General features: G+C 47.9%; 1 protein-coding gene across 1 annotated transcript; it reads left to right on the top strand.

The window, feature by feature from the left end:
- The first annotated feature begins 30,239 nt into the window (after positions 1–30,239).
- ZAR1L (zygote arrest 1 like) lies at positions 30,240–69,530 on the top strand. The gene is made up of 4 exons (XM_063957035.1): positions 30,240–30,866; positions 31,091–31,183; positions 41,261–41,335; positions 69,215–69,530. Exons 1-4 carry the CDS (start codon positions 30,261–30,263, stop codon positions 69,356–69,358), a joined length of 918 nt encoding a protein of 305 aa, XP_063813105.1. The 5' UTR covers positions 30,240–30,260; the 3' UTR covers positions 69,359–69,530.
- Positions 69,531–72,089: the final 2,559 nt, after the last annotated feature.

Raw genomic sequence — 72,089 nt, 5'->3', positions numbered from 1 at the left:
TGGTTGCAACAAAATGGGGGAGCACATTTTGGTTGATGATACATGAATGGGGGAATATGTGAATGCTGATATCTGTGCCGGTATTCCCTATCGCCTATTTGTGTGCTTTACCTGAAGGTTGTAGAGATGAAGATAAGAAACAATTATGGTAAATGCAGTGGTATTCTATGTCAGGTTAATGAACATTTGTCGGTTGAAGTCTTGTCTGGTGTCTGTTGAATGCAGTCTTCTTTGGGCTTTTGCCAGAAAGTGCGGGCAAAAAGCTTTGTCAATGTCCATAGACTTACAAAAGTGTTGGGCTAGCGTAAATTTAAAATTTCTAGGGAAACTGGGGGTCTATGGCATAGTTCATCAAATATCTGTGTATAAGGTTGTCAAAACTTCTTCTTTAATCCATCTGTTGTCTGTATACAGGATCATCAAATTCCTCGTCCAAGTGGGCCTTTTTACCTTGGAGAAAACGGAAAAACAGGTGAAAGAAACGGACCGTATAATCGCATTTTCATCACATCATTGTCTCTACCGTTGGGTCATAGATCAAATCCATTGGAATTACAATTTCCTCACTCCTCAAACTCATTACCCTGGTACTACGTTTGCACTTCATTAAAGCCTGACCGCATCTAAATATCAAGCCAATCGATATGACAACACCTAAGATACATAGGAGAAACTTCCCAACATCCATTATGACTCCTTGAGCCCATTCTCCTAAACCAGAGAACCAATTTCGCGGGTTCAACCATGACACCCAACCAGTCAGCTCATTACCCACAGCAGCAAGGGTGAGATTGTGTCTCCTGCGAAATTCCCACTTTAATTGGAGAATGTCATCCATCTTTTGGTCTATGACCTCGACCGGATCCTCGGTGCTATTCGTAATATATGTGCAGCATTTCACGCCGTACTGCGTTGCCAGTGTGACACAATATCCACCTGTCACTGCTGTGAGGTAATTAAGAACCATTCTATGCTGAACCAGTTCTGTTTTATAAGCTTGAAGCTCTCTTCCAGTATACCTAAAAGTGTCATCATACATTTCTGTGATATTGTCTAATAAATTTGCAAGCGCTGATATGTATTTATAATTCAACACTCCTCTGGCGGTGCGAGTGATGTCTAACGCGAGTAGAACCTGAATCCCGGTGGATTCATGGATCATGTCAGAGGCCGGATGCTCTGTTCTTTCTATCAGGTGCCGTTTAACTACGTGCTCGTAATGAGTGTGAGTATAAGGAGCTTGGGCACTGCGGTGAATATCTTTCATTTTGGCATGTGATACAGTCATTACCTCAGGCAGTACTTTTCCAATATAACACAATCCTTCAGAGTTTGGGGCAAGCCACTTATACGCCTTCCTCCCGCATATGAAATATGCATCATCGGGGAGAACATATGGGACGGAGTAGGACATAACCATATTACACATCTTCCATGTGAAATCTCCTAACCCTAATTCTCCCATCTGTCTAGTACACGTATCAGTTTGTACGATATGTGCACAGTATCCTGGTGATACCTCTCCAACTCTCGTAATCCTACTTCCTAGGGTATACCTATATCGGAAAGATTTTTCTCTACTGGCTATGTGGCGTATAAGCTCTGTATCTGTTGGCATTCTATCGGCTCTGTATGAAAAGGTCATGGTTTGGTTTCTCCATGACACTTCCCAATTTCCCGGCTTTCGGGGATTGGAAATGTTAAAACATATTAGGGACTTATCCACATGATATTGGTGGAGCTTCAAACTAGGAGGACTGGAGATATTAAACCTCCTGTCCACCGGCCTCCCACCACTTAGCTCAAGTACCTCCCCTATCGTTAAAGGAAATGGTACTAAGCCTGATTTACTATGGCCTTGAGGTACTTGAGAGCATACCCAACAATCTGTCTGATTTAACACATTACCCACTAAGGAGTGATAGTCACTCAATGGATGCCGGTCCATGTGGATATTAAAACTGGATTGGCATTTCTTGATGCACCCATCCTCAACTACATTGTCACAGAGCCTACAGATACAGTTTTCTTCAGCTAACAATCCTTCACAATTCCTTCTATGGTCAATGTTATCGGATCGTTTTCTGATACTCGCCTTTGCTTGTTGATTATGTTGTTCTTGGAAAACTACGCCTCCATCTTTGTCATCAGAACCCATTCCAGAACCTCTCTCGACCTCCATGGTACTCTCGCCGGAACAGACTGCTCTGGTCAACATCATGGTCAACAGGAAAATCTGGATCACAGTCTCTTGGGGCAAGTCCATCTTAGAGGAGGAAATGGAGAAAAATGAGAAGGGGGAAAGAAATAATTGAGGGAGATGGGATGGGAAGTGGAGAAAAACAATAAAAGAGAACAGGGAATCGACAACTGCTTTCGATCTTGTGATTTTCAATGCTCGGGTGCCGCCTCAGTCCTCCTGGAACAGACACTCCAGTGATACAACTTCCTCTACCGTCTGTTCCTTATCACGGGACCTCTCTGGATCAGCAACCTTCTTACAATGGGACGAATGAACCCAAGTCTCTCTCTCGGCAACCTTCAATGCTGTAGTGCTAGTCAATAAGACTTGGTATGGTCCTTCCCATCTGTCAATAAGGCAACCTGAGCGTAGAAAATTCTGTATCATTACATAATCCCCAGGTTCAATGTCATGACAATTACTATCTTGTAAATCAGGAATCACCAACTTCAAATTATCATTTTGATTCCTTAGCTGTTTACTCATGTTAATCAAGTATTTTACAGTCACTTCATTGTTACACTTCAAATCATCCTGAGGGTTAATCATAACATGCGGTTGTCGACCAAACAAGATTTCAAAGGGAGACAGATTAAGAGGGGACCTGGGAGTGGTTCTGATGCTGTATAGTACAATGGGTAAAGCTTCTGGCCATGTCAATCCTGTTTCTGCCATAACTTTGCTCAGTTTATTTTTAATAGTGCTGTTCACTCTTTCCACCTTCGCACTCGCCTGTGGACGGTATGGAGTGTGCAGCTTGCTATCAATTCCCATCAACTTACACATTCCTTGAAAAACATCATCTGTAATATGGGTACCCCTATCACTTTCGATTATTCTAGGGATACCATATCTACATACAAATTCCTGCACAATTTTCTTAGCAGTAAACATAGCGGTATTTGTGGCCGCAGGAAATGCTTCTACCCAATTTGAGAATACATCTATACAAACAAGTACATATTTAAAATTTCGACAAGGGGGTAATTGTATAAAGTCAATCTGTATTACCTGGAAAGGGCCGCCTGTAGGTGGGATATGAGATGGTTCTGTTGGTATTGCCTTTCCGATATTCTTTCTCAAACAGGTAAGACATGACATTGCTCTTTTACCTGCATGAGATGAAAATCCTGGGGCGCACCAATATGCTCTTACCAACTTACACATTCCCTCCTTGCCCAGATGAGTCAGCCCGTGTGCTGCCTCAGCTAAACATGGAAGATATGCTCTGGGGGCCACTGGTTTACCCTGTCCATCTGTCCAGAGTCCTGAGGACTCCTGGCCATATCCTTTTGCCTTCCAGACTGCCTTTTCCTGTGTGGAACACAAATTTTGCATCTCACACAACTTCTGTGTGTTGATGGTATTGAATACCATCAATTGTGTGGTGTCTGTCTGTCTGGGGGTACCGGCTGCTAACTTAGCAGCTTCATCTGCTCGGCTGTTACCAAGTGATACTGGGTCCTGGCTATATGTGTGTGCTTTACACTTGATAACAGCCACTCTGTCGGGTTCCTGTATCGCTGTTAGAAGCCTTTTGATGTGAGCTGCATGCGCTATCGGTGTACCAGCTGCCGTCATGAAATTTCTGAGGCGCCATAGGGCTCCGAAATCATGAACTACCCCGAAGGCGTATCTAGAATCGGTGTAGATATTGGCTGACTTGCCCTTAGCCAATTTACATGCTCTGGTTAGGGCGACCAGTTCAGCAACCTGGGCTGAGTGAGGTGGGCCTAGCGGTTCTGCTTCTATGGTGACTTGGTCATCTACGACTGCGTATCCAGTACACAAGTCTCCCGAGTCTGACTGTCTGTGACAACTACCGTCAGTGTAGAAAGTGAAGTCTACATCTTCTAGTGGGTTGTCACTGATGTCAGGCCTTGCCGTGAAATTTTGGGTCAAATATTCCATACAATCATGTGTGTCATCTTTTGTATTAAATCCTCCTTCCCCACCACTCTCATCCTCCACCCTTTGTGCCTGTCCAGGCACACCTGGGAGATATGTTGCAGGATTTAATGCACTGCATCTCCTTATGGTGATGTTTACGGGGGCCATTAGTGCCAATTCCCATCTTGTAAACCGCGCTGATGAGACGTGTCTGGTTTGGGCAGAATTTAGCAAGGCTGACACTGCATGTGGTGTATGAATTGTGAGGTTGTGACCTAGCACTACATCTTCGCTTTTCGTTACTAGCAATGCTATCGCAGCAACGCTTCGCAAACATGTGGGGAGGGATCGCGCTACCGCATCTAGCTGAGCGCTGTAGTATGCTACCGGCCTGCTGGCATCACCGTGCTTTTGGGTTAGGACGCCTGCCGCGCAACCAGCACTTTCTGTTCCGTACAGCTCAAAGGGTTTCCCATAGTCTGGCATACCTAATGCTGGCGCCTGCGTTAGGCACTGTTTAAGTCTCTCAAATGCCATCTCGGATTCGTCTGTATGCGAAATCCGATCAGGTTTGTTTGAGGAGACCATCTCCTGCAAAGGTAACGCTAGAATGGAAAACCCTGGGATCCAGTTACGGCAATACCCACACATTCCTAAAAACGTTCTGATCTGTTGCTGGGTTTGTGGCAGAGTCATGTCTCTAATTGCTTGAATTCTATCAGCGGTCAGGTGTCTCAGTCCTTGTGTTAGACAGTGTCCCAAATATTTTACTTTAGTTTGGCATAATTGCAACTTGTCTTTGGAAACCTTGTGTCCTGTGTCTGAAAGATGAAACAGGAGCTGTTTCGTATCCTTCAGGGACGCTTCCAATGAATCTGAACACAGTAGTAAATCATCCACATACTGTATCAATACTGATCCACTCTCTGGTTGGAAAGACTGTAAACAATCATGCAAAGCCTGGGAAAATATACTTGGACTATCTATGAAACCTTGTGGTAATCGAGTCCATGTGTATTGGACTCCTCTGTATGTAAATGCAAACAAATATTGGCTGTCAGGATGCAGGGGTACCGAAAAGAAAGCGGAGCAGAGGTCAATAACAGTGAAAAATTTCGCAGTGGGAGGGATCTGCATAAGGATGACAGCTGGATTTGGCACTACGGGGAACTGACTCTCAACTATTTTGTTAATCCCCCTTAGATCCTGCACTAGCCTGTAACCCCTCCCCCCACTCTTTTTCACAGGGAAGATGGGACTATTGGCAGTGCTGGATGTTCTTACCAAAATGCCCTGTTGTAGCAAGCGCTCTATTACTGGGTAAACTCCTAACTCCACCTCTGGCTTCAGAGGGTATTGTGGGATTTTTGGAGCTATCCTACCATCTTTTACTTGCACAACTACTGGAGCTACGTTTGCCATTAATCCAGTGTCTTGTCCATCTTTAGTCCACAGTGACTCTGGTATTTGGGATGTCATTTCTTCTATCTGGGATGGATTCCTATTTAACATAACAGTGTGGGACATTAATTTTGATGGGGAGTCTAACATGTCTCGTACTTCCTGAGCGTGATTCTCAGGTATGTCTAAGAATACACCCTCAGGAGTACAATAAATGACGCACCCCATTTTACACAATAAATCTCTTCCCAGGAGATTAGTCGGTGCCGATGCCGCCAGCAAAAAGGAATGCTTGGTGTGCAAAGGCCCTACTGTAACCTCGGCTGGTTTGCTAACAGGGTAGTGCTGGACTACTCCCGTTACTCCCATGGCTGGAATTGTCTTACCAGTGGTTCTCATGCCCACTGTCGAATTTATCACTGATTTGGCCGCCCCCGTATCTACAAGAAAGTTTAATGATTTACCAGCTACATTAATTGCAATTTCGGGTTCACTTCCAAGACTTGCAATCATTTTTACTGGCTGCAGATTACAGGTGTGGCCACACCCCTATTGGGTATGGTGACCTCCCTGAATCGCGCTGGCAGCAACTACTTGAGAGGGAGTTAACTGGGAACTACCAGAGGCTTGCCAGTCTCTGTTCGGGGGATATCTTTTTGTTTCCCCTGCATGTGGCTCATAACTCCGTTTCTGCGGACCCTGATCCCAATGTCGTGTGTCGTGTCGTTGTCTAGGGGGTTGATAAGACTTTTGTGTATTTCTCGATTTACAGTCTCGTGCAAAGTGTCCCTCTCTATGACAGGAATAACAGGTTACCACATTTGACTTACCCACAGGGTTTGGTGATCTATACAAAGGCTGCCTTGTGGTCAGGGCCTGTAGACTTACGGCCATTAACTTATCACTTTGTGACTCCCTGTGTCTGGTGATATTCCGATCGTGATCAACAGCTGCCTCTCTCAAAGTAGCCACCGACAGACCTCGCCAACATGGTTGCGTGGTCTGTACCCTTGTCTTTAATGCTTCTTTTAAACCATCCATTAGCACAGATACTGCTACTTCTCTATGATTTATGTTGGTTTTAATGTCCTCTATGCCTGTGTATTTGGCCATATCTAGTAATGCCCTGTGAAATATTCTGCAGCTGTTTCTGACTCCTTTTGTTTAATGGAGAAAATTTTGTTCCACTTAACTACAGCTGGAAAATACTCTTTTAACTGTAAATTTATTCTTTTTACATTGTCTTGATTGTACACATCTGAAAGGGGTACATCATGGTCTAATCCACAGTCAGCTAAAAATTGAGCTGAGTCGACATTGGAGGGTAAACATGCCCTCAGCAATATCTGCCAGTCTTTGTTATTGGGCTCTACAGTGTTCCCTAGGTCTCTGATGTATTTCTGGCTAGCAACTAGATCTTTCCTAGGATCAGGGAATTCAGACACTATGGTTCTTAATTCCATTCGGGAAAACGGGCTGTACATGGCAATGTTTCTGATAGGAGTGACTCCTGTGGTGTCCGTTTTCCCATTGGGAACTGCGATTACCCTAACGGGAGCAAGTTTAATAACCTCATTCTGATTAGATTCTACAGCCTGCGGTGAAATGGTTTCAGCATAGTGTAAGGTGCCGTACTTACCCGTTGATACGACCTCACCTGTCCCTCCGCTAGGGGCCTTTGTTACTAATCTTAAGGGTTGGGCCGTGCCTACTGTTGTCTCTGATATGGTGGCTGCTAGAGAGAGCGCCAATATTGTTGATGCTTCGTCCTCTTGATCACACTCCTGGGGAAAGTTTAAAACAGGGTACAACTTGCACGGGTTAATACTTGCATTAGTTAACTTATTAACATTATCCTTAACATTTATACAGTTGCTAAGTGCCTGTTTGTTACCCCCTGATGCGTCATTCTCCGCAACCAATTTCTCTCCTGATATATATGGTGGCGGCGGTGCCGTGGCTATCAGTTTCCTGATAGGGTTAGATCCCGCCGCCTGAGCCAATCCTCTCTGTATTTCACCCTCCTGTTGCCATAACTGCAAATAATCATAATGTTTGATCCGTCTCTTTGTTGATTTTATGAGACATATCCTTCTCCTTAGATTTAGTAACACATCTGGGCTAAAGCTGCCTACTCTTGGGAATTTCTCCCCGTCATGTACAGTCATTCTTTCCCATTCATCACATAAAACCTCTGTGTGTGAACCGTACTTTTCACACATTACATACCTTGCCGACCCGATTGGTCGGTTTACTGAATCAACCCGAACCGAGGTTGATCGCCCCCTACCTGAACAACTGGCCCCCATAACTTGCAGGTGTTGCTTTAGCTTCAGCAAACCCTTACAAAAACCAAGATGTTCAGGATAGGCTGACGGTGGCGGTTTACCGAGTACCCCACTCACTCGCCCACGCCGACCAATACGACCTACACACTGCCCTAGTGCTAGCGTACTCGACCCAGGGCCCCTATGAACCTTTGTTTACTGGAACATGTGAGTGTGATCCGCAGAGCATTAACCCTTTCCAGTAACTGTTGGTTGTTGGATAATTCCTGAGTGACCAGCGAACTTCCCTTTAGAAAATAAAAAATTACACAAATCACGTCAGAATGTACAAATAGCGTTTATGATCCCTTTTCGTACGCAAATGGTACTGGGTCAAATTACTAACTAATGCACACAATTACGTGCGGTACAATCAGTCTGCACATAAGCAACTAATCTTATGTGCGGAGCGACCAGTGGAATCGAAAATTGCGGCTGCGAATTCCTTCAGCATGAGCTTTAATGGCCTATATGGGTTCTGCACCAACCCCCTGGGTTGTGCTCTTTTCTCTATTTATAGCGGACTTCCTTGTCTGCTGTACCTTGGACCTCCTGGTCTGTTCTGGACCTCCTGGTCTGTGCTACAGTATGACCTCCTGGTCTGCTATACTCTAATGCTCAGATTTTATGTTTAACAAGGGATGCCTCCCTAGCCACCATGCACGTCACTTACATGTATGTACCCGGCGAGAACTCGACTTCTTGTGGTTCAACCTCAAAAAATTGTATAAACTTATATATGCAAACACTCACTCACCACATGTACACTTTTGTTTCTATTTCTATTTCTGCGCAGAAATTTCTTTCCTTTAGACCAGATGAGTCGTAAATTTAGAGAAGGATCTATTAAATTAAATTTCAGACACTAAAATTGACTTGCGCTATTTATCGCGTTGCCACCTTTTCGCCTGAAAAAAAATAACACTATCGCGTGATTTGTTACGTGGGCGTACCCAGACGCTCCGTTGCGTAATATACGCTGCGTGCGTCGGCTTTTGGGTTGCGTGCGCGAGTCTCAGTCTTTTGTTAGAGACACGTGTACGCAAGGCAGGTATCCACCGTAACACAATTAACACGTTTATCAATGTAGGTGATCCTCGATCATCTACCGAGCACCACACAAGTCTCTCCTTGTATCTTAGGCAAAGCTGTGTGCGTGCTTTACAAATTACCCCTTAAATGTATTACCTTTACTTTTTGACTACTGATAGCAACAAATCTTTCTTAGCCCGTTAACAATTGTGAAATGGCAAACAGGAGAGTGATATGAAAATACACGAATGAAAAGAAATGCAGATATATGCGTGCGTGCGTACGCAAGACAGAAATAAACAGTTTTAAAAGACACTAGCGTGTTGTTCTTACCTCCGGTTCCGGATTCCTTCAGCACCCTTTACTAAGCGAAGCAGACGCTTATCCAGACAGCACTACGAGGAATATGACCTCCCGCCCTTTGCTGATGGATAATGTCTGCTGAAATTACCTAGTGTAGATATGTGAAGGACGGACGAGCCGCCAATTGTTAAAGCAGAATATTTATCTTACTTAAAACCCTTTAAGAGGTCTAAGAACACTGTACGCTATTGACGTATGGAATACCGTAAGGGTACGCACGTTGCGTAGCAATCGCTTAGCCGTAGTCGAGACGCTCAAGCGTCACGTTCGCTCACGGCCAAGAGATCACAGGCAGGCACGCTATTGGCTGCCGACTAACGTAATGGTTCGCTATTAGCGTAGCGGACGCTCGGGACCACGAGGAGATCACCAGCGGCGCAGACGCTCACAATGTTAAACCTTTATAACTATACCATAAACAATGTACTTATACTGTAAATCCTTGTGTAGTGATAAGATGAGAATGCAACACTGTGTAAGCGGGTTTACACTAAAGCTGTTTGAGCGATAGAGACGCTCCTATTACTCACTGCAATATAATGAACACACAATACCGGTCTAAGGGTCTAACGCCTTTTAAGGAAATGAATGAACGTTCAAAAAGAATAATACAATACAAGTCATACACTACCAATATAACATAGACTACCTAACCAGATAACTACACATGAAATACAATATCAGTACAATAACTATATAAGAGAAACGAGAGAGAAAGAGAAGAGAGAGAGAGAGAGAGATATGGCTCACAATAACAAGAAAGACAATATGATTGCGGAGAAAACTTACGCTCAAGGTAAACAATCGCATGCGCCTCTGGATATCCAGCTCCCGATTATCAGCAATGAGAACCGTTGAAGAGAATAGAGAGCTGGCCCAGGTCGGCTTGTCCTTTTATACCCTACACATAATACAGTACAATGGTCCTATATTCTTATTGTTCATTGGACACAGGAATTCCTCTTCGCATTATAACAAAAGGTCATAGGTTGATTCATACAGGTGGGCTGTGACTATTTCCAACTGCTCAGGTGGGTGGGAAACTAGGTTTCCCGCCGCATGGATAATAAAGTGCAAATATAGTAAAAGTCCATAAACTTCTTATGTCCATAACTATTCGCACGAGCGATTAATCCGCTTCATACCAACACCGGAATATTGCTAATTAAATACTCTTCCGATGGATACTAAACACCACTGTATAACCCTTGTCTGACCCTTCGTATCAAACAAAGAGGGATCTCTTTGTCCATGAACATGCTACATTAACTAAACTTTCAGATTCTATCAAAGGGACCATAATCTACAAAATACATTATATGGTGAAAATATGTTACGAAAGAGTCGCCCGCTAGACGCACATAAACTTTACCGTAAATGCGCACACCGTGCGCCTGCGGGTGCACGCAACAGCGGGTATGCGCACGCACGGGAGAGCGCACGCATGCGCAGCGAGGACACATATGAGGTGCAAATATGGCAGTGTGCATCATGATATTTTTCTGACTTTGACAAACCGTAACACCACGTTAAGGTCCCAAGGTGCCACTGGGGGCACAAAAGGAGGCTGGATGTGCAGTACTCCCTTTACAAAAGTCTGAACTTCTGGGAGAGAAGCCAATTCCTTCTGAAAGAAAATAGATAGGGCCGAAATCTGTACCTTAATGGAGCCTAATTTTAGGCCCATATCCACTCCTGTCTGTAGAAAGTGGAGAAAACGGCCCAGATGGAAATCTTCCGTAGGAGCATTCTTGGCTTCACACCAAGAAACATACTTCCTCCAGATACGGTGATAATGTTTTGCCGTCACCTCCTTCCTAGCCTTTATCAGAGTATGGATGACTGTTATACACACCAGTGCCAGCAGGAATGTACTGGTGTCTGAACGGAGAGGGATGCAAAACAAATGAACTCACAGACAGACTGGGTAATATGACGTTACATACATAGAAGGTGATAGGGTAACAAAATAAACACAAAGTGAACAGAGAAGCCCAAAGGCTAAGAAACTGGGTGTCTCCCTAGTATTAGGAATGCTCAGATGGAAAGAAGCGAGATGTTGTGATTTAATACGTAGAGAACCCGAAATGCTGTTGCTAAGGGCAACAGCAAAACCCTAAAGGGTTACCAACGGGTGTGGCAGTAAACTCCTTGGTCAGAGATGGAGTAATAGACACAAGGAGAGTCTCCACAATCCTAGTCCTCACTTGCAGTGCACTGGTTCAGCTTACTGCCACTAAACTGACACCTGAACACCTTGCACAGTGAGAAAGGATTTTGGCAGGCAAGTCTGAGAATACAGCCGCAAACCTGCTAGGTTCACAGAGTAGCAAAAGAACCCCAGCAGGTTAAACGACTGACTCCAGTCTTACTGCTAGGTCTGGATTGGCAGAGTGTAATACCAAATCCCAAGGCCTATTTGCAGTAAGCAACAAACAAATACAAAGTTTACACAGTACTAGCTAGCTTTCAGGAACTGACTAACCAACAAAGATTCAGCAGCATCTGCCTAACCTGAGAAGAGGGTTTATATAGCAGGTGCTGTCCACGCCCCACTCAGACCTCACAGACTGTGAGCACAAAAACCAGCACCGGATCCCCTGCCGTGCACAGAGCCTGTAACCACTGCACAGCAAAAGACCCGAACCGGAGTATCAGCTACGCTCAGGTTACTCCGCTAGCACTTGTCTCCCGGTTGCCATGACGACGTGGCAGCACAGAGCAGGAGACCCTAACAGTACCCCCCCTCTGACGAGGGGTCAAAGAACCCCTACCACCGGGTTTATCGGGGAACTGCGAGAAGAAAGAGCGTAACAGTCTGGGGGCATGAAGATCACAACTGCGCACCCACGACCGCTCCTCCGGGCCATACCCCTTCCAGTGCACCAAAAATGACAGCCGACCCCGAACCATCTTGGAGTCAAGAATCCTTTCAACAACAAACTCCCTCTGGCCACGTATCAGAAAAGGGGAAGGTCTTCCACTGGAAGAAGGATTACAAATCGCCCGTTTTAAAAGGGAACAATGACATTTTTTATTGATACCCAAAGAACGGGGTAGATCTAACTGAAATGCCACCGGATTGATAACCCTAGTGATCTTATAAGGACCGATGAACTGGGGGCCTAACTTATGAGATGGCTGTCTCAACTTCAAATTCTTGGTAGACAACCAGACGAAGTCTCCTAATTTGAAGCTGCAGGGTCTTTTCCGCTTATCAAAAACCCTTTTGGTCACTAATGACACAGACACAAGGGCTTTCTTCACTTTCCTCCAAATACCTCTAAGGACCGAAACCACAGAGGAACCACCAGGCGTGGAGTCCTGGGGGTCAAAAGAATTGGCCTTAGGATGATGCCCATACACACAAAGGAAGGGAGAGATCCCTGTAGCAGAGTGAGCCGCGTTGTTATAGGCAAACTCCGCCATGGACAGATGAGCAACCCAGTCAGTCTGACACTTGGAGACATAACACCTGAGGAACTGCTCCAAGGACTGGTTCACCCTTTCAGTCTGCCCATTAGACTGCGGATGGTAGCCTGACGACAAGCTGACAGAAATCTGGAGATCGGAACAAAATGCCCTCCAGAATTTGGCCACAAACTGGGATCCGCGGTCAGAGACCACATCAAGTGGCAACCCGTGGAGGCGCACAACATGCAGCATAAATAATTCAGACAGGCGTCTGGCCGATGGCAGCCCAACCAATGGAACGAAGTGCGCCATCTTCGAAAACCTGTCAACGACAACCCAGATGGCTGTCATCCCCGAGGATTTGGGCAAGTCCACCACAAAATCCATTGAAATGTGGGTCCATGGCTTAGATGGAATAGAGAGTGGATGTAATGGGCCAACAGGAACCCCTCTAGGAGTCTTATTTCGGGCACAGATGTCACATGCCCGAACCCACTGATCCACATCCCTAGCCACCGAGGGCCACCACACCGCCCTAGATAGCAACTCCCGAGTTCTGGCAATACCCGGGTGACCTGCCGACTTCTTGGCATGGAATTCCAGGAACACTCGCTGTCTTAACCTAGGAGGCACAAACAAAAGACCTACCGGAAGGTCTGGAGGAGCCTGCTCCTGTGCTCTAAGGACTAATGACAAGAGTCCTGGGTAATGCCCACTTTAATACATGATGGGGACACAATGGGCAATGGCTCCTCGTGGTCTCCTGGATTGGAGCAAAACTCCGCGAGAGCGCATCAGCCTTGATGTTTTTTGACCCAGGGCGATATGTTATCAAAAAATTAAAGCGAGCAAAAAACAAAGCCCATCGTGCCTGCCTGGCATTGAGGCGCTTCGCTGACTCTAAATATGCCAAATTCTTATGGTCGGTGAGAATTGAGACCACAAACTTAGCCCCCTCAAGCCAGTGTCTCCACTCCTCGAGTGCATCCTTAATAGCCAACAATTCCCGGTTACCCACGTCATAATTCATCTCGGCAGGCGAAAATTTACGGGAAAAGTAAGCACAGGGATGAAGGCGATTATCAGACACCCCCATCTGAGAGAGCACTGCCCCAATACCCATCTCAGAGGCATCCACCTCCACCACAAAAGGACGCTCTGGATCTGGGTGTCGCAGCACCTTGGCCGAGATAAATGCCTTTTTGAGACGGGCAAAAGCCGCTTTGGCCTCACAAGACCAGTGAGCAACATCCGCCCCTTTCTTAGTGAGTGCCACCAAGGGCGCCACTATAGACGAAAATCCAGCGATAAATCGTCTATAAAAATTCGCAAAGCCCAGAAAACGCTGAAGCGCCTTCAAACTAGTGGGCTGCACCCAATCCAGGACTGCCTGTACCTTGGAACCCTCCATTTGGAAACCTTCTGGGGAGATAATATATCCTAGAAATGCGATTTGCTGAACTTCAAATTCGCACTTCTCCAGCTTCGCCCCAAGCCGGTGGTCTCTGAGTTTCTGGAGGACTAAGCGTACATGCTTCCGATGTTCCTCCAGGGAATGGGAGATTAGGATGTCATCTAAGTATACAACTAAGAATCTATCCAAATATTCCCTGAGCACATCGTTCATGAAGTCCTGGAAGACTGCCGGGGCATTACAGAGCCCAAAAGGCATCACCAAATATTCATAATGCCCTGAGTGGGTATTAAAGGCAGTCTTCCATTCATCCCCCTCTCTTATTCGGATTAGATTGTACGCACCGCGTAGGTCAATCTTAGAAAAAATGGTGGCAGTACGAAGCTGGTCAAACAAGACCGAAATGAGAGGCAGTGGGTATGAGTTTTTAATCGTGATACGGTTCAATTCTCTGAAGTCGATGCAGGGTCGCAACGAACCGTCCTTTTTACCCACGAAGAAGAACCCCGACCCAACTGGAGACTGTGAAGGTCTGATAAATCCCTTAGCCAAGTTCTCCTGAATGTACTCTGCCATAGCCTGAGTCTCAGGACGTGACAGGGAGTACAACCTGCTCTTGGGAAGCTTAGCATTCGGCAACAAATCAATGGCACAGTCATAGGGGCGATGGGGAGGTAGTACCTCTGCAACTCTTTTGGAGAACACGTCCGCAAAATCTGCATAACATCCTGGCAATCCTGGCAAACTTAGCTGCGAAAGCCTGACTGGAAGGCTCAAGCAACTCCTGAAACAATCAGTACCCCAACTAAGAATCCCCCCAGAGACCCAGTCAAATTGAGGATTGTGGGCCCTTAACCAGGGTAACCCCAACACCAATGGGGCAAAAGTACAGACAGTCACATAAAAGGACAATTTTTCAGAGTGTGTGGCTCCAATAAACAAAGAAATCTGGCTAGTGCAAGAGGTAATTTTACCCTGGGATAATGGTTCCCTGTTTAACCCACAAATCTCAATCTCCGATGCCAAGGGTACTAAGGGAACAGAGTGTTTCAGGGCGAATTGGCGGTCCATAAAAACCCCGTCGGCCCCACTGTCCACAAAGGCCTCAGTCTTGACAGTTTGACCGAGGATCTTCAAGGTCACCGGAATGATAAAAGTCTTCTTGGGAAATTCTGACTTCTGGCCTGACAGGATATTTCCCATCACCCTCAGGCCCTGAAGTTTTCAGGCTTTTCTGGGCATGATACTACCACATGACCTTTATTCCCACAGTACAAACATAACCCCTGCTGTCTCCTCCGCGTCTTCTCACGCGAGGAGAGGCGGGTAGCCCCAATCTGCATAGGCTCCTCGGAAAATTCCTCAGAGTCTGAGGTTCCCTTGGGAAAGAAGGAAACCTCGGTCTCCCTTTCAAGCCTGCGCTCTCTCAGCCGTCTATCCACCCGAATGGATAACTGCATGAGCTGATCCAAGCTATCAGGCAAGGGATATTGTACCAGTCGGTCTTTTAACTGGTTAGAAAGACCTCTTCGGTACTGGTGTCTCAGGGCTGGGTCATTCCACTGGGTATCATGGGCCAACCTCCGAAACTCCGTACAATAAACCTCAACTGGCCTTCGCCCTTGCTTAAGGATCGAAATCTGAGCCTCGGCTGAGGCCGTCTTGTCAGCGTCATCATACAACATGCCCAGTGCCGTAAAAAAAGCATCAACACTTTTAAGCGACGGACAGTCAGGCTGCAACCCATATGCCCAGACCTGTGGGTCTCCTTGTAGCAAGGAAATCACTATGCCCACCCGCTGAATCTCCGACCCAGAAGACTGAGGCCTAAGCTGGAAATATAGCTTGCAGCTCTCCTTGAAACAAAAGAACTGCGAGCAATCTCCAGAAAAACGATCCGGGAGATTTACTTTCGGCTCCTTAACCCCTGAAGGCACTGCTGCTGCGGGAGCTCCGCCAGCGGCCTGCGAGGTGTGCATTTTAATGGACAAATCATTAAATTGTCGAGTCAGGACCTGCACCTGATCGACCACCTGTTGCAAAGTATTTTGAGGGGTATGCTCCATATTCCCACAAAATTTCAACAGGAGTATTAGGCTGCTGAATATGTTATGCACACCAGTGCCAGCAGGAATGTACTGGTGTCTGAACGGAGAGGGATGCAAAACAAATGAACTCACAGACAGACTGGGGAATATGACGTTACATACATAGAATGTGATAGGGTAACAAAATAAACACAAAGTGAACAGAGAAGCCCAAAGGCTAAGAAACTGGGTGTCTCCCTAGTATTAGGAATGCTCAGATGGAAAGAAGCGAGATTTTGTGATTTAATACGTAGAGAACCCGAAATGCTGTTGCTAAGGGCAACAGCAAAACCCTAAAGGGTTACCAACGGGTGTGGCAGTAAACTCCTTGGTCAGAGATGGAGTAATAGACACAAGGAGAGTCTCCACAATCCTAGTCCTCACTTGCAGTGCACTGGTTCAGCTTACTGCCACTAAACTGACACCTGAACACCTTGCACAGTGAGAAAGGATTTTGGCAGGCAAGTCTGAGAATACAGCCGCAAACCTGCTAGGTTCACAGAGTAGCAAAAGAACCCCAGCAGGTTAAACGACTGACTCCAGTCTTACTGCTAGGTCTGGATTGGCAGAGTGTAATACCAAATCCCAAGGCCTATTTGCAGTAAGCAACAAACAAATACAAAGTTTACACAGTACTAGCTAGCTTTCAGGAACTGACTAACCAACAAAGATTCAGCAGCATCTGCCTAACCTGAGAAGAGGGTTTATATAGCAGGTGCTGTCCACGCCCCACTCAGACCTCACAGACTGTGAGCACAAAAACCAGCACCGGATCCCCTGCCGTGCACATAGCCTGTAACCACTGCACAGCAAAATACCCGAACCGGAGTATCAGCTACGCTCAGGTTACTCCGCTAGCACTTGTCTCCCGGTTGCCATGACGACGTGGCAGCACAGAGCAGGAGACCCTAACAATGACTTCCTCCGGAATACCTTTCCCAGCTAGGATTCGGCGTTCAACCGCCATGCCGTCAAACGTAACCGCGGTAAGTCTCGGAACAGGCAGGGCCCTTGTTTTAGCAGGCCCTCCCTGAGAGGAAGAGGCCATGGATCTTCTGTGAGCATCTCCTGAAGATCTTAATACCAGGCCCTTCGAGGCCAATCTGGAACAATGAGTATTGTTTTCACCCTTCTTTGTCTTATGATTCTCAATATTTTTGAGACGAGAGGAAGAGGGGGGAACACATAGACCGACTGAAACACCCAAGGTGTCACCAAGGCATCCACCGCTACTGCCTGAGGGTCCCTTGACCTGGCACAATACCTCCGAAGCTTCTTGTTGAGGCGTGACGCCATCATGTCTATGTGAGAAATTCCCCAAAGACTTGTTATCTCTGTAAAAACTTCTTGATGAAGTCCTCACTCTCCTGGATGGAGAGCGTGTCTGCTGAGGAAGTGTGCTTCCCAGTTGTCCACTCCCGGAATGAAGACCGCTGACAGAGCGCTTACGTGATTTTCCGCCCAGCGAAGAATCCTGGTGGCTTCCGCCATTGCCACTCTGCTCCTTGTCTCGCCTTGGCGGTTTACATGAGCCACGGCTGTGACGTTGTCTGATTGAATCAGAACCGGTAGGTCGCGAAGAAGATTCTCCACTTGTCGTAGGCCGTTGTATATGGCCCTCAATTCCAGTACGTTGATGTGTAGACAAGCCTCCTGGCTTGACCATAGCCCCTGAAAATTTCTTCCTTGTGTGACTGCTCCCCATCCTCGGAGGCTCGCGTCCGTGGTCACCAGAACCCAGTCCAGAATGCTGAACCTGCGACCCTCTAGAAGGTGAGCACTTCGCAGCCACCACAGGAGAGACACCCTGGCCCGTGGGGACAGGCTTATCTTCTGATGTATTAGTAGATGGGACCCGGACCACTTGTCCAGGAGGTCCCACTAAAACGTCCTTGCATGAAACCTGCCGAAGGGGATGGCCTCGTAGGCTGCCACCATTTTCCCCAGAACTCGAGTGCATTGATGAACAGACACTCTTTTTGGTTTTAGCAAGTCTCTGTCCATGTTCTGGAGGTCCTGGGCTTTTTCCATCGGGAGAAAAACCCTCTTCTGTTCCGTGTCCAGAATTATGCCTAGGAATGATAGTCGAGTCGTTCGAATCAATTGTGACTTTGGCAGATTGAGAATCGAACCGTGTTGTTGTAATACTCTCAGGGAGAGCGACACGCTCTTCTGCAATTGATCTCTCGATCTTGCTTTTATCAGGAGATCGTCCAAGTATGGGATAATTGTGACTCCCTGCCTGCGCAGGAGCACCATCATCTCCGCCATCACCTTGGTGAAAATCCTTGGGGCCGTGGAAAGCCCAAATGGCAACGTCTGAAACTGGTAATGTCAGTCCTGTACAGCGAATCTGAGGTACGCCTGATGAGGAGGATATATGGGGACATGAAGGTATGCATCCTTTATGTCGAGTGACACCATAAAATCCCCCCCTTCCAGGCTGGAGATCACAGCCCGGAGCGATTCCATCTTGAATTTGAACTTTCTCAAGTACAGGTTTAGGGATTATAGATTTAAAATGGGTCTGACCAAACCATCCGGCTTCGGGACCACGAACAGGCTCGAATAGTACCCTTTCCCTTGTTGGACTAGGGGAACCTTGACACTCACTTGCTGTTGATACAGCTTTTGAATTGCAGCGAACACTACTTCCCTCTCTGGGGGAAGAAGCTGGCAAGGCCGACTTGAAAAATCGGCGAGGGCGCACCTCTTTGAATTCCAGTTTCTAGCCTTGGGATACAATATCCATCGCCCAAGGATCCACGTCTGACAGAACCCAGACCTGGCTGAAGAGTCGAAGACCTGCCCCCACCGGTGCGGATTCCCTAAGTGGAGCCCCAGCGTCATGCGGTGGATTTAGTAGAAGCCGGGGAGGACTTATGCTCCTGGGAACTAGCCGTAGCAGGCATTCTTTTCCCTCTACCCTTACCTCTGGCGAGGAAAGATGAGCCCCGACCTCTTCTGGACTTACGCGACCGAAAGGACTGCATCTGATACTGTGGAGTTTTCTTTTGCTGTGGGGGAACAAAAGGCAAAAAGGTAGATTTACCCGCAGTAGCTGTGGCAACCAGGTCCGCGAGACCTTCCCCAAATAAAACTTCACCTTTGTATGGCAAAACCTCCATATGTTTCTTTGAGTCTGCATCACCCGTCCATTGGCGAGTCCACAGGGCGCGCCTAGTAGAAACCACCATGGCGTTGGCTCTCAACCCCAGCAGCCCAACGTCTCTTTGAGCATCCCTCATATATAAGACTGCGTCTTTAATGTGGCCTAAGGTTAATAAAATGGTATCCCTATCTAGGGTATCAAGGTCAGCTGACAAGGTATCTGTCCAAGATGCAACTGCACTACACACCCATGCCGATGCTATTGCCGGTCTGAGCAAAGCACCTGTATGCGCATAAATAGACTTTAAAGTAGTTTCCTGCCTGCGATCAGCAGGATCTTTGAGGGCTGCCGTGTCCGGAGGCGGTAGCGCCACTTTCTTGGACAGGCGTGTTAAAGCCTTGTCCACCCTGGGTGAGGATTCCCAACGTACCCTGTCCCGTGCAGGGAAAGGATATGCCATAAGCATCCTCTTGGGAATCTGCAGTTTTTTATCAGGAGTTTCCCAAGCCTTTTCAAATAACTTGTTAAGTTCATGGGAAGGTTACCTCAGGTTTCTCTTCCTTATACATGCGCACCCTCGTGTCAGGGACCGAGGGGTCATCTGTGATATGCAAAACCTCTTTTATTGCAATAATCATATAATGAATACTTTTTGCCACCCTCGGGTGCAACCTCGCTTCATCGTAGTCGACACTGGAGTCAGAGTCCGTGTCGGTATCAGTGTCTGCTATCTGGGATAGGGGACGTTTTTGAGACCCAGAAGGGCCTGGTGACCCAGCCAAAGCCGTGGATTGACTCCCTGCTCTTTCCCTGGACTCTGCTTTGTCCAATCTCTTATGTAATAAGGTCACATTTGCATTTAAAACATTCCACATGTCCATCCAATCATGAGTCGGCGTTGCCGACAGCGACACCACAATCATCTGCTCCACCTCCTCCTTAGCTGAGCCTTCCGCATCAGACATGCCCCCCCCCCCCACACACAGGGATATAGTTATAAGGAGACAGTTCCCCAATAATGCCCTTTGGAGAGACAGAGAGACAGTATGCCAGCACACACCCAGCGCCAACTGACACTGGAAAATAATGTCCCAGATAACAGCGCTTTTATATTAGATTACTGTGTAATACACTCACTGCGCCTTACAAGTGCCCCCCCCCCCCCCGTCCTCTTTTCAGCCCTGTGTCACTGTGTTCAGCAGGGGAGAGACCGGGGAGCCAGCTTCTGTGCAGATCTCTGTGGAGAAAATGGCGCTGGTTAGTGCTGAGGGACCAAGCTCCGCCCCCTCCGGCGGCGGGCTTCGGTCCCGCTCAAAATATTTCAAACTGGCGGGGATATAAAGAATTACTGCCTCCGCAGTGTCTATGCCAGATACAGAGGTTTTATTGCTGCCCAGGGCGCCCCCCCTGCGCCCTGCACCCATCAGTGCCCGCTAGTGTGTGTAGTGTGTGTGGGAGCAATGGCGCGCAGCGGTACCGCTGCACACTTACCTCAGTGAAGATCCGAAGTCTTTTGCCGCCTTGAAGTCTTCTTTTCTTCTTATACTCACCCGGCTTCTATCTTCCGGCTCTGCGACGAGGACGGCGGCGCGGCTCCGGGACGAACGGCGGGGGGAGACCCGCATTCCGACTCCCTCTGGAGCTAATGGTGTCCAGTAGCCTAAGAAGCAGAGCCTATCACTTAAGTAGGTCTGCTTCTCTCTCCTCAGTCCCACGATGCAGGGAGCCTGTTGCCAGCAGTACTCCCTGAAAATAAAAAACCTAACAAAATTATTTTTCAGAGAAACTCAGGAGAGCTCCCCTGTAGTGCACCCTATCTCCTCTGGGCATAGGATATAACTGAGGTCTGGAGGAGGGGCATAGAGGGAGGAGCCAGTGCACACCCATTCTAAAGTTCTTTATAGTGCCCATGTCTCCTGCGGAGCCCGTCTATACCCCATGGTCCTTACGGAGTTCCCAGCATCCTCTAGGACGTAAGAGAAAACGGGAGTTATGAGGATATATTATCATGGATTCCATCAGCATTGCTCTTTCATGGAGAGATGTGAAACTGCATAGATGGCCTGATTGTGAGTTGTACACAAACTCCAATGATGGGCTGACTGCGCTTGTGCAGGACGGGTTCCTGCGAGATCGCTCACAGTGCCCCTTAAGCCCCAGCCTGATTAACAGGCTGCAGCGGTTTGGGGGCAGGGATAGGACAGAGACCTGGTAGGTTTTTAGGAACGGAGGACACGTTGCACCCATTTTGCAGCCATGCCGAGAAGAGGGTCTGCATCCTCCGGCATCCAGGCTGAATACGCTTAGGGCTGTAACACATGCGGCGGCTTTTGCCGGCCGGGAAGAAATTAGATTTTACTTACCGGTAAATCTATTTCTCGTAGTCCGTAGTGGATGCTGGGGACTCCGTAAGGACCATGGGAATAGACGGGCTCCGCAGGAGACATGGGCACTTTAAGAAAGAATTTAGATTCTGGTGTGCTCTGGCTCCTCCCTCTATGACCCGCCTCCAGACCTCACTTAGAGAAACTGTGCCCGGAAGAGCTGACAGTACAAGGAAAGGATTTTGGTAATCCAGGGCAAGATACATACCAGCCACACCAATCACACCGTATAACTTGTGATAACCTTACCCAGTTAACAGTATGAACAACAACGGAGCATCAGATCAACCCTGATGCAACTATAATATAACCCTTATTGAAGCAATAACTATATACAAGCATTGCAGAAGAAGTCCGCACTTGGGACGGGCGCCCAGCATCCACTACGGACTACGAGAAATAGATATACCGGTAAGTAAAATCTTATTTTCTCTAACGCCCTAGTGGATGCTGGGGACTCCGTAAGGACCATGGGCATTATACCAAAGCTCCCAAACGGGCGGGAGAATGCGGATGACTCTGCAGCACCGAATGAGCAAACACAAGGTCCTCCTCAGCCAGGGTATCAAACTTGTAGAACTTTGCAAAGGTGTTTGAACCTGACCAAATAGCCGCTCGGCAAAAGCTGTAATGCCGAGACCCCTCGGGCAGCCGCCCAAGAAGAGCCCACCTTCCTTGTGGAATGGGCCTTAACTGATTTAGGCAGCGGCAATCCAGCCGCAGAATGAGCCTGCTGAATCGTGTTACAGATCCAGCGAGCAATAGTCTGCTTTGAAGCAGGTGCCCCAAGCTTGTTGGAAGCATACAGGATAAACAAAGATTCTGTTTTCCTGACCCTAGCCGTTCTGGCTACATAAACCTTCAAAGCCCTGACCACATCCAGTAACTCGGAATCCTCCAAGTTATTAGTAGCCACAGGCACCACAATAGGTTGGTTTATATGAAAGGATGAAACCACTTTTGGCAGAAATTCTGGGCGGGTCCGCAATTCTGCTCTATCCGCATGGAAAACCAGATAAGGGCTTTGATGTGACAAAGCCGCCAATTCTGACACACGCCTAGCCGAAGCCAAGGCTAGTAGCATGACCACCTTCCAGGTGAGATATTTCAATTCCACCGTCTTGAGCGGTTCAAACCAGTGTGATTTCAGGAAACTCAACACCACGTTAAGATCCCAAGGTGCCACTGGAGGCACAAAAGGGGGCTGAATATGCAGCACTCTCTTTACAAACGTCTGAACTTCAGGAAGAGAAGCCAGTTCTTTTTGAAAGAAAATGGATAGGGCCGAAATCTGGACCTTAATGGAACCCAATTTTAGGCCCAAAGTCACTCCCGACTGTAGGAAGTGAAGGAAACGGCCCAGCTGGAATTCCTCCGTAGGGGCATTCCTGGCCTCACACCAAGCATTATATTTTCGGCATATACGGTGATAATGTTGAGCCGTCACGTCCTTCCTAGCCTTTATCAGCGTAGGAATGACCTCATCCGGAATGCCTTTTTCTGCCGCGGTAAGTCTTGGAACAGACAGGGCCCCTGTTGCAACAAGTCTTGTCTTAGAGGCAGAGGCCACGGGTCCTCTGTGAGCATTTCTTGCAGATCTGGATACCAAGTCCTTCATGGCCAATCCGGAACAATGAGTATTGTTCTCATTCCTCTTTTTATTATGATTCTCAGCACCTTGGGTATGAGAGGAAGAGGAGGAAATACATAGACCGACTGGAACACCCACGGCGTCACCAGTGCGTCCACAGCTATCGCCTGAGGGTCTCTTGACCTGGCGCAATACTTCTGTAGCTTTTTGTTGAGGCGGGATGCCATCATGTCCACCTGTGGCAGCTCCCACCAACTTGCAACCTGCGCGAAGACTTCTTGATGAAGTCCCCATTCTCCCGGGTGGAGGTCGTGCCTGCTGAGGAAGTCTGCTTCCCAGTTGTCCACTCCCGGAATGAACACTGCTGACAGTGCGCTTACGTGATTCTCCGCCCAGCGAAGAATTCTGGTGGCTTCTACCATCGCCACCCTGCTCCTTGTGCCGCCTTGGCGGTTTACATGAGCCACTGCGGTGATGTTGTCTGACTGAATCAGAACCGGGTGGTCGCGAAGTAGGGGCTCCGCTTGGCGTAGAGCGTTGTATATGGCCCTTAGTTCCAGGATGTTGATGTGGAGGCAAGTCTCCTGACTTGACCACAGACCTTGGAAATTTCTTCCCTGTGTGACTGCCCCCACCCTCGGAGGCTTGCATCCGTGGTCATCAGGACCCAGTCCTGAATGCCGAATCTGCGGCCCTCGAGGAGGTGAGCAGTCTGCAGCCACCACAGGAGAGACACCCTGGCCCTGGGGGATAGGTTGATTAACCGATGCATCTGAAGATGTGATCCGGACCATTTGTCCAGTAGATCCCATTGAAAAGTCCTCGCATGGAACCTGCCGAAGGGAATGGCCTCGTATGATGCCACCATCTTTCCCAGGACTCGCGTGCAGTGATGCACTGACACCTGTTTTGGTTTCAATAGGTTTCTGACCAGTGTCATGAGCTCTTGAGCCTTCTCCATCGGGAGATAAACCCTCTTCTGGTCTGTGTCCAGAATCATGCCCAGGAAGGGCAGACGAGTCGTAGGAATCAACTGCGACTTTGAAATATTTAGAATCCAGCCGTGTTGTCGTAACACTTCCAGAGAGCGTGCTACGCTGATCAGCAACTGCTCTCTGTACCTCGCCTTTATGAGGAGATCGTCCAAGTATGGGATAATTGTGACCCCTTGCTTCCGCAGGAGTACCATCATTTCTGCCATTACCTTGGTAAATATTCTCGGTGCCGTGGAGAGACCAAACGGCAACGTCTGAAATTGGTAATGGCAATCCTGTACCACAAATCTGAGGTATGCCTGATGAGGTGGATAAATGGGGACATGAAGGTATGCATCCTTTATGTCCAGAGACACCATAAAATCCCCCCCTTCCAGGCTTGCAATGACCGCTCTGAGCGATTCCATCTTGAACTTGAACCTTTTCAGGTATCTGTTCAGGGATTTTAAATTCAATATGGGTCTGACCGAACCGTCCGGTTTCGGTACCACAAACATGGTCGAATAATAACCCTTTCCTCGTTGAAGGAGGGGAACCTTGACCACCACCTGTTGAAGGTACAATTTGTGAATTGCAGCTAACACTATTTCCCTCTCTAAGGGGGAAGCTGGCAGGGCCGATTTGAGGTATCGGTGAGGGGGCATCTCTTCGAATTCCAGCTTGTATCCCTGAGACACAATATCTATTGCCCAGGGATCCACCTGTGAGTGAACCCACTTGTAGCTGAAATTTCAGAGACGCGCCCCCACCGGGCCTGGCTCCGCCTGTGGAGTCCCAGCGTCATGCGGTGGATTTAGTGGAAGCCGGGGAGGACTTCTGTTCCTGGAAACTAGCTGTGTTGTGCAGCTTCCTTCCTCTGCCCCTGCCTCTGGCAAGAAAGGACGCACCTCGGACTTTCTTGCCTTTTTGTGATCGAAAGGACTGCATTTAGTAATACGGTGCTTTCTTAGGCTGTGAGGAAACATATGGCAAAAAATTTGACTTTCCAGCAGTAGCTGTGGAGACCAGGTCCGAGAGACCCTCCCCAAACAATTCCTCACCCTTGTAAGGTAAAACCTCCATGTGCCTTTTTGAGTCGGCATCACCTGTCCATTGCCGAGTCCACAGGACCCTTCTGGCAGAAATCGACATTGCATTTATTCTAGAGCCCAGTAGGCTAATGTCTCTTTGAGCATCTCTCATATATAGGACAGCATCTTTTATATGCCCCAGGGTCATTAATATAGTATCCTTGTCTAAGGTATCAAGTTCCTCAGATAAGGTATCCGTCCATGCTGCTACAGCACTACACACCCAGGCCGACGCAATTGCCGGCCTTAGTAAGGTACCTGAATGTGTATAAATGGACTTCAGGGTACCCTCTTGCTTTCTATCTGCAGCATCTTTTAGGGTGGCCGTATCCTGTGACGGCAGGGCTACCCTCTTGGATAAGCGTGTTAAAGCTTTGTCCTCCCTAGGGGAGGATTCCCAGCGTAACCTGTCCGTTGGCGGTAAGGGATACGCCATAAGCATCCGTTTGGAAATCTGCAGTTTTTTATCTGGAGATTCCCAAGCCTTTTCACATAACTCATTTAGCTCGTGTGAAGGGGGGAAGGTCACCACCTGCCTTTTTTCCCCATACATATGAACCCTCTTGTCAGGGACTGGGGTTTCCTCTGTGATGTGCAACACATCCTTAATTGCTATAATCATATAACGGATGGATTTAGCCAATTTAGGCTGTAACTTTGCATCATCGTAATCGACACTGGAGTCAGAATCCATGTCGGTATCTGTGTCAACAATTTGGGATAGTGGGCGCTTCTGAGACCCTGACGGCCTCTGCGACATAGGATCAGGCATGGGCTGAGACCCTGACTGTCCTAAGGTTTCAGCTTTATCCAACCTTTTATGCAAGGAATTAACATTATCATTTAAAACCTTCCACATATCCATCCAATCAGGTGTCGGCGCCATCGGCGGAGACACCACATTCATTTGCTCCCGCTCTGTTTCCACATAGCCTTCCTCGTCAAACATGTCGACACAAGCGTACCGACACACCACACACACAGGGAATGCTCTTTTTGAAGACAGTTCCCCCACAAGGCCTTTGGAGAGACAGAGAGAGAGTATGCCAGCACACACCCCAGCGCTATATAACCCAGGAATAACACAGTAACTTAATGTTAACCCAGTAGCCGCTGTTATATTGCTTTTTGCGCCAAATTATGTGCTTATATTAATCTCTTTTACCCTCTTCTACCGTGTATCTGCAGGGGAGAGACTGGGGAGCTTCCTCTCAGCGGAGCTGTGGAGAAAAAATGGCGCTGGTGAGTGCTGAGGAAGAAGCCCCGCCCCCTCGACGGCGGGCTTCTGTCCCGCTTTAATATACAATTTTTGGCGGGGGCTCATACATATATACAGTGCCCAACTGTATATATGCAAACTTTTGCCAAAGAGGTTCTAAATTGCTGCCCAGGGCGCCCCCCCCCCCTGCGCCCTGCACCCTTACAGTGACCGGAGTATGTGGGTGTATGTGGGAGCAATGGCGCACAGCTGCAGTGCTGTGCGCTACCTCAGTGAAGACTGGAGTCTTCTGCCGCCGATTTCGAAGTCTTCTGGCTCTGCGAGGGGGACGGCGGCGCGGCTCCGGGATCGGACGACGAGGGTGAGATCCTGTGTACGATCCCTCTGGAGCTAATGGTGTCCAGTAGCCTAAGAAGCAGGACCTATCTGCAGAGAGTAGGGCTGCTTCTCTCCCCTCAGTCCCACGATGCAGGGAACCTGTTGCCAGCAGAGCTCCCTGAAAATAAAAAACCTAACAAAATACTTTCTTACAGCATGCTCAGGAGAGCTCACTGAACAGCACCCAGCTTGTCCGGGCACAGATTCAAACTGAGGTCTGGAGGAGGGTCATAGAGGGAGGAGCCAGAGCACACCAGAATCTAAATTCTTTCTTAAAGTGCCCATGTCTCCTGCGGAGCCCGTCTATTCCCATGGTCCTTACGGAGTCCCCAGCATCCACTAGGACGTTAAAGAAAGCCGGATGGCTTTTTCCCGTGCCGGTATTGTAATCAACAGTGTAAGGTGTAGGGTCCTTTCACACGGCACGGCACGGCTGCCGGGTTGCAGCCGGAAATATCCACCGGAAGGTCCGTCTGCTGGGCCGGCCCGTTTTTGTAGGCAGTGTACCGTGTGTGTGAAGGGGAGCTTTCACACTTTTTTTTTGCCACCGCCGCTGCTGCTGTGCATAGCATTACACACGGCTCAAAGCCGTTGTGTATGAAAAACCCTCCCGGATGGCAAAAAGCCGGACAAAGTTTGTCCGGCTTTTTGCCATCTGGGAAAAACCAGAGCGTGTGTTACAGCCCTTAGGGCTAAAACACACTACCCGGCTTTTGCCGGCCGGGAAAAAGCCGGACGGCTTTTTCCCGTGCCGGCATTGTAATGAACAGTGTGAGGACTAGTGTCCTTACAAACTGCACGGCCCCGGCCCGGCTGCCGGGTCTCACCACTGGAAGGTCCGGCTGCCGGGCAGGCGCCTGGCCGTCTTTGCAGCCAGTAAACCGTGTGTGTGAAGGGGAGCTTTCATACACAACGGTTTTTTCCCAAGCCGTGTCTAATGCTGCGCATGTGCACAGCATCACACACGGCTCAAAGCCGTCCTGTGTGACAGACTCTGCCGGTTTCTCCCGGATGGCAAAAAGCCGGACAAAGTTTGTCCGGCTATTTGCCATCCGGGAGAAACCGGCCAGTGTGTTACAGCCCTTAGGCTCACTTAGATGACTGATGGCTGTGGTCCGATGCTGCATCTGAATAAATCTGCACTGCTGGCCGGAGGCGTCTTTTTCTTCAGGCACCTACTGCAGCCTCAGCAGTTGTTTGCATCGATGCTGCATCCAAATACGCAGCAACAATGAACCAGATCTGTGATAAACCATGCACCTGTTTCGTTTCAGTATGAATGCTATCATGTGGAAATTGCAATGATCATGTTATATGTGTGCTTTATTACTTACATGTTATTACAAAGCATGTGTGCCAGTGGAAAATAAACACATGGGCCCTCATTCCGAGTTGTTAGCTCGCTAGCTGCTTTTAGCAGCATTGCACACGCTAAGCCGCCGCCCTCTGGGAGTGTATCTTAGCTTAGCAGAATTGCGAACGAAAGATTAGCAGAATTGCGAATAGAAATTTCTTAGCAGTTTCTGAGTAGCTCCAGACTTACTCAGCCATTGCGATCAGTTCAGTCAGTTTCGTTCCTGGTTTGACGTCACAAACACACCCAGCGTTCGCCCAGACACTCCCCCGTTTCTTCAGACACTCCCGCGTTTTTCCCAGAAACACCAGCGTTTTTCGCACACGCCCAGAAAACGGCAAGTTTCCGCCCAGAAACACCCACTTCCTGTCAATCACAGTACGATTACCAGAACGATGAAAAATCCTCATTATGCCGTGAGTAAAATACCTAACTTTTGTGTAAAATAACTAAGTGCATGCGCTCTGCGAACCTTGCGCATGCGCAGTAAGCGACTAATCGTAATATAGCGAAAATCGGCAACGAGCGAACAACTCGGAATGACCCCCATCGTGCGTAATGTGATTATCACACACTCGGTTTCATAACCACGCACACATATGAAACCAGGAGAATTACAGTGTATTTAAATACAAAGAATTGCATCTAATGGCCCTCATTCCGAGTTGTTCGCTCGGTATTTTTCATCGCATCGCAGTGAGAATTCTCTTAGTGCGCATGCGTAATGTTCGCACTGCGCATGCGCCAAGTAACTTTACTATGAAGAAAGTAATTTTACTCACGGCTTTTTCATCGCTCCGGCGATCGCATTGTGATTGACAGGAAATGGGTGTTACTGGGCGGATGTATGGCGTTTTATGGGCGTGTGGCTGAAAACGCTACCGTTTCCGGAAAAAACGCAGGCGTGTCTGGAGAAACGGTGGGAGTGCTTGGCCGAACGCTGGGTGTGTTTCTGACGTCAGCCGGGACCGAAAAGCACTGAACTGATCGCACAGGCAGAGTAAGTCTGGAGTTACTCAGAAACTGCTAACTCGTTTTTGATCGCAAAAATGCGCATACATCGGTCGCACATTTAAGAAGTTTAGATTCACTCCCAGTAGGCGGCGGCTTAGCGTGTGTAACTCTGCTGAAATCGCCTTGCGAGCGAACAACTCGGAATGAGGGCCAATATTCAGAATATTAGGGTATTTATTTCCCAGCGGGTCAATACTGAAATTGGGGTAATTAGTAAGGGCAAATAGTCTGGGACTGTCTCTGTACATTAGGGACACAGGGGGTCATTCCGAGTTGTTCGCTCGGTAAACATCTTCGCATCGCAGCGATTTTCCGCTTAATGCGCATGCGCAATGTCCGCACTGCGACTGCGCCAAGTAAATTTGCTATGCAGTTAGGATTTTTACTCACGGCTTTTTCTTCGTTCTGGCGATCGTAATGTGATTGACAGGAAATGGGTGTTACTGGGCGGAAACAGGCCGTTTTATGGGCGTGTGGGAAAAAACGCTACCGTTTCCGGAAAAAACTCAGGAGTGGCCGGAGAAACGGGGGAGTGTCTGGGCGAACGCTGGGTGTGTTTGTGACGTCAAACCAGGAACGACAAGCACTGAACTGATCGCAGATGCCGAGTAAGTCTGGAGCTACTCAGAAACTGCTACGAGGTGTGTAATCGCAATATTGCGAATACATCGTTCGCAATTTTAAGATGCTAAGATTCACTCCCAGTAGGCGGCGGCTTAGCATGAGCAAATCTGCTAAAATCCGCTTGCGAGCGAACAACTCGGAATGACCCCCACAGATAACACAACAGCTATAGGTCTGTGTGCACGCAATGAATACACAGGTCCTGCAACAATAGAGAAACGCCGGTAATGGGATACTGCCTCTGGTGCAGCCCTGTGAGGGTAATTGTGTGATGAGGAGCAGCTGGGGCAATAGGCCCAGGAGGCCATAAAGCCTTGCTGCTGCTCTTCTCCCACAGTATACAGGCTGTATGAGCGCTATGGCTGGGTTCATGTTCGCGCCCTATAACGCGTATTCCAGCCATGGCGGGCGCTATGGGCCCCCGGCTCCGCAGCTCCCGGCTAGGAACAAGCAGGTGCCCTCCTGGAGAGCCGGCAAAATCCCCGAGCCCATGGACTACCTGGACAGCGTCCAGCGGGCCCAGCTGAAAGCGCTCTTGTCCCAGGTGAACCCCAACCTCACTCCTCGGCACCGCAAGGCCAACACCAAAGAGGTCGGGGTGCAGGTGAACCCCCGTGTGGATGCCGGGGTCCAGTGCTCCCTGGGGCCCCGCACCCTGCGGAAACCAGCGCACCCTGCTGACACCTCCAAAGCGGCTGCCGAGGAGCCCGTGCGCTTCACCCGCCCGGTGGCCGTGTACTCCCCGGTAGTGGCTGGCAGGGTCTTCTCCCTGCCCCAGGGAGGCCGTCCCGCTCGGAAGAGTACGCCGGGTCCTGGCTACAAGCCGTCACCGGAGAGCAAGCCTGGCCAGGAGCCCGCTCCAGAAACTCGAGCTCCGGAGTCAGAGGTAGAGAGTCCCGAGGCTTCCACGGAACAAGGCCTCAGCCAGGAGGAGCAGCAGAAATCCGCTTTCCAGGTATCGTTACCGGGGGAGGGCTGGGGAGTATCATAGGACTGGGAATGTATTGTATGGGTGCAAAGCTCCAGAGATACTGTCAGACTGCATTGTGCAGGGATGGATTGTGGGAGGGGGGGGGGGGGGTGGGATGGGATAGGACACTCTGTCCATTCTGTGGGGTGGGGTGGGGTGGGGGGCATGAATTGTGTTTAGTGGGTAATTCTCTTCTGATGTTCTTTCAGTTCCTGGAGCAGAAATATGGCTACTTCCACTGCAAAGAATGTAAAACTCGATGGGAGAGCGCGTACGTTTGGTGCATTTCTGGAAGCAACAAGGTGATGTGATTGCTGGTGCCACAAATATACTCCTCTGCTGCACTGTACAATAATTATGCAAAACAAATGGCTGGTTTGAATGACAATTCAGCATATGGTACTGAGCGATCATGGTTCACAGCCCGAACTGCGTGGATTATTTGGGTAGTAAGGGGCTCATGTATCGCTGTATTTGTGACTTAAGGTGGGTACACACTTGCTGTTAAAGTAAACTACGTTGCTCATTTTGCCCTTCCTGAGCGGTGTTTACCATATTGACTAGTGTGTACACTGCCCAATGACGAGCGATGTGCGGCCCTGCGGGTCATTAACGACCCTCGCTGTTGGCTGTGCATGCAGCTCAGTTTGGACTGTCGTCCAAAAACTGCAAGGGTGTGATGTCACTCAGCAATATGCTTTGCATATCGCTCAGTGTGTACACACTGACAACCACCCCAGTAGGGAAGGAAACATTAGGGCCCAGATTAATCCATCCTTGGAGAGTGAGAAATAATGGTGACAAATTACCAGCCAGCCGGCTCCTAACTATCCTTTTTCAAACAGCCTGTGACATGGCAGTTAGGAGCTGATTAGTTGGTACTTTATCACTGTGCTATTTATCACTCTCCAAGGCTTGGTTAATGGGGGGCCTAGGTGACGTCGCTCATAGAGAACATTGTCTACTGCGTACCCACCCTAAGGCCTAGATTTATTATGCCTTGGAGAGTGATAAATTACACGGTGATAAAGTACCATCCAGTCAGCTCCTGTCATTCTATAAATGGTCTGTAACAAGGCAGTTAGGAGCTGATTGGCTGGTATTTTATCACTGTACAATTTATCACTCTCCAAGGCCTGATAAATCTGGGCCTATGTCCCTGAAAACGTTGGCTGCAAATATTAAGTATCCGCTGAATGTAAGGAGGAGGGACAACAGCCGGCATCTCAGATACCTGCTGCAATCCCTCGATTCCCACAGCAGCCGAATACCCCATAGGTTTCTTTGGAGGACACAATGCTGCCGATTTACCAATATTAGGAATGTGATGCATTCTTGACATTGGCCCCCGCAGCTGCTGCAGTTTGAGGATGCCTCTAGCCCAGTTCTCAAACTGTCCTCAGGACCCCACACGGTGCACGTTTTCCATGTCACCCGGCAGGTGCACTGTGTATCACCAACTGTCACATTTAAGAAATCTACAGGTGACCTGCAAAACATGAACCGTGTGGGGTCCTGAGGACTGAGTTTGAGAACCTGTGCTCTAGCCTATGGGCTACTCACAGCACTTGTAGCTGGCAGTTGTTTCCCCCAGGAGGGGCCTCTGCATGTGCGGTCTGGCTGACCACACGTGCGCAGACCCTCTTACCCCCTGGCAGCTGTAACCACACATTGAGGGAGGGGGACCTTTATACCCCTGACCTTGCCTGTGCTGGATCATACATTCAGGTGATGGGCTCACATATTGCAATGTGATCCTCGGCAGTAAGTGCCTGTCCAGATTGCATTGAATATGTGATCCATGGTAAATGGCCCCCTAATCTGTACAATCCACTATTTAGCCAACGTCATGTTGAGTGGAAATTATTCAAGTCATCTAAACTTGATGTCTCGAGACATGACAGCAGCCTCTTTCAGTCTCCCCAGACTCCATACCAGTTGAGTTCACACAATAGTGCATTTAGTCTTGGGACAGATTAAAATTTTCCAGCCTCCCCTCCTGTCCCCATCGTGCCCGCCAGCAGTATTCAAATGTTGCTGGCGATGGGTGTGATATCGGCATTTCAGCTCGCCACCGTGTCTGAGGTGGTGAGCTGAGATGCGCGAAAAGTGACCTGTTTGGACGCCCAAACCGGACTTTTTGCAATCGCACCCATGACTTTTTAGTCGGGTTTGGCCGCTGTATGCGGCTAAACCTGTCTCTTATGGGTGTGATCAGCGCGATACCAGGATGCCATAGAATATCACCCCGCGATCTTCCGTCACTTTAGACGGGGGAGATCAGGTGCAATAAAACATTTGAATCTCGTCCTTAGACTGCAGCAGCACAGGCTAGCGCAGCCTTCTCTCAACTGTTGGTCCTCTCGGGAGTCTGTGCTGCCTCTACATCGGTCTCCTGACTCCTCCTCACTGAGTCTTGACAGTCTGTGTCAGACTCTGTGATGGGCATGCAAAGCAAATGTTGTGTGCATGTATGGATTGCCAGTTGTGACCTGCATGGCACAGCGCACATAGTCGGTCCCCAAGTTCTGGTGGCTGTCGCTTAATCTACAGTGAGTGCTTTCCCACAAAGAGCAGTGTGCCAAGACACTGACTTGCCTGGCTCAACATTTGAATGAATCTTTGCTCATCTCTAGCGTTTAGTGCATGGAGGCAATCTGGTTATCTTTCATTCTGTATTGGCTACACAGTTGCAGTCTATGGTCAGTTAGGCTCTATGTTCAAACAAGATTAAAAAAAAAAAAAAATTGGGTGGGGTATCTTTATACCATCAGTGGCGGAGAACGGAGACTATGTACGATTTTAGTTAAGTGCCAATTTTGACTTGTGTACTATCTAGTACAAAGTATATATAGTCAAGATTGACTTGCCTGCGCAGTATCTAGCCTTGTGATACCGACCCTTCAGGACTGCACATCGGGATCCAAGGTGGCTAGCATCTTGCTATTTGCACTCTTTCCTATATACTCAAAACTGGAAGCAAAGATCTCACTGTACACTCCTTTTATATACTGTAGATATGTATCAGATTATACAGGCCAATGGTAGTAACTATCCTGTCATCTTGTATGGCTTTAGTCCATGAAGTAGTATAAACACAGGGGTGGGGTGTGGTATGCCAGCGGCCGGGCTCCCGGCAACCAGCATACAGGCGCTGGAAGCCCGGCCGTGGCATATAGACAGCGTGTGCGAGCGCAAATGATCCCCTTGTGGGCTTGCTGCGCTCGCCACACTGCGGGCACGGTGGCGCGCAACGCTATTTATTCTCCCTCCAGGGGGGTCGTGGACCCCCACGAGGGAGATAAACTGTCGGGATTCTGGCGCCGGTATACTGTGCGCCGGGATCCCGACAGTCGGCAACCTGAAGACCACCCTAAACACGGAGCAAGGCATATACGGTTTCTACATAAGAAATTGCGTGAAGTGTTTGACTAGTGTATCGTGGTATGCAGGGGTGTAGTTCCCAAGAACTAAACTAAAAGGACTGGTCCAGAAAGGACTATTGCCTGTTCTGTGGCTGGGTTAGGCCTGGAAATACTCTTGCATGTTCTACTGGCAGAAGTTTGCATTACTATGTGGTGAAATGTAGGATGAGTCAAATATTCCATGGACCTGTTTAGAAAGTCTTGCTGTCTGCAGCGGGGGTGTAGTATGTTATGCCAGCGGTCGGGCTCCAGGCGACCAGCATACCTGCGCTGGAATCCGGACTGCCGCAAAGTGAAGACCACCCCTGCAGCAGGGTACACTGGTTTGCACAGGGAAACATTGGGGTGTAGAGATGGATCTTGATCCAGGCACCAACTGGCTAAAGCTTTAGACTGTCCCAGGATGCATTGGGGCCGCCTCTATAACCCTGCTTCCAGGCACCTTGAGCTCAGTTTTGAGTTGGTGCCCTGCAGAGCAGGTCACTTAACAGGGAGGCTGCACTGGGCAGCCCTGAAAAAGCTTTTACTTGAAGACTTCAAGGGCTGCAGCTCTTACATGTCAGGGTGACATTCTGTGCTGCGGCGTCGTCATAGTCCTGCTGGCTCAGTTCCCGGGTACTTGTGGTGGGACACTCTGGCATTGGGCACACGGTTGCAGCACCCTCCTGGTTTGCGTGGCTGCTACAAAGGGAGGAGGTAAGAGGGTCCCCCAAGTGGGACCCGCCATTAAATTGCGTTCCGATTGCAGTCTAGGGAGACGGACTGCGATGCTGGCGTTGACTCGGTCACTGAGCAGGGACCCCACTATATCCACCAGGGCATAGGCGTACAGGTCTGGTGTACTAATGCCCACTCTAATAAGACTCCGTAGTACCAGGTGGTGAGGACCAGCATAGGAGAGATGTCACTTGACCTGTAGCCCCTTCCCTGGCCTAGGGTGCCATCTACTGCTGATGTTCCCACCCTGGAACTGCCTCACACTCTCCCTCACTCCCTGACTGAGACGCTGGCGCCATCTTCTAAGCATAGCTGCGACTTATATATGTATGGTCACGTTCAGTGTATCCCAGCTTTGTCCATCACTGTGTTCTGTACCCTAAATGGCTAGGTTCGTCAGTCGCATATATAGTGTTTCACAGTATTTACTGATTGTATTCTACTGGGGTCTCAGTTCAATAATACTGGACTTATTCGCTGGTGTTGTGTACTGGGGACTCAGTCGCATTCTAGGGAATTTATTTGCAGGTGTTGTCCTGTCGTCTTGCTGTAATACGCTCTGTTGCATAACTGAAAACGTCTAACACAAAGGGCAGGAAATCCGAGGACGCTCCTGCATCATGCAGAGCATGCGCCAAGTCTTTGCCTGAGGTTGAAGTTTTGTATGATAGTCTGTGTACTATGTGGCATACATCTCCCAGTCAGTCCGCAGCTCCTGTAACTAATCAGGAGCCACCTTGGGCAGCGTTCTCAACTATATTAAATACGCTTGACACGCCCTACGCCCTCTATGGGACCTCCTGTACCATTAGTCACATCTTGTCCCTATGGTAAATCTGCCTTGGGTGGATAATTTGTCTACCCAGTTGCAGTAATTGAATCAATCTTTGGTTAGACATAAGACTGCCCCAAGCCACACTCGTGTCATGGGGTTATTTTAGTGCGCCGCTTCCTCCTCACAATCCAGTAATCTCTCAGAAGAATCTTCTGAAGAGGACAGGGAGCACTGTCCCGTCAGACACTGACACAGCTGCTTCTGACGAGGAATCTACAATTCGGGTTGATGTCCCTGACCTAGTGATTGCTATCAAGCAGATCCTGCAAATATCAGATGACGAGGATTCCATCACGGTGTCTAAAAAAACCAAAACCTGATAAGTTTAAACGTCAGAAGGTATCTAAAACATTATTACCGCATTCTGACCATTTAGTGGACATACGTCAAGAACCCTGGATTACTCCAGGGAAGAAATTCTCCCTGTCTAAATGGATGGTAGCTCGCTATCCTCTCACTACAGAGTTGTGTAACAAGTGGGAAAATTCACAGGTGGATTCCCATGTCACCCATTTGGTGTAATCTACTCTTCCTGTCACCACTGTCTCCTCACTGAAGGAACTGACAGAAGCATGTGGAGGGATGCCTGAAGTCTATTTACTCCCTTACAGGTGCTGTACATAGACCCACTATAGCAGCCTCCTGGACTGCAAAAGGAATTGAAGCTTGGGTTCAGGCATTAGAGGATGAGTTTCCTCAGGATATATCTGACAATGCCAGACAATACCGGTCTCCTATTACCACCGCCGCCTGTTACATTCAGGAGGCGTCCTCTGAGGCGGGGGTGTTGGCAGCTAAGGCGCCGACTATGTCCATCCTGGCTCGCTGTATTCTGTGGTTGAGGTCATGGAAGGTGGACCTGTCCTCCAAAAAGACGTTGGAGGTACTCCCATTTAAGGGAGACATCTTATTTGGGGAAGACCTCAATAAAATTGTTGCTGACTTGGCAGCTGCTAAGGCTGCCTTTCTCCCTAATGCTGCTTCTGCACAGAAGGCTAAAGGTACCACTTTTCGCTCCTTTCGACCTCAAGGGAAAGGAAAGGTCAGACATACCGGAGACATTCATGTTTCCAAAACCACTCAGCCCAAGGCAAAACAATCCTGAGCAGCCTGCTTCGAAACACAAGCCTGCTGCATGACGGGGCGGGCCTCCCCTGGGGGACCCCAGGGGTGGGAGGCCGACTTCTGCGATTCACCCAGGTCTGGTTCAAGACCACTTCAGACGCAGTTTTTCAAGAGACACCCCCCCCCCCCCACCCGTTTTGCACCATGGTTATCCCTTCAGATCCATTAAAAGCGCAAGCTCTTCAATTGGTTGTGCATTCCCTCCTGAATACAAGAGTGGTGGTGCCGGTACCTCTGTCCCAAAGAGGCGCAGGATACTTCTCGACCCTGTTTCTAGTACTGAAACCCAATGGGTCTTTCCAGCCTGTACTCAACCTCAAATCACTGAACAAGTTTGAGTGTCCAAGTTCTGTATGGAAACACTGCACTCAATTGTACTGGCCATAGAACACGGAGATTATATGGTGTCCCTGGATATACAGGATGCTTACCTGCATATACCTATTGCAATAGCTGCCGTTTGCTATTGGCATTACAGTGGCGTAAGTTCGTCACAGTTGCCCGGAGGCAAGTTCATACCAGTTGCCCCCCCCCCCCATCCTAATATTTAGATAAATATATATATGTATGTGTATATATGGAGTGTTCTGAATTTTTTTTATATACTGTGTGTATATATACATTTCATTGTCTTTTTTTTTATTTTAAATTGCACATTTCTTAGCAGTCATACCCAGGATTAGAACCCACTGACGTCAGACACTTTACTGACGGAGCTATTTGCTCCAGTACAAGAAGCATGAGAATTGTAACTAGATGAAGTTATGTGTAATTGTCAGAGAAGTAACTTCATATAGTGAAAAGATAGCAGCAGCCATCAATTAACTTACTTCAATGGTGTCACAGAATGGGGGGGAAAAGAGCCCCCCCCCTTCAGAGCAGGAGCCCGGCGGCAGATGACTCCGTTGCCTTCCAGAGTTCTGCCTCTGATTGGCAACCTACACTATCCGTTCCAGGCTCTGCCGTTTGGACTGGCTACGGCTCCTCGGATCTTCACCAAGATTATGGCCGTGATGACTGCTCATCTCCATCGCCAGGGAGTCTGGATCCTGCCATATATGGACGACTTGCTGATTCTGACAAACTTCCACGATGTCCTCAGTCATATACAACTGATGGTAAACTTCCTCCAAGCCCACGGGTTGCTCAACTGTAAGAAGTGCTCGCTGGTCCCAGCTCAAAGCATGGGGCACCTGGGGGCTCTGCTGGACACGCAGCCAACACCTGTTTCTGTCTCCAGAGACTGTTCTGAAGTTTCAGGACAGACCAGATACTTTCTCGCCCAAGAGTGTCGATACACTCGGCAATGCAAGTATTAGGCCTGATGGTGTCTGCGTTCGACATGGTAGAGTACGCTCAATTTCATTCCCACCCTCTGCAGAGGTTAATCCTTTCCAAGTGGGACGGCTTGCCTCATCAGATCAGGTCTTGCATAGTCTCCTTGACTCCAGAGGTTCGTCTGTCGCTGACCTGGTGGCTACAGAACCAGCAGTTGAGCAGGGGCCATCCCTTCTGGATCCACAACTGGGTCCTACGGACGCCAGTCTGAGGGGTTGGGGTGCGGTGTTGGCGCAACACTTTCCAGGGTGAGTGGACCATGTTGGAATCACTCCCTCCCGATTAAACATTCTGGAATTGCAGGCAGTGTTCAATGCTTTGTCTTTCGCCCTGGTCTCTGATACAGAACAGGCCTGTTCAAATATGGTCAGACAACGCTACCTCGTTGGCTTGCATAAACAATCAAGGCGGCACTTGAAGCAGCATGGCAATGATGGAAGTGTCAAAAATCCTTAATTGGGGCGGAACACCATCTGCCAGCAACATTGGCAGTGTTCATTCCAGGAGTCCTCAAACTGGGAAGCGTACTTCCTCAGTCGCCAGAACGTGAATGCCGGAGAGTGGAGTCTTCATCAGGAAGTCTTTCAACTCCTAGTGGACAAGTGGGGCATACCAGATGTAGACCTGATGGCATCTCAACACAATCACAGTTCCAGTCTTCGGATCAAGAACCAGGGATCCTTCAGCAGCGTTCGTGGATGCACTGGCAATTCCATGGAACTTTCGGCTGCCCTGTGTTCCCTCCAGTGTCTCTCCTGCCAAGGGTACTGTGAAAGTTCAAACAAGGAGGAATACTACTTTTAGTCACTCCTGTATGGCGAAGACTGCATTGGTTCTCAGACCTGCAAGGTCTCTCGATAGAGCATCCTCAACGCCCAGACCTCCTCGTTCAGGGTCCCTGTGTCTACCCGGACCTGGCCAGACTGGCTTTGACAGCGCGACTCTTGAAGCTTCACTCCTGAGGGCCAAAGGATTCTTCGAAGTGGTTATCCAAACTGCGGAAGGCCGGCAAACTGGCATCTGTGCGGATTTATTACAGGGTCTGTAAAACAGTGATAGTATGAACGTCTGGCATTCCGCTTTCTTCACCTGGTGTGCTGCAAAGAATTACAATGCTTACAAATTCAGTACTTCCAGCCTTCTGGTTTTTCTGCAACAAGGCCTGGACTTAGGACTTCATCTGACCTCTCTCAAGGTTCATGTCTCTGCCGTTGTCTGTGATTTTCAGAAAAATTGCGTCCATTCCAGACGTTCATACTATCACTGTTTTACAGATTCAGCCTCCCTATGTCCCTCCTGTGGTTCCATGGGATCGATCTGTTGTCCTGAATCCCTTGCAAGAGTATCCATTTGAAACGCCTTGAGTCAGTGGACCTTAAATGGGTCAAGGTCTTGTTCCTACTGGTTATTGCCTCTGCTAGGAGGGTGTGAGACCTAGGCACTCTGTACTGTCGTCCACCCCTTTTTTTTTTTTTTTTTTTTTTTTTTTTTTTTTTCAGTGATTGGGCAGTTCTTAGAACTTGCCCTGGTTATGTGCCTAAGGTGGTGTCATCTTTTCACCTTAGCAAGAGATTGTGGTTCTGGCCTTTATCTCTTCTGAGTTGTCCTCCAAAGAGCAGTCTTTGTATGTGGAGAGGACTGCCTCTATCAGGAGGTCAGCTACCCTTTTTTGTACTTTTTTTGGTTTTCACAAACATGGCTGGCCTGCGAATAAGCAAATATTGGCCAGATGGATTAGAATGGTGATTGCACAAGCATATGCACAGGCTGGGCTCCCAACTCCTGCTGCTATCAAAGCCCGTTCTACTCTGTCTGTTGGACCTTCTTGGGCAGACCACCGAGGCATGTCTGAACAATTGTAAAAGGAGGCTGTGGTCCTTGGCGAACACATTCATTAGGTTCTATGCCTTCAATACTTCCGCCTCCCAGGATGCTTCCTTTGGATGCTGAGTTCTTATACCCGCTATGGTGCATCCCCTCCCATGAGGAACTGCATTAGGACATCCTTGATGTTTCCCTGTGGAACAGTGTACACCGCTGCAGAAAAGGAGATTTATGGTACTTACCATAGTTAAATCTTTCTGCGAGGTACATTTGTTTCCACAGGGCACCCGCCCTGACGCACTTAGCTTCTATGGGTTTGTGTAGCTTAAGCCGCTAGTCCCTTCTCCTGTCGTGCGAATGTGGTTCTATGTGGCTAACCTACCTTTTTTACCTGCTCCTGCTTTGGACTGGTTAACAAAACTGAACTCACAGTGCCTGGAGGCAGGGTTATAGAGTAGGCCCCAATGCATCCTGGGACAGTCTAAAGCTTTAGCCTGTTGGTGCCTGGATCGAGGTCCATCTCTACACCCCGATGTTTCCTTGTGGAATCAATGTACCTCACAAAGATTTATGGTAGCCTTACCATGGCTAAATCTCCTTTTTCCTGTAGCTTTTGTTTGAGCTGGAATATACTTTTGTCCTGTTATATCACTTTGGGCAGCAGAGTGTTCACACGCCACTAATTGGCACATGTAATTTGTGTTGGTAGCATGTGGCTAGATGCAGGGTTAGTGTTTATGGATTACTATAAAGCTGCTCCTAAATTTTCAGGGCTCTACGTGAGGGTCCCAGTCTCTACATGAAAGGCTCAGGAGAATGGCTTTCAGCAAGTATGACTGAGGTCATGTTTAATGCTTTCCAACCTGGAATGAAAGGTATTGGTGCTTTTAATATGCTTTGTATGGGCAAAGTGTTAATGCCGGAGATGTCAGTCTGAAATGCATTGTAAAATGTTGGAGTACAGAAGAATCCTTAGAAGCACATTCAGATAAGATCAATCCCTTACTACAGTGCAATATTTCCATATACTGTGTATCAAAGACTCTAGTGTTGTAATTAAATGAGCCCAGATGTGTTATAAAGTAATGTATTTCCAATTCTTGTTTTTACTGCAGGTTTATTTTAAACAACTTTGTCGCAAATGCCAAAAGGGATTCAATCCTTACAGAGTGGAAGGAATTCAGTGCCATGTGAGTACTCCATTTTCCAGTTGAGACTTTGCATTTTAGTCCAAATATTTATAGTAACTTCTATATGAACTAGGCTTTCAGTCGTATCCAGCTGACTCTCTCTACTGTAGCAGTTATAAAGGAGGAGGGGGGGGGGGGGGGGGGGCTATATCGGCGATAACAGGGCTTTTCACCTCCCATTCATGGGAGTGGTTATTGTGGGGAAAGGAGATTCCCCAGCGGTGGCCCAGTTGCATGGGGAAAGCGATTAGTAGAACGGAAAGCCCAGCTTTCTGTTTGGCAAAAAACTGCCATGTCTGCTTCTGATGGGGAGAAGAGCAGCATATACTGCTTTCTTCCTGCCTTCTCCCTGTTCTCTCCGCCCCTTCTGCAACTCCCGCCAATCAGAGGTGGCCAGTGAGTAAATGGGTATGTACAAAAATCTGCCCCCTGCTACCTGACTGGGTCAGGACACTAAGCACTGATGGAGGGAGAGATTCCCTGAGTGTATGAAGTAACCCACCATATGTATATGCCAGGTCATGTCAGAACGGACTACCTGCAGTGCTGCTCTGCCCTGCTGCTGCTCTGTCCTGCAGCACAGAGCAAAGTGTCCTGGCATATGCTGGGTCACTGACTGCTGCATCCACCATCCCACAGTAGACTCGTCTGCCCCCATCCTCTGCTCTGTCCTGCAGCTGCACATGTGTAAGTGACCTGGCATATGCTCTGGATCATTGAGTGCCTGCTGCCCCACTCAGTGACCCCATCTCTGCTGCTGCTCTGTCCCATTGGTCCACTGTGCTGCCAATGGAACTGCAGGCACATGGGCAGTGCACTTACCAGAACTGCAGGCATCAGGATTGCAGAGCGGCGGTCTATTGCAGTACCGGTATGCGCTTATAAATGGCTACCAAACATTACTATATATCTCATCTATATGATGCAACACATAATTATAGTTCCCAGTATCTATTTCAGAATGTACAGGAATAGGTACCATTATGTGCTAACTCTCCATATATGTGGTAGAGGCTTCAGTCCACTGGGAATGCTGATGTACTGTAAGTGGAAGGTGGTGTAACTCCCAGAGGCATTAGAAAGGCAGCACATTATGTGCCAGTGTGACTGGATGGAGAAATGGGTAGGGAGTGATGGAGGGGTACATTGTCCCTGGTGTAATGAAAGGAGATCAGGAATAGGAAACTAGCCTTCTGGTGGCCATGTTCCACCACAGAGTGCAGGTACTCGTGAGTCTCTGCTACCTGGGAAATGGTAGTCTGTATTATGAATATTGGTTCAGGCACTTTTTTGCTTGGTTTCAATCGGGAATGGATGCTCCTAAACCAAGCATGAATGTGGGTATTAGGCTCTACATAACTTAGCTGGTAAATGAAACATTTAGGGGCATATTCAATTAACCTAACTCTTTTTGTGGCTTAAATTAATGTACCAATCGTGTAATTCAGCGTAGCCTGTGTATGCACTCATGAGTCTATCTATTCGGTTGGGAAAAAACACTTGGGTGGTAATTTTGCCTTTAAATGTGAGGGGGAAAATTGGGAGATCACCCAAAACAATGGCTGACATACAGATATATCCTCATACATATTTGCTAGAGTCATGTCAAACAGCCCTTGGCATGCCAGATCGTATGAAACTTTTAGCATCAGGTGTGTGTATATGTATGTATGTCTCTGACGTCCTAGTGGATGCTGGGGACTCCGTAAGGACCATGGGGAATAGACAGGCTCCGCAGGAGACTGGGCACTCTAAAAGAAAGATTAGGTACTATCTGGTGTGCACTGGCTCCTCCCTCTATGCCCCTCCAGACCTTGGTTAGAATCTGTGCCCGGCCAGAGCTGGATGCACCTAGTGGGCTCTCCTGAGCCTGCTAGTAAAGAAAGTAATGTTAGGTTTTTTATTTTCAGTGAGATCTGCTGGCAACAGACTCACTGCTACGTGGGACCGAGGGGAGAGAAGCAAACATACCTGTTCACAGCTAGGTTGCGCTTCTTAGGCTACTGGACACCATTAGCTCCAGAGGGTTCGAACACAGGCAAAGGTCCTCGGTCGTCCGTTCCCGGAGCCGCGCCGCCGTCCCCCTCGCAGAGCCAGAAGATCAGAAGTTGGTGATGAAATCGGCGGCTGAAGACTCCGGTCTTCATTAAGGTAGCGCACAGCACCGCAGCTGTGCACCATTGCTCCCACTGCACACCACACACTCCGGTCACTGGGTGCAGGGCGCTGGGGGGGGCGCCTTGGGCAGCAATAAGAATACCTTTGGCATAAAAAAGACACATAATAGTCTGACTGTATATGTGTAAAACCCCCGCCATTTTTTAGTCAGAAACAGCGGGACAGAAGCCCGCCGCTGAGGGTGCGGGGCCTTCTTCCTCAGCACACCAGCGCCATTTCTCTTCACAGCTCCGCTTGAAGGACGCTCCCCAGGCTCTCCCCTGCAGTCTCCTGGCACTAAGAGGGTAAAAAGAGGGGGGGGGACGGGGACATAAATTTAGGCAAAAGGTGTATTGATACAGCAGCTATTGGGAAAAATTCACTTCTGGTAGTGTGTATCCCTGTGTATATAGCGCTGTGGTGTGTGCTGGCATACTCTTTCTCTGTCTCCCCATAGACCTTGTGGGGTCCTGTCCTCAGTCAGAGCATTCCCTGTGTGTGTGCTGTGTCGGTACGGCTGTGTCGACATGTTTGATGAGGGTTACGTGGAGGCGGAGCAAGTGCAGATAAATGTGGTGTCGGTGCCGACACCTGATTGGATGGATATGTGGAAGGTCTTAAATGACAATGTAAACTCATTACATAAGAGATTTGATTATGTTGCTGCCGGGGGACAGCCGGGCTCTCAACCCGGGCCTGCCCAGGCGCCTCAGAGGCCGTCAGCGTCTCAAAAACGCCCACTATCTCAGTTGGTTGACACAGATGTCAACACGGAGTCCGACTCCAGCGTCTACGAGGATGAGGCACTATTACAGCCCAAAATGACTAAGGCCATCCGATACATGATTATTGCAATGAAAAATGTATTGCACATTTCAGAGGCTGACCCTGTCCCTGACAAGAGGGTAAATGTTTGGGGAGAAAAAGCAGCCAGTGACTTTTCCCCTGTCACATGAATTTAAATGAGTTATGTGAAGAAGCGTGGTCTTCCCCTGATAAGAAAGTGGTGATTCCCAAGAGAATACTAATGGCGTACCCTTTCTGGCCAACGGATAGGTTACGCTGGGAATCCTCCCCTAGGGTTGACAAGGCCCTGACGCGCTTATCTAAAAGAGTGGCCCTGCCGTCTCACGATACGGCCGCCCTAAAGGAACCTGCGGATAGGAAGCAGGAAGTTATCTTGAAGTCTGTGTATACACACTCTGGTACTCTACTGAGACCGGCTATTGCCGACAGGGATGCTATTTTGCGAACCATAGAGCATATTAAAGACGTCGTCTTATATATGAGGGATGCACAGAGGGACATTTGGCTGCTGGCATCTAGAATTAATGCAATGTCCATTTCAGCCAGGAGAGTATTATGGACTCGGCAGTGGACAGGTGATGCTGATTCTAAAAAACACATGGAGGTTTTGCCTTATAAGGGTGAGGAATTGTTTGGGGACGGTCTCTCGGACCTCGTATCCACAGCGACAGCTGGAAAGTCGACTTTCTTGCCACAGGTTTCCTCACAGCCTAAGAAAGCACCGTATTCCCAAATGCAGTCCTTTCGTTCTCAAAAAAGCAAGAGAGTCAGAGGTGCATCCTTTCTTGCCAGGGGTAGAGGAAAGAAGCTGCACCATGCAGCCAGTTCTCAGGAACAAAAGTCCTCCCCTGCTTCCACTAAGTCCACCGCATGACGCTGGGGCTCCACAGGCGGAGCCAGGAGCGGTGGGGGCGCGTCTCCGAAATTTCTGCAACCAGTGGGTTCGCTCACAAGTGGATCCTTGGGCTATACAAATTGTATCTCAGGGATACAAGCTGGAATTTGAAGTGACGCCCCCTCACCGTTGCCTAAAATCCGCCTTGCCAGCTTCTCCCACGGGGAGGGAGATAGTCCTGACGGCTATTCACAAGCTGTACCTCCAGCAAGTGATGATAATGGTACCCCCCCCCCCCTTCAGCAGGGAAGGGGTTACTATTCCACACTGTTTGTGGTACCGAAACCGGACGGTTTGGTAAGACCCATTCTAAATTTAAAATCCTTGAACATTTACATGAAAAAGTTCAGGTTCAAAATGGAATTGCTCAGAGCAGTCATTGCCAGTCTGGAAGAGGGGGATTTTATGGTATCTCTGGACATCAAGGATGCGTACTTGCATGTCCCCATTTATCCGCCTCACCAGGAGTACCTCAGGTTTGTGGTACAGGACTGTCATTACCAATTCCAGACGTTGCCGTTTGGTCTATCCACGGCACCGAGAGTCTTTACCAAGGTAATGGCGGAGATGATGGTACTTCTCCGGAAGCAAGGAGTTCGTTATCCCGTACTTGGACGATCTCCTCATAAAGGCGAGGTCCAGAGAGCAGTTGTTGGTCAGCGTAGCGCACTCTCAGGAAGTGTTGCTACGGCACGGCTGGATTCTGAATATTCCAAAGTCGCAGCTGATTCCTACGACGCGTCTGCCCTTCCTTGGCATGATTCTAACACAGAACAGAAGGTATTTCTCCCGGAGGAGAAGGCTCAGGAGTTAGTGACCATGGTCGGGGATCTCCTGAAACCAAAGCAGGTGTCGGTGCATCACTGCACGTGAGTCCTGGGAAAGATGGTAGCGTCATACGAAGCCATTCCTTTTGGCAGGTTACATGCCAGGATCTTTCAGTGGGATCTGTTGGACAAGTGGTCCGGATCGCATCTTCAGATGCATCGGCTGATCGCCCTGTCCCCGAGGGCCAGGGTGTCTCTGTGGTGGCTGCAGAGTGCTCATCTTCTCGAGGGCCGCAGGTTCGGCATACAGGACTGGGTCCTGGTGACCACGGATGCAAGCCTCCGCGGATGGGGGGCAGTCACTCGGAAGAAACTTCCAGGGGCTGTGGTCAAGTCAGGAGACTCGTCTACACATAAACATACTGGAATTAAGGGCCATATACAACGCCCTGAGTCAAGCGGAGCCCCTGCTTCGAGACCAACCAGTGCTGATTCAGTCAGACAACATAACGGCAGTCGCCCATGTAAACCGACAGGGCGGCACAAGAAGCAGGGTGGCGATGGCGGAAGCCACAAGGATTCTTCGTTGGGCGGAGAATCACGTACAAGCACTGTCAGCAGTGTTCATTCCGGGAGTGGACAACTGGGAAGCAGACTTCCTCAGCAGGCACGACCTCCACCCAGGAGAGTAGGGACTTCATCAAGAGGTCTTCGAGCAGATTGCAAATCGGTGGGAACGGCCACAGGTGGACATGATGGCGTCCCGCCTAAACAAAAAGCTAAAAAAATATTGCACCAGGTCAAGGGACCCTCAGGCGATAGCTGTGGACGCACTGGTAACTCTGTGGGTGTTCCAGTCGGTATATGCGTTTCCTCCTCTTCCTCTCATACACAAGGTACTGAGAATAGTAAGAGAGTGAGAACAATACTCATTGTTCCGGATTGGCCAAGAAGGACTTGGTACCCGGAACTTCAAGAGATGGTCACAGAGGACCCATGGCCTCTGCCTCTCAGACAGGGCCTGTTGCAGCAGGGGCCCTGTCTGTTCCAAGACTTACCACGGCTGCGTTTGACGGCATGGTGGTTGAATGCCGGATCCTAGCGGAAAAGGGTACACCGGATGAAGTAATTCCTACGCTGATAAGAGCTAGGAAGGATGTGACAGCAAAGCATTATCACCGCATATGGCGGAAATATGTTGCTTGGTGTGAGGCCAGGAAGGCCCCTACAGAGGACTTCCAGTTGGGTCGTTTTCTGCATTTCCTACAGTCAGGTGTGACTATGGGCCTCAAATTAGGGTCCATAAAGGTTCAGATCTCGGCCCTATCCATTTTCTTTCAATAAGAACTGGCTTCACTGCCTGAGGTTCAGACGTTTGTAAAGGGAGTGCTGCATATTCAGCCTCCTTTTGTGGCACCTTAATCTTAACGTTGGGTTGGATTTCCTGAAATCCCACTGGTTTGAGCCACTTAAGACCGTGGAGCTAAAATATCTCGCGTGGAAAGTTGTCATGCTATTGGCCTTAGCTTTGGCTAGGCGTGTGTCAGAATTGGCAGCTTTGTCATGTAAAAGCCCCTATCTGATCTTCCATATGGACAGGGCCGAATTGAGGTCTCGTCCCCAAATTTCTCCCTAAGGTGGTATCGTCGTTTCATTTGAACCAACCTATTGTGGTGCCAGCGGCTACTAGGGACTTGGAGGATTCCAAGTTGCTGGATGTAGTCCGGGCTTTGAAAATGTATGTTTCCAGAACGGCGGGAGTCAGTCTGACTCGCTGTTTATTCTGTATGCAGCCAACAAGGTTGGCGCTCCTATTCAAAGCAGACTATTGCTCGCTGGATCTGTAGCACGATTCAGCTGGCTCACTCTGTGGCTGGATTGCTGCATCCGAAATCAGTAAAAGCCCATTCCACAAGGAAGGTGGGCTCTTCTTGGGCGGCTGCCCGAGGGGTCTCTGCTTTACAGCTTTGCCGAGCTGCTACTTGGTCGGGTTCAAACACATTTGCTAAGTTCTACAAGTTTGATACCCTCGCTGAGGAGGACCTTGAGTTTGCTCATTCGGTGCTGCAGAGTCATCCGCACTCTCCTGCCCGTTTGGGAGCTTTGGTATAATCCCAATGGTCCTTACGGAGTCCCCAGCATCCACTAGGACGTCAGAGAAAATAAGAATTTACTCACCGGTAATTCTATTTCTCGTAGTCCGTAGTGGATGCTGGGCGCCCGTCCCAAGTGCGGACTTCTTCTGCAATACGTGTATATAGTAATTGCTTACTAAAGGGTTATTGTTATGAGCCATCCGTTGATAGAGGCTCAGTTGTTCATACTGTTAACTGGGTATGGTTATCACAAGTTATACGGTGTCATTGGTGTGGCTGGTATGAGTCTTACCCTGGATTCCAAATCCTTTCCTTGTAGTGTCAGCTCTTCCGGGCACAGTTTCCCTAACTGAGGTCTGGAGGAGGGGCATAGAGGGAGGAGCCAGTGCACACCAGATAGTACCTAATCTTTCTTTTAGAGTGCCCAGTCTCCTGCGGAGCCCGTCTATTCCCCATGGTCCTTACGGAGTACCCAGCATCCACTACGGACTACGAGAAATAGAATTACCGGTGAGTAAATTCTTATTATGGAGTCAAATCCCCATAGGAGGGGGAAAAGAAAGAGAAACCAGATACATTTAAGGTGCACTCATCCAAATACTGAATCATTAATACAATTATTATTTTGACACATATATATCCCCAGCAGCAGTATCAAGTAAGGGCTTAAATGCTCAGTAACCTTAATTACTATAGAGGTTTGTTTAATGATATATTTATATGGGACTCAATTGTCCTTTATTGAAAATAGAGCGAAATATTAAAATTCATAGAATGAAGGACCGTAAATAGAAGGTGACAGAAAATAAACTAATGTGAATAAAGATTTAAAAACAAAGCTAATGTGTTTCTCCCTTCATATATTTTCTTGTGTTTATTACAGTTGTGCATTCACATACATATATTTGCGCAGCACTGTACCAGTGCTATACTTATGAGACCTGCAGTTTTCATATTCATTTGAGCCTACTATGCTGTGATAGAGGGAGATATGCTGTTTTACTAGAAAGTTGCAAACTGTTACATCAAATTGTAACCAAGTTTTATTTAAGTAAGAATGTGCAACAAAAGATCTCCACTCCTGCCCCTAAGGCTGTGAAAATGATTACTTGATTCTAATATTATAAATTAAGGAGTGACACAATGTTGCTAAATATGTAACTTATGCCTGAAACTCTAGAATGTCATATGGTGCAGGAAATGCTGACATGATATTGTGTTAGAAGGAACTAATGGGGATAAACCAGGGTGGGTAATTCCACTGACCTTTATTCAAAACTATCTATTTCAATTATAGTAATCTCTGACATCAATTACTGTTACTGATGCTCAGATACATGTACAAGGTAAATGGATTACAATATATCCCATGTGATGTTGATACCATAGTGTTCCACACCGTTCATGTAAGTTGGTATTACGTATATATTTCTCCTTCATCCACTAGGGGCCACTGGAGTGTAGTTACAATGGGGAAATAGTAGGTAGTAATTGGGAGCTGGCACTTTAAAAATTCTCACACTGTGGCTAGCTCCTCCCCTACTATCTCCCCTCCAAGCCAGTCTTAGTTTAGTGCCCGAGGTGAGCTGGTTCACTTGGGTTTAGCTGAAGAAATTTTTCTTTTTTCTTTATTTTATTTTTCTTTCACACACTCAGACTGGCAGCTCTGCCACTGCCAGTCTGCACCGCGGGAGCTGCCGGCGGGGTCCCATCGCAGCTGCGTGCGGCTCGGGATGGGCCCCGGCTGAGGGAGACACTGATTCAGGCCGGACACCGCTGCGTGCGGCGCGTGTCGGGGCCACTCCATCAGAAGGACAGTGGTGAGTACAATCTCCCCCCCCCCTCCAGACTGATGTGTGATTTTACATTATATGTGCACTTAGATGTGATGGTCTTTACTGTGTTGTGCCCTGCATCTAACCCCCTTATAACGCTGCAGTGGAAGAGAGGGCGCACTTTCTAGTTTGAACTTGGTGCCATTATGTGGGGGGCGGAGCTTCAGCCCGCTCTGTAAGCGGGCTCAGCGGTCTTCAATCCCCGGCTGCAGCAGACAGGCAGCCGGGTGATACATTTACATTACCCGGCCGCAGCATACAAGCAGCCGGGTAATAAATAGCGGGTTTTTAAATTTAAAAGTGGCGCCGGAACAGAGGGGCGGAGCTAACTCCCGCTCCGTCCGGCGGCGGGCTCAGACTCTCGGCTTCCCGGCCGCAGCATACAGGCGGCCGGGGGGGTTACACACCGCTCCCCAGCCGCAGCATATACAAGGCGGCCGGGGGTTACACACCGCTCCCCGGCCGCAGCATACAGGCGGCCGGGGAGTTACATTTACAATCTACGGGCGCTCCCCGGCAGCAGCAAACAGGCGCCCGGGGGTTACATTTACCCGCACCCCGACCGCAGCAAGGCGGCCAGGGGATACATTGGCAGGGGGGCGGAGCTAACTCCCGCTCTGTACGGCGGGCTCTCTCCGCTCCCCGCGCCGCTGCAGCATGCCGCTCCAGTGTGTGTGGGGTCTCAGACTGAAGGCTCATTCCTCTCCTGGCTGTGCAGGGAGGATTTCTTTGCAAGGAGGGGTGAGTAAAAGTTTTATAACCCGCTTTACTCAGCGGGCTCCCAGGTCTCACTGTCGCTAGGCAACAAACCCTGTCTCTGGGGTTTTTAGCTTTTCCATACTTCATGCTGCTGAAATATAGCTACATTCCTCCCTGCAGTAGAGTCCTCTACCCGGCATTTTCCTACATGCAAATCAGGGAACCTGCTCTATTACGGTAGCTGGGACTCGGCTCATTAATAATTTAAAAATCTACTGTGCAGTGTTTATTTACCTACAAATACACAGTATTTATCTACCCTATTGGGTTCACATAGACAGTATTTATCTACCCGGTTGGTTTCACGGTGGTGTGTATATATACATATATAGCTATGTGTGTGTGTGTGTGTGTATATATGTGTATATATATATATTGCGTGTGGGTATGTATATAGATATATCCATAAAATACCAGATATAGGGGATAAAACAGATTATGCACACTTCCGCAATGTTTTCTAGAAACAGAATACCCCACCTTGCCACATAACATTTTCCCCCATCTTTTCTCACAGGCTGGTCACCATTTTGAAAAGCCAGCGGAACCTCAGAATCATCTGGTGCACCTTAATTAGCGGTACACTACATACAGGGTGGGGTGTTGCCTTCCCTTTATTCTTGGGTGTCACTAGTTACTAATGCTATTTGTAATTGGGGAATGTGTGTAAGGCATCAGACAAATAGCGCTGTGGCTCAGTACGCTAGTAGCGGGTATCTGAACAGGGGTTTGAATCCAAACAAAACTTTAAGGAGAGCTCCTATAGCCTAGGGCTAAGAATCCTGTCCCACAGCGCAGCGCTACTGGTTCAGGTCTCCGCTGCTCCAGAAAGTTTAGTTGAATCGTGTCTGTCACACATTATAGTGCAGACCTTACGTAGGGCTGTGTTTATTTAACCCACCTTTTCTCCTTTCGTTTGTCTCACCTGGGATAGTCAAAGAATTCCCTCTTAGGTGTGAAGTATGCGGTGGAGCCATCTGCTTAGCCCTCCACACACCTGCAGGACACTCCTGTTTGAACAGCTCAGATTATGCTGGTAATGTCACTGTTAACCAGAGACCTTGTACGTCATTTCTACTTTCCAAAGGGAACCTTGCTAACATTCCATGCATTACTGATGTCTGTTTTCTGTGGATCTGAACCAGTGTCTCAGAATATCCAGGTACATTATACAGCAGTTCATCTGATACTGCAGGTAAAGGAGGCGGACACGTCAAGTACATCGGGGTTCCACGCCAATGACGAAATGACAGCGACTGGTCCAGTTTCGGATGAGCTGGGCAGACTCCGGTAGGCGGCCGACAGACACCCGAATACCCAATATCGGGTATCAAAAAATGTTTGTTTTTCCTATCCTTTCCACGCAGATGGCAGGAGATGGTATCAGAACCTCTCTAGGGTATACCCCTCGATGTATCGCCAGTCCAACAAGCCGCCGTTTTCCTGAGGCAACCTTGCTCAGGGATTCATCGACATATGCGGCAGCGCGGTTCTACCATGTCCGGAGCAAGTAGGTTGGAGAACAATTGCCCTCTAGGTTACAGGATGCTTCGCATCAGGATCAATTGATACTTTGGTACAGGTCAGAATCACGATTCTGCTTTGTTCTTTGGAGGTCTCCACGTCTGCAGACTCGGACCCTGCATCTTCGCTTGGCTGTCTTAACCCGACGACCTCTGGGGCTGCGACAGTGACAGGTGAACATGAAATCCTACGGGGCAGATGGTTCTGGGGAAGGAACTTTCTGCAGGATTTCTTGAACCATTGGAGGTAAGTCCACTTTGCTTTCTCCTACTTCTGCCACAGCTCCAAGACGGACCTTTACCGGTCTTTCCTTTAGATTTTTACCGTGCCCTTTCAGGCTTTCGACTCCACACGGGTGATATCTTCGTCGCCAGGGGTTTTCAGGGTAAAAAGGCTGAAGCAGAGGTTCAACATCCTCGGTCCAGTCTGATTTTATGTCATCCTATACACCCATTACACAGACTTTCCTACCACCTGGAGGGTCCCAGGGTAGGCGCAGGTCGATGGGAGAAGGCTTGGCCGGTTACAACCGTCTCAGGAGTCCCTCGGCATGGGTCGGCCGATTTACGATGACAAGAGTCATACTGCAGGCTGCGCTCCATAGGTTTCTAACCGCAAAGGGTATTGACCCCTGTTTTTCACATATCATTTGAATTAGGACAGTTCTCAGGCCCTTGTTTTCTTTTCACGTTCCGAAGCCAAGTGGCTCGGACAGGCCTATTCTAGCCTTACAATCCTTTTTAGTCTGTGATTGCTAGTTTGAACAAGAAAGGGAGTTTTACGTGTCCCTTGTCTTCAGAGATGCCTGTTTACTGATTTCCGTTGGACAGGCTTTTCTCAGATTCGCATTACAGGATTCTCATTTTCTCTGACGTCCTAGTGGATGCTGGGGACTCCGTCAGGACCATGGGGATTAGCGGCTCCACAGGAGACAGGGCACAAAAGTAAAAGCTTTAGGATCAGGTGGTGTGCACTGGCTCCTCCCCCTATGACCCTCCTCCAAGCCTCAGTTAGATTTTTGTGCCCGGCCGAGAAGGGTGCAATCTAGGTGGCTCTCCTAAAGAGCTGCTTAGAGTAAAAGTTTTGTTAGGTTTTTTATTTTCAGTGAGTCCTGCTGGCAACAGGCTCACTGCATCGAGGGACTTAGGGGAGAGAAGTGAACTCACCTGCGTGCAGGATGGATTGGCTTCTTAGGCTACTGGACACCATTAGCTCCAGAGGGAGTCGGAACACAGGTCTCACCCTGGGGTTCGTCCCGGAGCTGCGCCGCCGACCCCCTTGCAGATGCCGAAAAGTGAAGAGGTCCAGAAACCGGCGGCAGAAGACTTTTCAGTCTTCATAAGGTAGCGCACTGCAGCTGTGCGCCATTGTTGTCAGCACACTTCATAGCAGCGGTCACTGAGGGTGCAGGGCGCTGGGGGGGGCGCCCTGGGCAGCAATGATAGTACCTTATTCTGGCTAAAAATACATCACATATAGCCCCTGGGGGCTATATGGATGTATTTAACCCCTGCCAGGTCTCAGAAAAACGGGAGAAGAAGCCTGCCGAACAGGGGGCGGAGCCTATTCTCCTCAGCACACAGCGCCATTTTCCCTCACAGAAATGCTGGTGGGAAGGCTCCCAGGCTCTCCCCTGCACTGCACTACAGAAACAGGGTTAAAACAGAGAGGGGGGGCACTTATTTGGCGATATGACTATATATATTAAAATGCTATAAGGGGAAAAACACTTATATAAAGGTTGTCCCTGTATAATTATAGCGTTTTTGGTGTGTGCTGGCAAACTCTCCCTCTGTCTCCCCAAAGGGCTAGTGGGGTCCTGTCCTCTATCAGAGCATTCCCTGTGTGTGTGCTGTGTGTCGGTACGTGTGTGTCGACATGTATGAGGACGATGTTGGTGAGGAGGCGGAGCAATTGCCTGTAATGGTGTCACTCTCTAGGGAGTCGACACCGGAATGGATGGCTTATTTAAGGAATTACGTGATAATGTCAACACGCTGCAAGGTCGGTTGACGACATGAGACGGCCGGCAAACCAATTAGTACCTGTCCAGGCGTCTCAAACACCGTCAGGGGCGTTAAAACGTCCTTTTACCTCAGTCGGTCGACACAGACACGGACACTGACTCCAGTGTCGACGGTGAAGAAACAAACGTATTTTCCTTTAGGGCCACACGTTACTTGTTAAGGGCAATGAAGGAGGTGTTACATATTTCTGATACTACAAGTACCACAAAAAAGGGTATTATGTGGAGTGTGAAAAAACTACCTGTAGTTTTTCCTGAATCAGATAAATTAAATGAAGTGTGTGATGCGTGGGTTTCCCCCGATAGAAAATTATTGGCGGTATACCCTTTCCCGCCAGAAGTTAGGGCGCGTTGGGAAACACCCCTTAGGGTGGATAAGGCGCTCACACGCTTATCAAAACAAGTGGCGGTACCGTCTCCAGATAGGGCCGCCCTCAAGGAGCCAGCTGATAGGAGGCTGGAAAATATCCTAAAAAGTATACATACTGGTGTTATACTGCGACCAGCGATCGCCTCAGCCTGGATGTGCAGCGCTGGGGTGGCTTGGTCGGATTCCCTGACTGAAAATATTGATACCCTTGACAGGGACAGTATTTTATTGACTATAGAACATTTAAAGGATGCATTTCTATATATGTGAGATGCACAGAGGGATATTTGCACTCTGGCATCAAGAGTAAGTGCGATGTCCATATCTGCCAGAAGTTGTTTATGGACACGACAGTGGTCAGGTGATGCAGATTCCAAACGGCACATGGAAGTATTGCCGTATAAAGGAGAAAAAGACAACGTCTTTTCAGCCTCAGTCCTTTCGTCCCCATAAGGGCAAGCGGGCAAAAGGCCAGTCATATCTGCCATGGGATAGAGGAAAGGGAAGAAGACTGCAGCAGGCAGCCCATTCCCAGAAACAGAAGCCCTCCACCGCTTCTGCCAAGTCCTCAGCATGACGCTGGGGCCGTACAAGCGGACTCAGGTGCGGTGGGGGGGGTCGTCTCAAGAGTTTCAGCACGCAGTGGGCTCACTCGCAAGTGGACCCCTGGATCCTACAAGTAGTATCCCAGGGGTACAGATTGGAAATTCGAGACGTCTCCCCCTCGCAGGTTCCTGAAGTCTGCTTTACCAACGTCTCCCTCCGACAGGGAGGCAGTAGTGGAAACAATTCACAAGCTGTATTCCCAGCAGGTGATAATCAAAGTACCCCTCCTACAACAAGGAAAGGGGTATTATTCCACACTATATTGTGGTACTGAAGCCAGACGGCTCGGTGAGACCTATTCTAAATCTGAAATAGTTGAACACTTACATACAAAGGTTCAAATCAAGATGGAGTCACTCAGAGCAGTGATAGCGAACCAGGAAGAAGGGGACTATATGGTGTCCCGGGACATCAGGGATGCTTACCTCCATGTCCCAATTTGCCCTTCTCACCAAGGGTACCTCAGGTTCGTGGTACAGAACTGTCACTATCAGTTTCAGACGCTGCCGGTTGGATTGTCCACGGCACCCCGGGTCCTTACCAAGGTAATGGCCGAAATGATTCTTCTTCAAAGAAAATGGACGATCTCCTGATAGGGGCAAGGTCCAGAGAACAGTTGGAGGTCGGAGTAGCACTATCTCAAGTAGTTCTACGACAGCACGGGTGGATTCTAAATATTCCAAAACCGCAGCTGTTTCCGACGACACGTCTGCTGTTCCTAGGGATGATTCTGGACACAGTCCAGAAAAAGGTGTTTCTCCCGGAGAAGAAAGCCAGGGAGTTATCCGAGCTAGTCAGGAACCTCCTAAAACCAGGAAAAGTGTCAGTGCATCATTGCACAAGGGTCCTGGGAAAAATGGTGGCTTCTTACGAAGCGATTCCATTCGGTAGATTTCACGCAAGAACTTTTCAGTGGGATCTGCTGGAAAAATGGTCTGGATCGCATCTTCAGATGCATCAGCGGATAACCCTGTCTCCAAGGACAAGGGTGTTTCTTCTGCGGTGGCTGCAGAGTGCTCATCTACTAAAGGGCCGCAGACTCGGCATTCAGGACTGGGTCCTGGTGACCACGGATGCCAGCCTGAGAGGCTGGGGAGCAGTCACACAGGGAAAAAATTTCCAGGGAGTGTGATCAAGTCTGGAGACTTCTCTCCACATAAATATACTGGAGCTAAGGGCAATTTACAATGTTCTAAGCTTGGCAAGACCTCTGCTTCAAGGTCAGCCGGTATTGATCCAGTCGGACAACATCACGGCAGTCGCCCACGTAAACAGACAGGGCGGCACAAGAAGCAGGAGGGCAATGGCAGAAACTGCAAGGATTCTTCGCTGGGCGAAAAATCATGTGATAGCACGGTCAGCAGTGTTCATTCCGGGAGTGGACAACTGGGAAGCAGACTTCCTCAGCAGGCACGACCTCCACCCGGGAGAGTGGGGACTTCATCGGGAAGTATTCCACATGATTGTGAACCGTTGGGAAAGACCAAAGGTGGACATGATGGCGTCCCGCCTGAACAAAAAACTGGACAGGTATTGCGCCAGGTCAAGAGACCCTCAAGCAATATCTGTGGACGTTCTGGTAACACCGTGGGTGTACCAGTCGGTGTATGTGTTCCCTCCTCTGCTTCTCATAACCAAGGTACTGAGAATTATAAGACGTAGAGGAGTAAGAACTATACTCGTGGCTCCGGATTGGCCAAGAAGGACGTGGCACCCGGAACTTCAAGAAATGCTCAGAGGACTCATGGCCTCTGCCGCTAAGAAGGGACTTGCTTCAGCAAGTACCAGGTCTGTTCCAAGACTTACCGCGGCTGCGTTTGACGGCATGGCGGTGGAACGCCAGATCCTAAGGGAAAAAGGCATTCCGGAAGAGGTCATTCCTACCCTGGTCAAAGCCAGGAAGGAGGTGACCGCAAAACATTATCACCACATGTGGCGAAAATATGTTGCGTGGTGTGAGGCCAGGAAGGCCCCACGAAGAAATTTCAACTCGGTCGATTCCTGCATTTCCTGCAAACAGGAGTGTCTATGGGCCTCAAATTGGGGTCCATTAAGGTTCAAATTTCGGCCCTGTAAATTTTCTTCCAGAAAGAATTGGCTTCAGTTCCTGAAGTCCAGAAGTTTGTCAAGGGAGTATTGCATATACAACCCCCTTTTTGTGCCTCCAGTGGCACTGTGGGATCTCAACGTAGTTCTGGGATTCCTCAAATCACATTTTAAACCGCTCAAATCTGTGGATTTGAAATATCTCACATGGAAAGTGACCATGCTGTTGGCCCTGGCCTCAGCCAGGCGAGTGTCAGAATTGGCGGCTTTGTCTCACAAAAGCCATATCTGATTGTCCATTCGGACAGGGCAGAACTGCGGACTCGTCCCCAGTTTCTTCCTAAGGTGGTGTCAGCGTTTCACCTGAACCAGCTTATTGTGGTACCTGCGGCTACTAGGGACTTGGAGGACTCCAAGTTGCTAGATGTTGTCAGGGCCATGAAAATATAGGTTTCCAGGACGGCTGGAGTCAGGAAAACTGACTCGCTGTTATCCTGTATGCACCCAACAAACTGGGTGCTCTTGCTTCTAAGCAGACGATTGCTCGTTGGATTTGTAGCACATTTCAACTTGCACATTCTGTGGCAGGCCTGCCACAGCCTAAATCTGTCAAGGCCCATTCCACAAGGAAGGTGGGCTCATCCTGGGCGGCTGCCCGAGGGGTCTCGGCATTACAACTCTGCCGAGCAGCTACGTGGTCGGGGGAGAACACGTTTGTAAAATTCTACAAATTTGATACCCTGGCTAAAGAGGACCTGGAGTTCTCTCATTCGGTGCTGCAGAGTCATCCGCACTCTCCCGCCCGTTTGGGAGCTTTGGTATAATCCCCATGGTCCTGACGGAGTCCCCAGCATCCACTAGGACGTCAGAGAAAATAAGATTTTACTTACCGATAAATCTATTTCTCGTAGTCCGTAGTGGATGCTGGGCGCCCATCCCAAGTGCGGATTGTCTGCAATACTTGTACATAGTTATTGTTACAAAAATCGGGTTGTTATTGTTGTGAGCCATCTTTTCAGAGGCTCCGCTGTTATCATGCTGTTAACTGGGTTCAGATCACAGGTTGTACAGTGTGATTGGTGTGGCTGGTAGGAGTCTTACCCGGGATTCAAAATCCTTCCTTATTGTGTACGCTCGTCCGGGCACAGTATCCTAACTGAGGCTTGGAGGAGGGTCATAGGGGGAGGAGCCAGTGCACACCACCTGATCCTAAAGCTTTTACTTTTGTGCCCTGTCTCCTGCGGAGCCGCTAATCCCCATGGTCCTGACGGAGTCCCCAGCATCCACTACGGACTACGAGAAATAGATTTATCGGTAAGTAAAATCTTATTTTTCACTGTCAGTCCTTTCCTCACGGTCTCTCTTCCGCTCCCACAGAGTTTAGGAAGATCACAGAATATCTCTTCTTCAAGGGCAGTAGGTGACGTTGGTTCCCTAATGGGACAATTTACTGCTACTATCCCACTCTGTACATTAGGTGGCTTCTGAATATCCGGAGGATCCAGGAGCTTCTGATTCGACACAGATCCACTTTATGCTCCGCATAGACGTTTCTCAACACGGTCCGTCAGAGGTTTTTTCATTCCTCGGCACCAGGTACTCTATTCCTTCAGTCAAGTTGCGACGCAATGAGTGGTCGCCTCCATTCCTCTCTGAGCGGGGGACAACAATCTTCTTTCCAGGTCAGGCCACCAGGTCAGACTCCTGGGTGAGGGAACATTCCCCGGAGTTTGGTCAGCTGGTCCGCTGTGGGCGGAAATTTCGGATCGACCTCGGGGCGTTCTGACTGACTCTTTAACCCTTTATTACTCTCGGACGTGAGCTCTGGCGGCAGTAGGCGAGGAGGCCCTCAGGGCTCCGGGGAGTTTTCTAGTTATTCTATCCTGCCTCCTTTTCTATTTCTACCTCATGTTCAGTAACACAGGAGGGGATTATGCATGCTAGTCCTCTCGGTGGCGCTGGTTGGGTCACGCATGACTTGAAGATACAGATACGCCTGTTGTCAGTAGAGGAGCCTTGGCTCCTACCTCGACTGGACTGTCTACTTCAACAGGCTACTTTTTTCTCCTTGTTCAATCTTACACTGGTTTCGTTTACCCGTGTGACTGTTCACGAGACCTCAGAAGGGAGGAGTTCCCTAGTTCAGTTAGGCCTACTGGGCCCCGATTTCAGAAGTCTGTTACCTCTTCTCGCTTTTGCCACTTTTGGAAAACTTTATGGGACATAATAAGGATAAAAGGGGTTTTTCCCCCTTCTCCCAGTTACCATTCATCTTTGGTTTCTCTGGGAGGTTTTGATCCGCTGCGCTTCAAACCACACTGACCGGAATTTTGGTCTCTGCCTTTTTCGGTTTTCTTCCAAATGAAATTAGCCTAGCGGCCATAAGTTCGGCCTCTTTTTCAGGGAGTACTCTATTGGCAACTCCCCTGGCTGTGCTTCAGCCTCAGCGGTCGTTTCTTCCAGAGGGGATATCCATTTTTCATATAAACCTGACACTAGTGTTTTTCAGTCCTCTCTGAATGTTGTCAGGGCTCGCCAACTCTCTCTACAGAGGTCTCAGGCTATTCGATGAAGTGTTTTTCTTCTTTGTTCTGTACGATGCTCCCGTACTAAATAGCCGGGGTCCCAGCATACGCTGGGCAGTTGGATACATTTGACCATCAGACAGTCTTCTTGGCGGTTACTAGGGAGCCTCAGTTTTCCATTTCAGCGCACTTTACGCGCATTGTAAGACCTTAGTGGGAAGCTGCCCACGGGGTCTCCATGAATATTTTGTCGGGCGGCTACTTGGTCAAACCGACATTCGTTTTGTCAAATTCTACAAGTTTGACACTTACGGCCTCTGCATCACTGTTTGGCCGAGCAGTTTTTACAGGACTCTCAGCGCTTTCCCACCCGTTTTTGGGAGCTCTGGGACGTCCCCATTGTAACTACCCTCCAGTGGCCCCTAGTGGATGAAGGAGAAATCAGGATTTTGGTACTTACCGATAAATCCCTTTCTCCGATTCCACAGGGGCCACTGGACGCCCGCCCAGCGCTGTTCCTCCTGGTTTTTTGCTTAACGGTTTGCAGATCACCATATGACTGCTTGTTGAGTTAAGGCTAGCCTGGTTTTTGTCAGGTTCTGTTCCAGGTTTAGTTTGGGTTCGCCTGGTTTACAGGGCGTCGCTAACCTCCTCTACCTTAAGGTTTGTTTATTACAGCTCTCCTCGGGCACAGTTTTACGTAGACTGGCTTGGAGGGGAGATAGTAGGGGAGGAGCTAGCCACAGTGTGAGAATTTTTAAAGTGCCAGCTCCCAATTACTACCTACTATTTCCCCATTGTAACTACACTCCAGTGGCCCCTGTGGAATCGGAGAAAGGGATTTATCGGTAAGTACCAAAATCCTGATTTAAACAGCGGTCGTTACTGGTACTCCGCAAAATTAAATTATGTCCATGCGGGGCATATTAGTAACATTTTAAGTATTGATAGTCACAATCAGATATGTTATAAATTGTACATGTCCCAGAGGATCATGCCCCAATTTGCCAGCAGACTGCAGTAAACGTACAATGACATTAAATATCCACTATATACAGGGACAATCCAGTGTCTGGCATTGACACCTGTGGTCTCTTATTTATTATTGTCAGCTCTCCCACAGCATATAAATTACAGGTATATGAATATGTTTACAAACTCCTCTCTAACCCCTAAGATCTCTCTTATTTATTGTCAGCTATCCCACAGCATATAAATGGAGCTTCAGGTATATAAATGTGTTTGCAGACTCCTCTCTACTATAAGCAGGTTTGGCTTCTATTACCACACTATAGGTCTCATAGGTATGCTGTATACCGTTAGCACAACATTAGACATAAATACTAAAATGGGAACACATAAATACTAAAATATAGTGCCCTGAGGAAGCTCATTAGGAGTGAAATGCGCATAGGCTTCAGCTATGTGTTCCCATTTTAGTATTTATGTCTAATGTTGTGCTAACGGTATACAGCATACCTATGAGACCTATAGTGTGGTAATAGAAGCCAAACCTGCTTATAGTAGAGAGGAGTCTGCAAACACATTTATATACCTGAAGCTCCATTTATATGCTGTGGGATAGCTGACATTAATAATAAATAAGAGAGATCTTAGGGGTTAGAGAGGAGTTTGTAAACATATTCATATACCTGTAACTTATATGCTGTGGGAGAGCTGACATTAATAATAAATAAGAGACCACAGGTGTCAATACCAGACACTGGATTGTCCCTGTATATAGTGGATATTGTCATTGTACGTTTACTGCAGTCTGCTGGCAAATTGGGGCATGATCCTCTGGGACATGTACAATTTATAACATATCTGATTGTGACTATCAATACTTAAATGTTACTAATATGCCCCGCATGGACATAATTTAATTTTGCGGAGTACCAGTAACGACCGCTGTTTAAATTAGAGATGAGCGGGTTCGGTTCCTCGGAATCCGAACCCGCCCGAACTTCATGATTTTTTACACGGATCCGAGCGACTCGGATCTTCCCGCCTTGCTCGGTTAACCCGAGCGCGCCCGAACGTCATCATGACGCTGTCGGATTCTCGCGAGGCTCGGATTCTATATAAGGAGCCGCGCGTCGCCGCCATTTTACACGTGCATTGAGATTGATAGTGAGAGGACGTGGCTGGCGTCCTCTCTGTTTAGAGAAGAAATAGATAGGAGAGTGAGACAGTGACACTTCATTTACTGGAGCTTAGGAGGAGTACTCAGACAGAGAGTGCAGAATTTTGCTGATAGTATTAGTTAGTTATACTAGTGACTGACCAGTGACCACCAGTGCAGTTTTATATTATTTAATATAATCCGTTCTCTGCCTGAAAAAACGATACACAGTGACTCAGTCACATACCATATCTGTGCTCAGCCCAGTGTGCTGCATCATCTATGTATAATATCTGACTGTGCTCACACAGCTTAATTGTGGGGGAGACTGGGGAGCAGTTAGGTTATAGCAGGAGCCAGGAGTACATATTAAAATTAAACAGTGCACACTTTTTTTCTGCAGGAGTGCCACTGCCAGTGTGACTGACCAGTGACCTGACCACCAGTATAGTATACTATATTGTATTGTGATTGACTGTCTGCCTGTAAAAGTTAAACACACGTCGTGTGACTTGTGTGGTGTTTTTTTATTCTATAAAATTAAAAACTCATTCTGCTGACAGACAGTGTCCAGCAGGTCCGTCATTATATAATATATACCTGTCCGGCTGCAGTAGTGATTATATATATATATATATATATATATAATTATAAATATATAATATTATAAATATAAATTTTTTTTTTTTATATATATCATTATTTATCATCCAGTCGCAGCAGACACAGTACGGTAGTTCACGGCTGTAGCTACCTCTGTGTCGGCACTCGGCAGTCCGTCCATAATTGTATACCACCTACCCGTGGTTTTTTTTTTCTTCTTTATACATACTACATCTCATTATCATCCAGTCTATATTAGCAGCAGACACAGTACAGTACGGTAGTCCACGGCTGTAGCTACCTCTGTGTCGGCAGTCCGTCCATAATTGTATACCACCTACCCGTGGTTTTTTTTTTTTCTTTCTTCTTTATACATACTACATCTCATTATCATCCAGTCTATATTAGCAGCAGACACAGTACGGTAGTCCACGGCTGTAGCTACCTCTGTGTCGGCAGTCCATCCATAATTGTATACTAGTATCCATCCATCTCCATTGTTTACCTGAGGTGCCTTTTAGTTGTGCCTATTAAAATATGGAGAACAAAAATGTTGAGGTTCCAAAATTAGGGAAAGATCAAGATCCACTTCCACCTCGTGCTGAAGCTGCTGCCACTAGTCATGGCCGAGACGATGAAATGCCAGCAACGTCGTCTGCCAAGGCCGATGCCCAATGGCATAGTACAGAGCATGTCAAATCCAAAACGCCAAATATCAGTAAAAAAAGGACTCCAAAATCTAAAATAAAATTGTCGGAGGAGAAGCGTAAACTTGCCAATATGCCATTTACCACACGGAGTGGCAAGGAACGGCTGAGGCCCTGGCCTATGTTCATGGCTAGTGGTTCAGCTTCACATGAGGATGGAGGCACTCAGCCTCTCGCTAGAAAAATGAAAAGACTCAAGCTGGCAAAAGCAGTAGCACCGCAAAGAACTGTGCGTTCTTCGAAATCCCAAATCCACAAGGAGAGTCCAATTGTGTCGGTTGCGATGCCTGACCTTCCCAACACTGGACGTGAAGAGCATGCGCCTTCCACCATTTGCACGCCCCCTGCAAGTGCTGGAAGGAGCACCCGCAGTCCAGTTCCTGATAGTCAGATTGAAGATGTCAGTGTTGAAGTACACCAGGATGAGGAGGATATGGGTGTTGCTGGCGCTGGGGAGGAAATTGACCAGGAGGATTCTGATAGTGAGGTGGTTTGTTTAAGTCAGGCACCCGGGGAGACACCTGTTGTCCGTGGGGGGAATATGGCCGTTGACATGCCTGGTGAAAATACCAAAAAAATCAGCTCTTCGGTGTGGAAGTATTTCACCAGAAATGCGGACAACATTTGTCAAGCCGTGTGTTCCCTTTGTCAAGCTGTAATAAGTAGGGGTAAGGACGTTAACCACCTCGGAACATCCTCCCTTATACGTCACCTGCAGCGCATTCATAATAAGTCAGTGACAAGTTCAAAAACTTTGGGCGACAGCGGAAGCAGTCCACTGACCAGTAAATCCCTTCCTCTTGTAACCAAGCTCACGCAAACCACCCCACCAACTCCCTCAGTGTCAATTTCCTCCTTCCCCAGGAATGCCAATAGTCCTGCAGGCCATGTCACTGGCAATTCTGACGAGTCCTCTCCTGCCTGGGATTCCTCCGATGCATCCTTGCGTGTAACGCCTACTGCTGCTGGCGCTGCTGCTGGGAGTCGATGGTCATCCCAGAGGGGAAGTCGTAAGCCCACTTGTACTACTTCCAGTAAGCAATTGACTGTCCAACAGTCCTTTGCGAGGAAGATGAAATATCACAGCAGTCATCCTGCTGCAAAGCGGATAACTGAGGCCTTGACAACTATGTTGGTGTTAGACGTGCGTCCGGTATCCGCCGTTAGTTCACAGGGAACTAGACAATTTATTGAGGCAGTGTGCCCCCGTTACCAAATACCATCTAGGTTCCACTTCTCTAGGCAGGCGATACCGAGAATGTACACGGACGTCAGAAAAAGACTCACCAGTGTCCTAAAAAATGCAGTTGTACCCAATGTCCACTTAACCACGGACATGTGGACAAGTGGAGCAGGGCAGACTAAGGACTATATGACTGTGACAGCCCACTGGGTAGATGTATGGACTCCCGCCGCAAGAACAGCAGCGGCGGCACCAGTAGCAGCATCTCGCAAACGCCAACTCTTTCCTAGGCAGGCTACGCTTTGTATCACCGGTTTCCAGAATACGCACACAGCTGAAAACCTCTTACGGCAACTGAGGAAGATCATCGCGGAATGGCTTACCCCAATTGGACTCTCCTGTGGATTTGTGGCATCGGACAACGCCAGCAATATTGTGTGTGCATTAAATATGGGCAAATTCCAGCACGTCCCATGTTTTGCACATACCTTGAATTTGGTGGTGCAGAATTTTTTTAAACGACAGGGGCGTGCAAGAGATGCTGTCGGTGGCCAGAAGAATTGCGGGACACTTTCGGCGTACAGGCACCACGTACAGAAGACTGGAGCACCACCAAAAACTACTGAACCTGCCCTGCCATCATCTGAAGCAAGAAGTGGTAACGAGGTGGAATTCAACCCTCTATATGCTTCAGAGGTTGGAGGAGCAGCAAAAGGCCATTCAAGCCTATACAATTGAGCACGATATAGTAGGTGGAATGCACCTGTCTCAAGCGCAGTGGAGAATGATTTCAACGTTGTGCAAGGTTCTGATGCCCTTTGAACTTGCCACACGTGAAGTCAGTTCAGACACTGCCAGCCTGAGTCAGGTCATTCCCCTCATCAGGCTTTTGCAGAAGAAGCTGGAGACATTGAAGGAGGAGCTAACACGGAGCGATTCCGCTAGGCATGTGGGACTTGTGGATGGAGCCCTTAATTCGCTTAACAAGGATTCACGGGTGGTCAATCTGTTGAAATCAGAGCACTACATTTTGGCCACCGTGCTCGATCCTAGATTTAAAGCCTACCTTGGATCTCTCTTTCCGGCAGACACAAGTCTGCTGGGGTTGAAAGACCTGCTGGTGAGAAAATTGTCAAGTCAAGCGGAACGCGACCTGTCAACATCTCCTCCTTCACATTCTCCCGCAACTGGGGGTGCGAGGAAAAGGCTCAGAATTCCGAGCCCACCCGCTGGCGGTGATGCAGGGCAGTCTGGAGCGACTGCTGATGCTGACATCTGGTCCGGACTGAAGGACCTGACAACGATTACGGACATGTCGTCTACTGTCACTGCATATGATTCTCTCACCATTGAAAGAATGGTGGAGGATTATATGAGTGACCGCATCCAAGTAGGCACGTCACACAGTCCGTACTTATACTGGCAGGAAAAAGAGGCAATTTGGAGGCCCTTGCACAAACTGGCTTTATTCTACCTAAGTTGCCCTCCCACAAGTGTGTACTCCGAAAGAGTGTTTAGTGCCGCCGCTCACCTTGTCAGCAATCGGCGTACGAGGTTACATCCAGAAAATGTGGAGAAGATGATGTTCATTAAAATGAATTATAATCAATTCCTCCGCGGAGACATTGACCAGCAGCAATTGCCTCCACAAAGTACACAGGGAGCTGAGATGGTGGATTCCAGTGGGGACGAATTGATAATCTGTGAGGAGGGGGATGTACACGGTGATATATCGGAGGATGATGATGAGGTGGACATCTTGCCTCTGTAGAGCCAGTTTGTGCAAGGAGAGATTAATTGCTTCTTTTTTGGGGGGGGTCCAAACCAACCCGTCATTTCAGTCAGTCGTGTGGCAGACCCTGTCACTGAAATGATGGGTTGGTTAAAGTGTGCATGTCCTGTTTATACAACATAAGGGTGGGTGGGAGGGCCCAAGGACAATTCCATCTTGCACCTCCTTTTTTTCTTTTATTTTTCTTTGCGTCATGTGCTGTTTGGGGAGGGTTTTTTGGAAGGGCCATCCTGCGTGACACTGCAGTGCCACTCCTAGATGGGCCCGGTGTTTGTGTCTGCCACTAGGGTCGCTTATCTTACTCAGTCAGCTACCTCATTGCGCCTCTTTTTTTCTTTGCGTCATGTGCTGTTTGGGGAGGGTTTTTTGGAAGGGACATCCTGCGTGACACTGCAGTGCCACTCCTAGATGGGCCCGGTGTTTGTGTCGGCCACTAGGGTCGCTTATCTTACTCACACAGCGACCTTGGTGCAAATTTTAGGACTAAAAATAATATTGTGAGGTATTCAGAATAGACTGAAAATGAGTGGAAATTATGGTTTTTGAGGTTAATAATACTTTGGGATCAAAATGACCCCCAAATTCTATGATTTAAGCTGTTTTTTAGGGTTTTTTGAAAAAAACACCCGAATCCAAAACACACCCGAATCCGACAAAAAAAATTCGGTGAGGTTTTGCCAAAACGCGGTCGAACCCAAAACACGGCCGCGGAACCGAACCCAAAACCAAAACACAAAACTTGAAAAATTTCCGGCGCTTATCTCTAGTTTAAATATATACGTAATACCAACTTACATGAACGGTGTGGAACACTATGGTATCAACATCACATGGGATATATTGTAATCCATTTACCTTGTACATGTATCTGAGCATCAGTAACAACAGTAATTGATGTCAGATTACTATAATTGAAATAGATAGTTTTGAATAAAGGTCAGTGGAATTACCCACCCTGGTTTATCCCCATTAGTTCCTTCTAACACAATATCATGTCAGCATTTCCTGCACCATATGACATTCTAGAGTTTCAGGCATAAGTTACATATTTAGCAACATTGTGTCACTCCTTAATTTATAATATTAGAATCAAGTAATCATTTTCACAGCCTTAAGGTGTGTACACACGGTAAGATTTTTTTCATTCGATTCTGACTATATAGTCAGAATCGGATGAAAAGATAGTGCAGATCGCAAGGTGACAGTCGCCTTGCGATGCCGATGCGCGGTCGGCATCGGCAGAAAAAATAGGCTGTGCAGGCAAGTCAATCCTGACTATCTCTATAGAAGAGATAGTCAGGATTGACACTTAGCCAAAATCGCACATAGCCAGCATCGCAAGCACACTCATTATGTGCTTGCGATACTGGCTAAGTGCCGACCCGGCCCCCTGTCGCACGGTGAGAATCGGATAAGTCCGAATCTCACCGTGTGTATGCACCCTAAGGGGCAGGAGTGGAGATCTTTTGTTGCACATTCTTACTTACATCAAATTGTAACCAAGTTTTATTTAAGTTTGCAACTTTCTAGTAAAACAGCATATCTCCCTCTATCACAGCATAGTAGGCTCAAATGAATATGAAAACTGCAGGTCTCATAAGTATAGCACTGGTACAGTGCTGCGCAAATATATGTATGTGAATGCACAACTGTAATAAACACAAGAAAATATATGAAGGGAGAAACACATTAGCTTTGTTTTTAAATCTTTATTCACATTAGTTTATTTTCGGTCACCTTCTATTTACTGTCCTTTATTCTATGAATTTTAATATTTTGCTCTATTTTCAATAAAGGACAATTGAGTCCCATATAAATATATAATTAAACAAACCTCTATAGTAATTAAGGTTACTGAGCATTTAAGCCCTTACTTGATGATGCTGCTGCTGGGGATATATGTGTCAAAATAATAATTGTATTAATGATTCAGTATTTGGATGAGTGCACCTTAAATGTATCTGGTTTCTCTTTCTTTTCCCCCTCCTATGGGGATTTGACTCCATATCCTTGTTTAAACCAGTTGGTAGCACCTTTATGAGCCTTTGAACCTTTATGCGTGCATGTGAATCCCTATAATAGGGTTTAATGAGAAATAATTATAGGCACTCCAACATATTTACAACATAATTCATAAATCTCGGTGCGGGTTACTCTCCAGACCTGGTGAAAGGCTTTGCCTGACCAGTACTGGTACTTTTAAATTCTTATTATATTGTATGTTTTTTTTTATATATTTTTTTTTATTTTTTTTTATTTTAATGGACACTTTTGTATACGTGTGTGTGACTGAGCCTCTGAATTCCCCCTGCTGCTCTGAAGGACCGGATAGTTTCCTCTGCCTCCCTGCACCCTCCCCCAGTGTTTGCCATGCTGCTGATCAGTTAGCACGGCAGGACCTCCCCACCTGGCAGCTGCAGACAATAGCAGCCGCTGGGGAAGCGTAAGTTAACCCCCCCATCCTCCTTCCACCCTTATGTACCTGGTCACTGTTCAGGCTATTAAAGGGAGAACTGCATAATACCAATGGTGCAGACCAATGTTTGGAGAGCGACTTATACAAATCACTTTTTTTTTTTTTTTTTACTGAAACTTTTGGATAAGTTGAAATTTTGACAATTCACTTTTCTAGTGTGTGTGGTGGTTTATTTTTATTTTTTTGGGGATGTCACCAGTTAGGTCATTAACTAACATAAGGCTTTTCAGATACTTCTCCTCCTGCTTGGGGGACAGTTAGTAAAAAAAATGACCATGGCTAAGTGAATGGGAAAAACTGGTGGCCAGCAGCATTAAGTTGTATTGTGGGTTAATGTGGCTGATTGTCCTTCAGTGTTGTGTAATGTACATGGTTACTCTGTGCATTAATGGCTAATCAATTAGTAGTGCAGCATTATTACAGCAAAGTGACTTGTATCTATATCTGGGTCATTTAGTTTTTGCAGTTAAAGTGGTACCTAGAAAGTATTAAACCTCTTATGGCTAGTATTACTGCTGCTGGATGCTAGTATACCCATAGACAGTCTCATTTGTGTATACTACCTTTTTATTTTTTAAAGGTTTGTACAAAGACTCGTTGCTCCTGTCCACAAAAGAAAAGACACATAGATCTGAAGAGGCCTCACCGCCAAGAACTCTGTGGTCGCTGCAAAAACAAAAAGCTCTCGTGTGACAATACTTACAGCTTCAAATATATTGTCTGATGTGGAGTACATCTTGGCCTTTTAAGGAGCATTATGTATAACCACATAGCACTCTGTAGAATTACTTGAATTGGTAGTCCTGTTTGACGAAGCAGTGAAGAATGGTCTGAAGAATCATGTTTTGTAATGACCTCCTTTTGTATACATTGTAAATAAAGTTTATCTGACAGTATATGCAAATTCACTTTGTTCTGTTCATATGTAAAGAAAATAGGACACTAACTGGAGCAGGGCATACTATGGGATATGAATGACTTCTAACGTGAAAGTTGCCCATAGTAAGCATATGTACAATTCCCCCAAATTACACTAGGCAATATACAGTGGGGTTTGTAATCTGAGCAACGGAAGATTGTCCAGATCCCTTCGTTCTCTTCCACCTACTAAAGTAAAGACCTTTTATCAGAGGTTCCCAAATGATGCTATTACAGCCCAGGTTTTATGGATATCCATGCTTGAGCCCAGGTAACTTAATTAGTACCTCAGCCAACTTGATTTAACCATCTGGTCTCAAGCATGGCTATCCTTAACCTGTACTGTAATAGCAGTGTGGCAAACTCTGGATTTGATGGTCTATAGTCCAGAAACACTACCTATGCAGCATTCCTTTATCTGTGTATAGTATGGTGGCGCTGTTGCTATAGGTGGACTGTAAAAAGCCAATGCTTTTACTATGTGTTTGCTAGTAAGAGCACTTCACTTAAGTTTCTGGCATAAACACATTCACTACCTTATAGCTTCCCTTGCCAATTTCCTCCACCTAATGTTTTCTTGGCTAAGTTTGCAGACTGATCATACTAGCCCCAGATTGATACCTGTAGGGGCCAGCCTGCTAAAGATTCTACAGGTATCAATCTGGGGCTAGTATGATCAGTCTGCAAACTTAGCCAAGAAAACATTAGGTGGAGGAAATTGGCAAGGGAAGCTATAAGGTAGTGAATGTGTTTATAACAAACTGCATGAATCTGGTAGTATAACATGGCTTTCTATGGGATGCCTTCAAGATGCTGGCTGTTGGGATCCTGGCTGCTGGAATAGACACCCTGCAGAAACCTGATGTCTGCACTCTGAATGGGTCAGGATACTGACTGGAATCCCAACAGTACCTATGGGTGCAAGTTTAGGCTACAGGGGGTGGGTAGGTTAAGGTCGGGCACCTCTGGGGGGTGGGGGGGTGGGGAGAGGGTAGACCACCCCTTACTCACCCCTGTTGGTTGTCTGATCTTCAGGATCCCGTGCGTTGGGATAACATTGATTCCTTTGCTACAGGTACAGCCATTTACCTACTACTGCTTCTCCTCCAAAGCCTTCATTATTTGCAGTGTATAGTATTTGAAGCATTATCTATGGGCAGGAAGTAATTGGTCATAAATGGATCAGGTGTAATAAGTGCTTTATCCCAGTATTGTATTAAACTGCACTTTACTAGTGTAAGATGTTAAGGATGGGTACATGGTAACTGACAATGTGACCAGATACTTTCCCGGAAGCCAAAGCCTCCTTTGCACTCGCCAAACATTAAATGGACTGATCAAACATGCCAGCAGAACATTCATTCCCTGCTCATGTGCAGCATGAATGCAGATTTCCTGAGCATGCACACTCACTGCACTCTGGTTAGTAGGAAACTATCCCTGGAGTTTCCTCTGCAATGTCCCTTAGCCAAGTGTTGCTGTGTACCAGGTGTAAGTCCACTTTCCCAACGCCTACTGATGTTTTATGTAGCCAGACCAAAGTGATTGATGTGCACCCACTGCATTAAAACAAATGGCAGTGTGTACACAGGGTCTGATTCAGCAGTGGAATCTGTTTTGGTATTGGATGCAAGGAGCAGGTGTTGTCAGCCTGCGCAGGACATAACTGGAGGGTGGCTAACCAGACGCAGTTGTCTCAATCAGTGACTACAGCTTTTGCCACAGTTGCACTGGCACCCATGTTTAACATATTCATTAATGAGCTAGGAGAGGGACTGGAAAGCAGAGTGTCAATTTTCAGATGATACTAAACTACTGTATGTAGAGTTATTAATTCAGACAAGGATGTGGAGTCTCTACAGAATGACTTATCTAGACTTGAGGTCTGGGCAGATAAATGGAGAATGAGGTTCAATATAGACAAATGTAAAGTTATGCACTTTGGGACTAAGAACAATCAGGCAGCCTATAAACTAAATGGGGAAAATGTAGGGATAACGGTAGATGAAAAAGATTTGTATGTGCTCATCGATAAACTTAGTAGCAGTACGCAATGTCAAAATGTAGCAACAAAAGCTAATAAGATGTTAGCATGCATAAAACGGGGTATGGAGACATGGGATGAGAGTGTAATCCTGCCACTGTATATAAATCATTGGTGTGGCCACACCTGGAATATTGTGTACGGTTTTGGGCACCATACTATATAAAAATATCTTGGAACTCGAAAGTGTTCAGAGGCGAGCCACTAAACTGGTTAAGGGGTTAGAGGCACTGGATTATGAGGAAAGACTTAAAAGGTTAGATATGCTCACACTGGAAAAGGTGACTGAGAGGAGACCTCATTAATATTCATAAATTAAGGGACAATACCAGGATTTATCAAACTATTTGTTTACCAAAAAACACTACATAGCACACGAGGACACCCCCTGAGGTTAGAAGGAAAAAAAATTCCATACTCAACAGAGAAAAGGGTTCTTCACAGTAAGGATTTGGAATTCTCTGCCAGAGAAGGTAGTAATGGTGGACTCAAT

Source organism: Pseudophryne corroboree, chromosome 2, assembly GCF_028390025.1.
Source record: "Pseudophryne corroboree isolate aPseCor3 chromosome 2, aPseCor3.hap2, whole genome shotgun sequence".
Classification (NCBI taxonomy): domain Eukaryota; kingdom Metazoa; phylum Chordata; class Amphibia; order Anura; family Myobatrachidae; genus Pseudophryne; species Pseudophryne corroboree.
The sequence above is the reverse complement of the archived record's forward strand: the minus strand, read 5'-3'. Positions and strand labels throughout refer to the sequence as shown.

Bases quoted from the DNA above. Each gene is read 5' to 3' on its own strand.
- ZAR1L (XM_063957035.1), top strand. From the start codon at position 30,261: ATGAGCGCTATGGCTGGGTTCATGTTCGCGCCCTATAACGCGTATTCC. The intron at 31,184-41,260 runs GTGATGTGATTG...TTTTTACTGCAG, and splicing joins GCATTTCTGGAAGCAACAAG to GTTTATTTTAAACAACTTTG. The intron at 41,336-69,214 runs GTGAGTACTCCA...TATTTTTTAAAG, and splicing joins TGGAAGGAATTCAGTGCCAT to GTTTGTACAAAGACTCGTTG.